The 68795-nt window shown below is 40.6% G+C and overlaps 8 protein-coding genes across 10 annotated transcripts; 4 read left to right on the top strand and 4 right to left on the bottom strand.

The window, feature by feature from the left end:
- Positions 1-4474: 4474 nt before the first annotated feature.
- On the bottom strand, positions 4475-14475 carry LOC306912248 (uncharacterized protein). The gene is made up of 13 exons (XM_079488239.1): positions 14339-14475; positions 11855-12733; positions 11176-11356; positions 10953-11092; positions 9944-10194; positions 9504-9806; positions 9164-9425; positions 8774-8891; positions 8098-8261; positions 7078-7152; positions 6794-6940; positions 6620-6716; positions 4475-6422 (listed from the first exon to the last, which is right to left on the bottom strand). Exons 2-13 carry the CDS (start codon positions 12699-12701, stop codon positions 6359-6361), a joined length of 2649 nt encoding a protein of 882 aa, XP_079344365.1. The 5' UTR covers positions 12702-12733; positions 14339-14475; the 3' UTR covers positions 4475-6358.
- Positions 14476-24567: 10092 nt separating this feature from the next.
- Positions 24568-29739, bottom strand: sbk1 (SH3 domain binding kinase 1). Its single transcript, XM_079447336.1, has 4 exons — positions 29407-29739; positions 28052-28224; positions 27713-27915; positions 24568-27632 (listed from the first exon to the last, which is right to left on the bottom strand). The coding sequence occupies exons 1-4, from the start codon at positions 29445-29447 to the stop codon at positions 26859-26861; spliced, it is 1191 nt and encodes a 396-aa protein (XP_079303462.1). The 5' UTR covers positions 29448-29739; the 3' UTR covers positions 24568-26858.
- A 2105-nt stretch (positions 29740-31844) lies between these two features.
- gnptg (N-acetylglucosamine-1-phosphate transferase subunit gamma) lies at positions 31845-35437 on the bottom strand. Of its 2 annotated transcripts, XR_013788329.1 has the most exons (11): positions 35058-35437; positions 34838-34892; positions 34630-34752; positions 34184-34267; positions 33997-34090; positions 33759-33873; positions 33587-33669; positions 32940-33062; positions 32788-32869; positions 32031-32197; positions 31845-31862 (listed from the first exon to the last, which is right to left on the bottom strand). XR_013788329.1 is itself a non-coding variant. In XM_079488286.1 (10 exons), exons 1-10 carry the CDS (start codon positions 35104-35106, stop codon positions 32106-32108), a joined length of 900 nt encoding a protein of 299 aa, XP_079344412.1. In that variant the 5' UTR covers positions 35107-35437; the 3' UTR covers positions 31945-32105. The 2 variants fall into 2 exon arrangements, 1 of the variants encoding a protein (XP_079344412.1); XM_079488286.1 differs by lacking the exon at positions 31845-31862 and having other exon boundaries at positions 31945-32197.
- On the top strand, positions 35428-38610 carry tsr3 (TSR3 ribosome maturation factor). The gene is made up of 6 exons (XM_079488287.1): positions 35428-35971; positions 36060-36267; positions 36404-36597; positions 37114-37281; positions 37378-37432; positions 37606-38610. Exons 1-6 carry the CDS (start codon positions 35851-35853, stop codon positions 37703-37705), a joined length of 846 nt encoding a protein of 281 aa, XP_079344413.1. The 5' UTR covers positions 35428-35850; the 3' UTR covers positions 37706-38610.
- A 1418-nt stretch (positions 38611-40028) lies between these two features.
- pdpk1b (3-phosphoinositide dependent protein kinase 1b) lies at positions 40029-54428 on the top strand. Its single transcript, XM_079488284.1, has 14 exons — positions 40029-40209; positions 41865-42059; positions 42572-42614; positions 42751-42888; positions 43230-43374; positions 43511-43608; positions 43696-43771; positions 44039-44107; positions 44191-44287; positions 44380-44553; positions 44638-44873; positions 44955-45012; positions 52689-52841; positions 52951-54428. The coding sequence occupies exons 1-14, from the start codon at positions 40186-40188 to the stop codon at positions 53062-53064; spliced, it is 1620 nt and encodes a 539-aa protein (XP_079344410.1). The 5' UTR covers positions 40029-40185; the 3' UTR covers positions 53065-54428.
- A 610-nt stretch (positions 54429-55038) lies between these two features.
- Positions 55039-59679, top strand: kctd5b (potassium channel tetramerization domain containing 5b). Of its 2 annotated transcripts, XM_079447504.1 has the most exons (7): positions 55041-55316; positions 56763-56871; positions 56966-57057; positions 57211-57306; positions 57414-57518; positions 58354-58479; positions 58573-59679. In XM_079447504.1, exons 1-7 carry the CDS (start codon positions 55119-55121, stop codon positions 58600-58602), a joined length of 756 nt encoding a protein of 251 aa, XP_079303630.1. In that variant the 5' UTR covers positions 55041-55118; the 3' UTR covers positions 58603-59679. The 2 variants fall into 2 exon arrangements, with proteins under 2 accessions (XP_079303631.1, XP_079303630.1); XM_079447505.1 differs by lacking the exon at positions 57414-57518 and having other exon boundaries at positions 55039-55316.
- Positions 59680-60262: 583 nt separating this feature from the next.
- Positions 60263-64101, top strand: ube2ib (ubiquitin-conjugating enzyme E2Ib). The gene is made up of 7 exons (XM_079447506.1): positions 60263-60558; positions 61547-61623; positions 61783-61866; positions 61949-62021; positions 62104-62213; positions 62617-62696; positions 63343-64101. The coding sequence occupies exons 2-7, from the start codon at positions 61558-61560 to the stop codon at positions 63401-63403; spliced, it is 474 nt and encodes a 157-aa protein (XP_079303632.1). The 5' UTR covers positions 60263-60558; positions 61547-61557; the 3' UTR covers positions 63404-64101.
- Positions 64102-64148: 47 nt separating this feature from the next.
- On the bottom strand, positions 64149-68230 carry LOC306911955 (interleukin-21 receptor). The gene is made up of 9 exons (XM_079487687.1): positions 68045-68230; positions 67451-67525; positions 67140-67257; positions 66871-67043; positions 66643-66785; positions 66269-66437; positions 65666-65759; positions 65512-65578; positions 64149-64898 (listed from the first exon to the last, which is right to left on the bottom strand). The coding sequence occupies exons 2-9, from the start codon at positions 67509-67511 to the stop codon at positions 64608-64610; spliced, it is 1116 nt and encodes a 371-aa protein (XP_079343813.1). The 5' UTR covers positions 67512-67525; positions 68045-68230; the 3' UTR covers positions 64149-64607.
- Positions 68231-68795: the final 565 nt, after the last annotated feature.

The raw sequence follows: 68795 nt of genomic DNA, 5'->3' as shown, positions 1-68795 counted from the left end.
ATTTGGGTACGGCATCGTTTTCTCTTCTTGGCCTTGGGTGACCTTAGGTGTTCAGTAGGAAGTGGGCCAGTGCACAACCATTTCTGGGGCCTCAGGGCCCTAGATCTTGGATTTTTTGCCCCTAACCCTCTCCTAACACCTAATATCAGGACCCCCTCGTGTATTACGCCTAAGACCTCACCACAACCCCACTCCTCACACCTAACATTAGTAACCCTGGGCATCTCAAACCTAAAACAAAAATAACAAGGAGCCTACTTACCTTTCAAACACTTACCTCACCTCCTGGAATCCAATCCTGGTCTACACGCCTCTAACATATAAAGGTTCGGGTGGTTACTGAGGCACGAAGGTGGTTGGGAGGTGTATACACACATATACACACAAATACATGGATATAATATACACAAACATTTTACAACTCTAATTGTTCATGGGAATTGCAGGGACATTTGGGTGCAGCGTCGTTTCCTCTTCTGGACCTTGGGTGACCGTTGGTGGTCAGTAGTACGTGGGCCAGTGCACAGCCATTTTTGGGGCCTTAGGGCCCTAGATCTTGGATTTCTTTTCCCCTAACCCTAACGCCTTTCTGTTCGGGGGTCTAGCTCGGCTTACTAAGGTCGCAGCGACGCGTGCTCGGTGTCGTTGGAAAGGCCTGGACCTCCCCTTTCGAATGACACCTGGCTCTAGGTTCTACGATCTTCGCGGCCCGAGTTACGTCGACTCCAAATTCGTCTGTTTAGAGCGTGTTTTCAGCCAAGTACAACCCCTTGAACCTTTTACAAAAAGTGTCTCTCGAAAACTATACAGATCGACTCCAAATGGCCTGAAACGTGTAGAAAAAGGCTTTCTGGGTGAACGAATTTGCACTTTTCCACTTAGGAAAATTTTACAAACTTTTACAAAACTTCACCCTGGGGTGCACTTCCGAACGGAAGCTCGGATCGACTCCAAACCTTCACCATCGTGCTCGGCGACCTCGAAACTATATAATGACGTGCCTCGTTTTCCTTTTACACTTTCATTAAGGGGGGTGCACTTCCTTATCTCGGCCGCTGGGGGCGCTATCGAGCTAAAAGTGAGCGCGTTCGAAAGGGCGTCCGCCAATTACTAGATATACGCAATTTCAAGTCTCTACCTACATCCCTTCGAAAGATAAGTGGGGGGGTGCACTTCACCAGGGGTGCAACCTTCGTTTTTTGCCCTACAACCTACAACCTACTCTGGTAACCCTATTCTGATATGTGATCTATCCCCCATCCGAACCAAACTCTTACCCTAAGGTCAGGCACCTTCTGGTCGTTGGACAATTAGGCAAAATTCATCTAACCCCCACCCCAACCAAACTCTAAACCTAAGGTCAGGAACCCTCTGCAATGGACACGAATTGCAAGATATCTCATCGAAAGGCTCGGAAACAATTGTCGGACCGCGTTCCGTTCGAAAGGCGTGGGCGAGACCTTTCCGACGAGCCTACGTTCGTATCTCTACGACCTTCCTACGCAGAGTTATGCCCACTTATTCAAAAAATAGCGCCGCCTGGCGGACAAACGTTATAACTCCGTGTAGGAATGGATTAGAAACGCGAGACGGGTGTTGTCGGAAAGGTCTGGATGACACCTTTCCAACGAGCCGTCGACCGACGCGGTACGACCTTCCGTGACGGATAGGGGGAGCCAAACAGAAACGGCTCTAGAAAAAATATCTCGGCCTAGGAAGGTCGCAGCGACGAGTGCTTGGTGTCGTTGGAAAGGTCTCGGCGAGTCCTTCGAGACGCGTCCGACCTCGTCCTGCTGCGACCTTCCTGGCCAGAGATACGCTTTTCAGACGCCTTTCTGTTCGGGGGTCTAGCTCGGCTTAGGAAGGTCGCAGCGACGCGTGCTCGGTGTCGTTGGAAAGGCCTGGACCTCCCCTTTCGAATGACACCTGGCTCTAGGTTCTACGATCTTCGCGGCCCGAGTTACGTCGACTCCAAATTCGTCTGTTTAGAGCGTGTTTTCAGCCAAGTACAACCCCTTGACAACACCTTTTACAAAAAGTGTCTCTCGAAAACTATACAGATCGACTCCAAATGGCCTGAAACGTGTAGAAAAAGGCTTTCTGGGTGAACGAATTTGCACTTTTCCACTTAGGAAAATTTTACAAACTTTTACAAAACTTCACCCTGGGGTGCACTTCCGAACGGAAGCTCGGATCGACTCCAAACCTTCACCATCGTGCTCGGCGACCTCGAAACTATATAATGACGTGCCTCGTTTTCCTTTTACACTTTCATTAAGGGGGGTGCACTTACTTATCTCGGCCGCTGGGGGCGCTATCGAGCTAAAAGTGAGCGCGTTCGAAAGGGCGTCCGCCAATTACTAGATATACGCAATTTCAAGTCTCTACCTACATCCCTTCGAAAGATAAGTGGGGGGGTGCACTTCACCAGGGGTGCAACCTTCGTTTTTTGCCCTACAACCCTAACCCTAACCTCACCACAACCCCACTCCTCACACCTAACATTAGTAACCCTGGGCATCTCAAACCTAAAACAAAAATAACAAGGAGCCTACTTACCTTTCAAACACTTACCTCACCTCCTGGAATCCAATCCTGGTCTACACGCCTCTAACATATAAAGGTTCGGGTGGTTACTGAGGCACGAAGGTGGTTGGGAGGTGTATACACACATATACACACAAATACATGGATATAATATACACAAACATTTTACAACTCTAATTGTTCATGGGAATTGCAGGGACATTTGGGTGCAGCGTCGTTTCCTCTTCTGGACCTTGGGTGACCGTTGGTGGTCAGTAGTACGTGGGCCAGTGCACAGCCATTTTTGGGGCCTTAGGGCCCTAGATCTTGGATTTCTTTTCCCCTAACCTACTCTGGTAACCCTATTCTGATATCTGATCTATCCCCCATCCGAACCAAACTCTTACCCTAAGGTCAGGCACCTTCTGGTCGTTGGACAATTAGGCAAAATTCATCTAACCCCCACCCCAACCAAACTCTAAACCTAAGGTCAGGAACCCTCTGCAATGGACACGAATTGCAACATATCTCATCGAAAGGCTCGGAAACAATTGTCGGACCGCGTTCCGTTCGAAAGGCGTGGGCGAGACCTTTCCGACGAGCCTACGTTCGTATCTCTACGACCTTCCTACGCAGAGTTATGCCCACTTATTCAAAAAATAGCGCCGCCTGGCGGACAAACGTTATAACTCCGTGTAGGAATGGACTAGAAACGCGAGACGGGTGTTGTCGGAAAGGTCTGGATGACACCTTTCCAACGAGCCGTCGACCGACGCGGTACGACCTTCCGTGACGGATAGGGGGAGCCAAACAGAAACGGCTCTAGAAAAAATATCTCGGCCTAGGAAGGTCGCAGCGACGAGTGCTTGGTGTCGTTGGAAAGGTCTCGGCGAGTCCTTCGAGACGCGTCCGACCTCGTCCTGCTGCGACCTTCCTGGCCAGAGATACGCTTTTCAGACGCCTTTCTGTTCGGGGGTCTAGCTCGGCTTAGGAAGGTCGCAGCGACGCGTTGTCGTTGGAAAGGCCTGGACCTCCCCTTTCGAATGACACCTGGCTCTAGGTTCTACGATCTTCGCGGCCCGAGTTACGTCGACTCCAAATTCGTCTGTTTAGAGCGTGTTTTCAGCCAAGTACAACCCCTTGACAACACCTTTTACAAAAAAGTGTCTCTCGAAAACTATACAGATCGACTCCAAATGCAACGTGTAGAAAAAGGCTTTCTGGGTGAACGAATTTGCACTTTTCCACTTAGGAAAATTTTACAAACTTTTACAAAACTTCACCCTGGGGTGCACTTCCGAACGGAAGCTCGGATCGACTCCAAACCTTCACCATCGTGCTCGGCGACCTCGAAACTATATAAATAAGTGCCTCGTTTTCCATTTAGACTTTAATTAAGGGGGGTGCACTTCCTTATCTCGGCCGGTGGTGGCGCTATCGAGCTCAAAGTGAGTGCGTTGGAAAGGGCGTCCGCCAATTACTATATATACGCAATTTCAAGTCTCTACTAACATCCCTTCCATAGCAGCTACCCTCTCAATAAAATCCATGTCCGCCATTTCGCAATTAGACGGGAGCCGACGCGCGGATGAAGCGAGTAAAATCTAAATGTTCAAGCGTCCAACTACTCGCGAATAGCGCGTTATATTCGCACAAGTCGCACTTGGTCTGAACACACAGTTAGTGTCTTTAAAGGATGGTTCCTGTCTGATATAAACAGGACAGGAAGAGCATATGGAGGAACAGAAAATAGATAGAGAGACAGCTTTCTTTAGAAAAGCTTTAAATATTGAATGTGGTTCAGAGATCAACTTAAAGACAATCGTAAGCTTTCATATGATATGGGCTTTCTACTGTGTATATATATATATATATATATGTATACATTTCATATTATTGAAACATAAATTATGCTAAGATGTCCACATTAATGATGGTAATGCACAGCCAATATTAAAAAACAGTATTTTATTTTGATTGTATTTTAAAAAATTGACAAAGAGCAACAAACAACTGAGAATTAAAAACAAAATTTCTCTACAAGATAAAAACTTCAACCAAATGATAGAACACACGCCAAATTTAATTCTATTCTCACAAAAACACAGAACAGCCTTTCACTCTAACCCTTTATATCCTTTGCTTTTGGGTTTTGTCTAGACTTCTGCCTAAAAAGCGTGCAAGGTGTGGCTAAACCCTACAATTCAAAGTCACGAAGAAAACCAGTCCACATGTAAAAATACTTGTCTGACAAACCTTCTAAAAAATTATTCACCGAGATCGTTCTGTGGATCTGATATACCTGAAAACAAAAACAATGCGCTACAGTGAAAGTCTGTGGAGTTGAGTCTGATGCTCTAAACGAAAGTTTATCACTATTCGTAAAGCTCTATTTTATTGCATATCTTATTTATTTGTTGATTTCTGAAGGCAATGATTTGCTAAAGTTTAGGTTTGGAAAAGATTCAAGCAGCGTGAATTGTGTTATGCCCCTGCGTTAGGCCGCTCAACCGAGCATGTACCTTGAAGTAAATCCTTGAGCGAAAGCATGCATGAACCGAATTAAAAACATGACAAACAACAACATAGAAATTAAAAAAATACAACATTGTTCCTAAACACATTAAGACACTTAATAAACAAAAAGACAAACATACTCACACAGACTGCTGGGAATTGTAATCAGTCACTGATTACAAACTACATGGCAAATTTTGTAGTCAGTAATGTAATCCCTCAGATTACATATTTCTTGTAATGCAATCTGACTACTTTTTATTTACAATTAGATTACAAGTGTCTGCTTTATCCTCACCTGGTGTATCTATGTGTCCACAAAACTTTCTTGTTAAACTTAAAAATATTATTCAATTATAAAAGTACATAAAGTACTAGAAGTAAGTAAAATGGCTTTATACTGAATAACTGCAATACAACAGCACATGAAGTTACAATACAAACTGTTTTAGTGGCCTTGCAGTGTAGATATCAAGTGTAGCTACCAAATCAATATTAGATAATGGGTGTAATATTAATGTAGTGATGGTCAAAACAAAAAGTATTCAGACAGCAAAAGCACAACATGCATGTTGTCACACTGGAAGTTTTGGTGGCAAGATTTGTCACTTGCCACTGAGAAACATTGTGCTCCAGTCGTACTGGAGTTTCTTGTTGATGAGCGTCTTCGGATGTTTCTTCGTCAGACTCGGCCACAAACTGCTATCTATACACTGTATATAATTATTACCCACCTTTAAACCGTAATCCAGTAATGATGATAGACGTTCCATTTGCAATACCAATCACAACAGATTAAACCATCTGACCAATCACATGACACTAGGCTCGCTGATAGGAGGGGATTAGACGGATGAATCGTGGAACGAATCATTTGAGAGTCAGTCAAGATGTAAGGTAAGAATAACTGCCTATTATTACGACATAATAGTGTTTTTACAACTTGTATGGTATGTACATAAACTTGTTGCTGGACACTCCATAAACCAAAGTAGGACCTTAAAAATCCAATTTTACCTACTCTTTAACACTGTTCTTGAACATTACACAGTGAACATAGATACTTGTTAACAAAAACATGTTAGACTCGCTTTTCGTGGGTTGGTTGTCTTAACAAGTAAAAGTGGTAGGCTTACCAAAAAACAAAAAGTAGTATGTAATGTATTCTGTAATAATAAAATAGTAACTCTACTCTGATTACAAGTATTTTAAAATGTAAAATAATTCAATTACAAGTACTTGATATTTGGAATCTGATTATGTAATCCAGATATCAAGTAATCAGTTAAAACCCAGAACCCAATACCCAAATGAACTAGAGCTCTAGTGGCATCTCGGGTTGTTCACTCATCTGCATTGAGAGATAATCAGCAGGTCGTCTGCCCCAAAAAAAAGAAAATCAGTGTCATCATCACACGTTTTTATGGGCTTTAATGGAACAAAGAAAAAAAGACATTCCTTTTGAAGCTTGAAAAGCATAATTTTGTGTTACACAGAAAAAATATTTTTAAAAGAATTAAAAGAAAATATTGATCCTCATGTTCTAAAACACACACACACACACACACTGCCTCACCTTCTCTTGTACAGGTAGACAAACACGGCTGCACCGACTCCAAACAGCAGAACCACTATGAGCACGAGCCCCACCTGCAGGCCGACAGATGACCCCGCTGGATATACACACAGACAGTTTTGTTAGATTTGACTTCTGTTGGTCTTGTGCAAGTCAGTTGTTATATGTGTGTACCTCCATGAACCTGTTGCTCCCTTGCAGCAGAACATGACAGATCATTGGTTTTGAGTATTTCATTGACCTGCTCCCTCTGGTGGTCAGAAATAGAAGCAGCAGGCCCATGGGCACGCATAATGCCCGACTCACAGGACACATTTACACCTGAAACACCAAAATAAAATGAATATCTACAATAGTAACATTTATAAACGTATACGTGTGACCGGAGTGTCATTTTTGTGCAAATGTATTTGTAGATATTCCTCTTAACATCATAGTGCGTGTTTGATGCATCTCACCTTGGAGATGTAAAGCTGAAATTCCACAGTTACATAACTTCTCTAATACAACAGCAACTTCATCCCTGGTACAGTCTTGGAGGAATTAAAAGAGATGTAAGATGATCAGAACCTCTCATGAAACAAATAGACATTTATAAAAGACTATTATAAAAAACTGTTTAGATGTTAGGGGTGTCTCAATATATTGGTATTTACAATAACTGTGATATTAAAAACCATGATTATTGATATTGTGCTAGTAATACATATGTTGTAATATTGTAAACAAACAATCTCTGTGCCTCCATATAGACGGTTTCATTGGACGCAGAAAGAAGTAGATAAAAGTGCAGGACGTGACCACCAATCAAACAGTCGAAGTGATCGACTGTATCTATCCGGTATCATTTCTTTGGTTGTGTGTCAGGCAGAATTTGTGCATGCGTCACAGCGGTTACACAACAACCTCGTGCCAAATTAGAGGATTAAAACTTGAAAGAAACCCATAGATACCAACAGCTCAATTTACAACAACAATCCCAGTTCCCTTTGACACAAACAGTGTGTGAACTAGGATGGCAGCACGATATTAAACACAAATGCGACATGTGAGAACTTGAAAAATATGCAGTACAATAATGCTTTCTAAGAACAGAAATTAACATTAGGTTAGGTGCAGCAAGTCCATTTACAGTTCCAAGTTAATAGTCCCATATGTGCACACAGATTATTTTTCAGGCTTTAAATTTAGGATATTTTTATTTGTCGAAATTAAAAGTTGGTTAATATCGACCAAAGACAACTAAGGGAGGTCAGCGGAGGAGGGGGGAGAAGCGCTGCAGTTCTGTTGTTAACAACTTGAATGTGTTTGTACATATATAAGCGTGGACGACAAGTACTTCACACACAGTAGATCAACTGGAGAAGTTGATGTCCTGCAGTGAGAAGGTCATAGATTAAGGAGTTTTTGTGGTTAGCGTGTTTAGATTTATGAGAACGCCGACAAGATTGGCATTACTACACTGTATTTCAACATACTTCCTGAATTTCCCTTCCAATTTTTATCTTCTGATGTTATGCACAGATCCAGCGAGGTTGTGAAGGAAGTACTTGGGCACAGGTTTGGCAGACGTGGAGTCGCCTGAGAATAAATCCAGGAAACATTCTGTGTGACTGACGCACATCGAGATGCAGAATCTGTCCTACACATAAAAAAAACAGAATCAGAAGAGCTTTATTACCAAGTGTGCTTGCACAAGGAATTTGCTTTGGTGATGGAAGCTTCTAGTATAGACATTCAACACAATACAAATGTAATAAGATTTACAGTCTAAAAGATTCTAAAATATGCACATATAAAATAAAAGACTATTGTACAGAAAATGGGGGATAATAACATATAAGAGACATTGTACAGGGTAGTATATCCATATTAAGAGATTGTAGGTTAACTTGTGCAAATGGATAATGTTGTAAGTAGAGGTAGTGTGTGTGAACACGGGAGGAGATCTTTACAAAAAACGCTTTTTACGCTTTCCTGTAGCTCAGTGGTTAGAGCATGGCGCTAGAAACGCCAAGATCATGGTTCGATCCCAGGGGATTACACATACTCAGATACAATGTATGTAGAATGCAATGTAAATCGCTTTGGATAAAATAATCTGCCAGATGCGTAAATATAAAAAACGTTCAAACAATTGTGTAATTGGCGTACCTGTTTGTTTCACATAATTTATCTTCGTCTTTAAAGAAGAAGCGATATGTTTCAAACGAGTCACTGCCACAAACAACCGACCCCGACACTTCAAAACACAACACCACTGAACTAAGATCTGCCCAGAGACAAAAAGAGAAATACGGAAACATTTGTACTTGCATCTATACATCACAGACTTTCCAGTTTTGGTATATTTATGTTGTTTTCGCAGTAATTCATTTATTTTTCTTCAAGTCAGAGTCAACTTGAGCTGAGAAAGTCACCTTAAGACACCTATTTTTCTTAAGGAGTATTGTAGTTTATAAAATAACTGATTCATCTTTGGGGTTATTACTTTTTAACTCACTCGTATGTTCAGTCTTTTCATTTCAAAATGTAAATGCTCACCTGCTCCAAAGACAGTGTCCACTAGATACATTCCATCTTTTCCCATGCTGGCCGTTGACAGTGAGACGGAAGACTCTTTATTTCCTTTTTTAACAAAAAACAAAAAAAATCCTTGCAGCCTAACCAACGGTGGACCCATCAACTCGACAAAAAATCTTCCCAGGGATTGGTTAGCTGCACAGATCCTGCCCACTTCATTGATGAAGATACTCTCTAGGCTGGGGGGACAGCCGTTCTGTTTCCTCGGCGTGGGAGCAGAAACCTGTGGATTCAGAACGTAAATGGTCACATGACAAACTTTATGACACCACAAACTCTCCGATCTGAAAGATGACCTCACCCTGTAAGCGCTAAGATTGAGTCTTTCAGTTCCACAGCGGGACAGGCTCTCATCACCAGTTAAGGCATTGATGTCCTCAAGCAGGGGGAGTTGTCCAGGTGTTAAAGCTTCTGTGAGCTCTGCTGTTTTTTTATCAGACCCGCGAGCGCGGTAAACGACCGCGTCCAACAAATCGTCCCGTGGAATAGGCTGATTCTGTTTGGAGGGTGGAGACTCGCTGCGGTACAACGCAATGGCGTCTGGTCCGTTCTGAATGATGTTCGCTGGGATAGTAATGTCTGCGCCGACCTTTAAGCTGCCAATCTGAGAAAGCACATTCAAAATGACAACAATGACATTTTATATTTGCTATTTTTTACTGCTTGTGACAACAAAATCTTTCCTGTGTTTCGTTCTACTTTGACGTGCCAGCATCTAGTCGTTGCCTTTCAGCTGCTCACCAGGAAGAATCCGTCCTCATCAGTGTAGTATTCATTCAGCTCCAGCTCGTAATAAATTTCTCCAGTCTGTCCGTTGATCATCACCAGCCAGATGAAGTCCAGGAACATACGTGAGCCAGACGGATGCCACAGCTCGATGAACTCCTCATCCTCTGCTGAACCCGGCGAATCCGTGTTGATCTCACTGATCAAAAAATCTTCAGAGCTGTGAAAGGAAGGCCGACTCCGTTCTGAGCCTGATGTGTAAGATGCTGAAATAAAGAGACAGATGTGAAAAAAAACATCATGTGACTAAATCCTTTGAAATGCATTTTTAGAAACTTTTTAATTGATATATAATACACAACAAAAGATGTTTTTTTTTTATTAAAACAAATTAAAATTCAAATTGGGGCAACAAGTACTGTAGATTATGGCTGCAACATCATAATAATAATACAATTACTGAAATATTGCTAATGTAAATATCAAAATATGCTTATACCTATGTTTGCTACAAAATTGAATCAAAGTGCTGAACGCAGACAGCTTATGCTATATATATATAATCTGTTTTTTGTGCATAACCGATTGAAATCTGATCATGTTTAGCAAGTGTGAACAGCAACACAAAATCTAATTTTACTAATTGGTTCTAAGCTAAATTAAAAATCCTATTCAAATCACATTTGTGGAAAACCATTTCAGTCTGAACTCTATGATCATCTGAAGGACTTTTTGCAATCATTCATAGGACAAAATTCAGATTTGGACTGATAGTGTGAACATAGCCATAGAAGCTGGCCAGAAGAAAAGTTGTTTTGAAAAGAATGAAAAACATATGTATGATCATTTTGAGTTCTTCAATTAATTTCCTTGAACTGATTTTACAAACTTTAAGCCATATTTATTCATTTGGCAAGTAACTTTCGTCAATATTGTGCAACCTTAGTGTAAATATTGTAAAGATGTATCAGACCCAAATTATCTATGTAACTAAGGCTGTTTTGCTTTAAAAAAAAACACCTACTGATGTTACGTGGACAGGACTGAAACCAAGAGCAGTTGTTGGGTTTTCCGTGACTCGGGGGTCTCTTTACAAACAGACCCGGATCTCTCGTCCATTCCGCAACGCCGCAGCGGCTGCCGGAGAAACCCGATGTCTGAAAACTGCAGGGTGAAAACAGACACAACCACATGTGTGAATAAATATACAAAAACAACATTAAAAAGTTCATAAACACACAGATTACCCTTCAGTGACTATTAAAGGTTTTCTCCCAGGAATGAGCATCTCTGTGAGGTTGTCACTGGGCATGTTCGTTGTTTCACTAAGAACAAAGGCATCGATTGGTTGCTGGGGGCTGAGGGGGCCGTCCTTCGGAAAGTTTGATGCGGGGCCTTTATAAACGGCCAGACCTGCACTTTGTGGCACTGAAAGATTAAATTGATTTTACATTAAAAAGGTCACAGCTGATAACTGTAAATGCTATATATTATGATTCCATGGATGCACTGTTCCTTTAAATGGGTTTAAAGGGACGGTTCATGCAAAAAAGGAAAATCTTTCACCAACGCAATGTTATTCCACACCTGTATGAGTTTCTTTCATCAGCAGAACACAAAAGAAGATATTTTTAAGAATGTGGATACCCAAACAACATTGACTTCCAATTTTTGAGCTTTCCTGTATCTCAGTGGTAAGAGCATTGTGTTAATAACGCAAGGTTGTGTGTTGGATCCCAGGGGATTGCAGATACCTATGTATAAATAAATGGGATAATGCAATGTAAGACACTTTGGATAAAAGCGTCTGCCAAATGCCTAAAATGTAAATGAACACAAAACCACTGAGACATTTCTCAAAATATCTTCTATCGTGTTTCACTGAAGAGAGAGTCAAATACAGGTTTGGTGAATAAAAAATGTCACCTGACAAACGGCTAGTATCCACAGACACAGTGAAGATCCCGGCCTGTTTGACGCTGAACTCCACACTTGTGCTAATAAGATCAGTACTGATGTCATAAAGTACCACAGAAAAGGATCCTGCTGCCACACCGACATTAAGTTCTACTATTCCACGTTTGTCTGGTCCACCGAGGCCAACCTCATTGATCCACACAAGGCTGGGGATTGGTGCTGGGCAATAATTGACCCCTCCAGGAGTGGGTGGTCCGGTGTGAAACGTCCAGAGGTTGTTTGACTGCCAGCAGCGCTGAATAGATTCGTCGCCCTCCAGAGCCTTGTCATCCTCCACGTATGGGACCGAGCCTGGAGTCAGAACCGACGCAAGCCCATCGGCACCTTCTGCTGATTTACGAGAAGTGTATACCACTGCATCCACCAAACCCACTCCTGAAACCTGTCCGTTCACAAGAACCGGTGCCCAGTTGGGCCCGTAGAGTGCAATGGCATCCGGTCCGTTTTGAATCAAGTTGTGCGGGAGAGAGATGGCAGGGCGAGGTGTCAGTTCGGAGGATCCAACTAAAAAGTAGCCTTGATGGTCTGTATGTTGCCCTGTGAGGTTGATGATGCGGTAAGCGAAGTCTCCGTTGCCGTTGTAGAATACCAGTGTGTATCCATCTAGAGAAGTGGGATTCGTACCCTCGTGGTACAACTCGACAAACTCCTGAGTGTCCAGGCTGGGGTTATCGCAGTTCACCTCACTGATGATGAGACACGCCAACGTCTCGTCCAAAACACTGATGAACAGCACACACACCAAAAACAGCAAACCCACACTCATGGCTGCTGCCCTGTTAACAACTCTTAGCATACCATAATAAACACAGGGGGGCTCATACGGTCCTGTGGGGGAACAAAAACAGAAGAATTATTCCAGATCACCTTTAAAATATTTTGTTACCCTAATATCATAATCCACAACATCATGATTAGGGTTAGGTATCGTTCACTTTCTAGCTGGTGTCGGTACCAAACGGTACCTTTTTCGGTACTTTACTCTCTGTGTAATAACAAACATTTATTTCAGTGAAACCTCTCAATTTCAACATGTTGTTGAAATTTTACACAAAAGAAATAAAGATTATAAAATAACTACAGCATTATTATTACTACCAGCTTTTTCTATTTCCTCATCACACACATAATAATTTATTTATGCAGTGTGATAGTTTACCTAAACCATTAACAGACCATTAAATAATATAGAAAAACAAAACTTGAAGTCTACAAAAATATTTTAACAGAATCAGTACTGAAAATAACAGGTTCATTTGTAATAGACATTTTTAACAGAGATACTGAAAGAATTACATATATATATATATATATATATTATAAATAATGTTGATCATACAATAATACACAGTGTAAATGTGCATCAGTCTCCTGCTACACTGTTTATGGCCTCGCTCACCTCTTTCCATCCACTGATCTAATCTGCCACTAATAACTGTGTTTCGGGACTTCATGAGATGATTTTATTCATTGGTGGACAGAAAACACGAAACTTAAATGTTCAGTGCAGTGTTATGTGTGTGATCTTATTTAGATCTTATTTACTAGAATGATCTTGCTTGTTCTATAAACTGAATTTAATAGTTTTATTTCATTAACACTGCATATAGGAATTTATAGTCTGTCTGATATTTGACCTGTGTTTTGACTTTATAACCTTATGTTCTGCTTATAGTCAATGTTTTCTTGTACAGCTGCTTTGTAACAATGAAAATTGTAAAAAGGGTTAGGTATATAAATAAAGCTGACTATAAACACCATGGACTGTGCTGTTTTACCTTTTTTTGTGTTTTTCAGAAAGATATCAATAACATGTCAAAACAAAACAAGTCAGTTTAAAGGATTGTTAACAGCTTTCTATGTTACATCATTCATTGGACTGTGGAGACTATAAAGAACAGACCATCCTAAACAAGAACTAGACCTCCTCAGAGAGATTTTATATTACAACCAGAATCAAAGACACTTCCTTTATAAATAAATAAAACATTTTAAAATGAATATATCAAATGAAGAGTATGTTATATAAATGGCAGCTGTTCTCCTTGACTCGTTTGATTTGATTACAACATTTAACAATCATTTTTACACAAAAAACTAATTTATGGCTTAACAGTTTGAAACACACAGTTGCACGCGCAGGTTTATATAGTATTTTGAATAAAAGAGAAAACAGTCGGAACTCAACAATGAATAGCGTTCAGTATCAGTTGTGTGATGAGCACAGAAGGCATTTGTGAAGCCATCACAAACATGTCAAATCTAACACACTGTTGCATATCTTGATGCAATGAATGCACTCGCATCGCGTCACCAAAAGACTTCCCAGAAAAACGTGAATGTTTCGCAACAGTGAAGCCACCGCGAACTCGATCCACGTTATCCCGAAACGACAACCACAATGCGCGCTTTAATGGCAGAAATATCGCTTACCGTGAATCTCGATGCACGAAAAATGTCGTTCAAACGTGTTTTCTCGAGTTTCGTTAACTTTCGGTGTGTCGTGTAACCGATTTCATCCGGTCGGTTTCCTCGACGCGTGCGTGCGTGCGTGCGCGTCCTCGATGAGTGTGGGGTGAATCTGGATGAGTTCACGCGCGTTCGCGGAGACACATCCCGTCTTCCCGAAAGATGCCACCTCTGTGTTTACTGGTAAAAGACTAACCAGCACGTTAGGCACATTTAATAATGTCATTGAGTAAGTATATGTGAACCTGTATGTGTCCCACACTGTTTTATGCACTATATCCTGCTTATTGTGTTTCTCTCTTATAAGTGTCTATGAGAGTTACGACTTGAAGTGAGTAGGGGAGGCTGCAGACCTGAAGCCGGTAGATTTACGCCCCTGTTGTAACTCATGCGTCCAGTAGGGGGAGAAGGAAATACGGCGAATAACACTATAGGGAGGATGATAAAACACCCGTTAAGTGCACATACATTTGTCCTGATCAGTAAGCTATTTTAAGAAAACCGTACATTAAGATATACATTAGAGAATTAGATCATCGCATTTATGAGAAACAACTCAAACCAAAATCTACATTCAAACCATATTGGACCAAATTTTTTAATGTGGGTTTTATCATGCATTACGTATGTATGTATTATTTGACAAACTACTTGAGTGAGAATGCAATTTACGTCTTTTTACTTAGAGACTTGCATACATACATGCCTATTATAAATGTGTATTTTGTGTGTTCACACATCATAGACTGTCATAAAAATCACACATTTGTGATTATCCACTCTAATGTTGCTCCAGAAACCATGTGGATTATGTTTAAATGCAAGGATTAAACAGGGTCTTACCAGAAGAAGCCATGTCACGCAAGCTAAAGACAGACAACAAGATCAAAAATAAAAATGTAATTAATTTTAAAAGTGAGTGAGACAGAGCGGGTAAAGAGAAGACTAGGGGCAGCTTAACCTACACGTGGTTAGCTAAGTTTGAGTCGGACATAACATATGATCTGACTCAATCAAGTACTTTTGCCTCTCGAAATAAAAGAAGGAACAACAGGGCCGTAAAACTGCTTTGGGCGTATATCTACCGGCTCCAGGTCTGCAGCCTCCCCTTATAGCTTGAAGTGGCTGCTGTAGCAGATAAAAGTATGTTCCAGTCCAGATGTTAAGAACAAGGAACTAACGCAGTGCTAACCTAAGCAGAAAGTATTAACAATTGAGTCTTGTGATTGTCCATGTATTACCTAACCTTCCTCATTTATTCTCATCCTTAATAAACATTTGACTTTGATTGAACTTCACTTCTGTGTCATTCTTGGTCCCCCTTTCTACCTCGACAAAAAGTCATTTCTGACAGTATAACATTTAGTAAACTTGATAAAGTAAACTGTAAAAAATCGATTTACTACAGTTTATCAGTTCATTGTAGTTTTTTTAATTGGAAAAAACTTTACAATTTAAAAAGGCATTTAATTAAATTTCTAAATTAAATCAGTTCACTATAGTTAATAATACAGAATGTGGGTATAACAAAATGTATAATTAATGGCTATATTATACTGCAGTTTACTACAGTAAATATCCTATTAAAATATACTACTGTATTTTTTCATGAGGATGACATTTAATCAAAATTAATATGAAACCCATTTGAGCAATGTTTTTGCTTTGAATTAATAATAAATTATCAAAAGTAACATTGTTTTTGTGTCAAATCAGTACATTAAGTCAAATTGGGACACTTTCTTGTTGTCAAAGGATTGTGGGGCACGTCTAGTTAACATGATGAAATACATGTGATCATTTTTCTGATGTCATATATACAGTATGTACCAAGGACATATTGATCATAGCCAATATGTAATTGATTTGACGAAATGTATTTATTCAATTCAATTCAACTTTATTTATATAGCGCTTTTCACAATTTGCATTGTTCCAAAGCAGCTTTACAGGGGGAAAATGGTAAAACACACTACATGGTGTTTTATATAATAAATTCAATTATTCTAGTAAATAATATCTAATGTCAGCATCTCCTGGTGGTTTATTAATTTATTTATGTTGTTAATTTATCTTAACACCAGTTGCTTACAAGTCATTGCAAAACACCACAATGAACAATGAATGAAATAACCCAGATTGCAAAAGAAAATCAAGAAAATCCACATCTCATCAGTAGAGAAATTAATGAGATATCTAAAAAAAATCATATCACAATTAAAGTATGATGTCATTCTATAAAAATGCAGGCATTAGGATCTTAAGAGACCCTTCCTTAAATGATAGGCAGGGTTGAGAAGAAGTGCCCGATGTGGCCCTCTATGGGAATAACAACAGGCATGCACTGTGAATTTTAAAGAGCATACCAAAAATACTTATTTACTTGTTTCAACATCTGTTCAATGTTTATAGTGATTTTCAAATAAATCCCCAAGTGTTAAAATAATATCGGCTACACATTTTTAAAAAGGGTTGAGCACACATAAATGCTCATCCCCACCAGAGGTCGCTGTCTCCACAATGTAGATTATGCGTTGTCTTGGTCTGTTTACAACTGCACACCACCTTATAAAGAATATATTAAAATATAAGCAAAAACTGACTTTGATAGTTTCTGAAGAGCATTGTGAAACACAGTCACAATCACATTGAGGGATTATACACGAATGTGAATATAATACATACCAGACTAGACCGAGCATGAAGAGGTGAAATAAAAGATATATGAAAGTAGTGTTTAATATGCGCGCCCCAGGGTTTGAGAAATCCCCTCATCTAACACACCTCCTTTAATAAAGACTGAATGGAAATGTACAGGGATATACAGTATAGGTGCAATGCACATTATGTGAATTAGAAGAATGTCTAAGTGTCCTCACTCAACCAAGTGGTAGCCTCATCTCAATTTGCACATGTTACTGCACTATTGTTTTTTGCACATATGTTAATACTGTACATTCGCATATATAGATATCATAAACATAGTTTTTACTATTGTGTTTCTTGCATTGTATGTATGTGTGTAGCTTTGCACTTGGCATTCATTGTGGATAGCAAAGTAAGAATTTCATTGCTCAGGGAAACAAAATTTTTGACAATAAACACTTTTAATCTTGAATCTCACACTGATACTTTAGACACGTCTTGTAATTGACCTGTCATCCCTCTAACATCACAGCTCTCTCTTTTTTATCTCTAACACTTGTTCATGGGTCTCAGCGTGACTGGGGGGACGCCTGGAGATTTTCCCGAGCTGTCAAACTAAATGACGTACAAGGAATCTGATTGGAAGCTTTCTCTCCGTCTCTTAATCTTCAGTGAATTTCTCCATAAGGCTTATTCAGGCGAGCTCAGGAGACCTGCAGTGTGTTAGACAGGCTGATTGTAAGACAGTGAAGTTTGCTGTCGGGTGAGTTGGAGAAATCGTTCAGGGTTGTGTGTGTATGCAAGCATCTGTTCATTTATTTGTGAATGAGATGTTGACACACATTTACAGACAGGATGATTGAATCATCAGCTCGACTCGTTACACATAACAGACTATTTATGTGATACTCGCACACAGAAAATGAAAGTTAATCTTTATTGTCCGTTCAATATCTGTACTGTATGTGAATGTTTCTTCAGTGGAACAATAATGAAGATATTGTGAGAAATGTCACAGTGGTTTTGTGTTCAAAGGAAGTCATTGTTGTTTGGTTATCAACATTCTTCAAAAATGCTTTTTAAAAATGTAAACATGATGCTGTGTAACAGAACAGCTGTTGCCTTTGTCTGAACATGAAGGTGTCATGGTTGCACACAGGGACGGACCCAGACAGCGGGTATGGGGTTAACACAGACTTTAATAATAAACCAAACAAAAAAACTCAAGGGGGTAAAACAACAGAAAAAATGTGAAAACATAACGGGGAAACCAGAACACAATGTCACTATATAGACTAGACTGCAGATAACACTGGAAAAAATAAGAACAACAGACTGGACTAGACATCACAGAACCACACAAATGACAATGAATCAGCACAAGAGAGAAGACACAAGGGCATTATAAAGGGGAGGCTAACCAGGTTAAATGAACACAAGGCAGGAGCAGGGACTGAACACTAATGGGGAGCTAACAGAGAAACACGCTGGCGGGGCTAAAGGACGCCACACCGGAGAGAGAGCATGGCATGACAAAACAATGACATGCCCTTTCTCCACATAAAACACATGGGTCTGTCATGACAAAAGGAGCTCTTGTGCCAGCTGTTGCTCATGTCTGAACACACGAATAAATATAATGTGTTTGTCATGTCTATTTTTAGTCAGAAGCGGGACAGGGTGCGAGACTCTTGAACACACATCTGTGTATATATATATATATATATATATCTATGTGTATGTGTATGTGTATGTGTATGTGTATGTGTGTGAAGTTCTGTGAGCAGATGGTCTAGCGTGTTTGTGTTCATATGGAACATATGTAGGTCAGGTGCAGCATGGGCTGTCGTTACCATGGTAACAAGGAGTCAAACATGACCATAATGCTTTAGGATCTCACACACATACATTATTGATTTTTGAGTGTGTCTTGGAAACTAAAAGTTTATGTAGCCTATCGATTATACACATGTTGGGTTATTAATAAGTATGTTACACATGAGTGACTGAAAGTAGTGACAACAGAGGACTGCAGGATTTTCAGTTTTATATATATATTCAACTATGACAACAGCAAGAAAGAAATTCTGTTAAATGCAGAAACAAATAAATATGCATAGAAGTTCAGTGTGTTGAGGGCCAATGGCAAAATAAATAGTTAGCTCATCTCACATTTATTTAAAATCGATGACAGTAATAATAATATATGAGGGGGAAAAACCCATTTCTTTTGAAATACACAACTTGTAATGATAACCAAATAATGAACTCACCACACAAACCACAATGAACCAGCACAAGACAGAAGACACAAGGGCATTAAATAAGGGACCAAATCAAGAGGGAAACAGGTGTAGGGCATTAATCTATAACGAGGTAACGAGAGGATAGGACCGGAGAGAGTGTATGGAAGGCCATAAGGGCCATAACTGCCTCTCTCCACACAAAACATGAGACTCTGCCATGATCCTTCCACTAAACCAAGTGAAATATGTCATGATGCGGCAGAATCATGACACATTTTAAAATTATTTATGGGGTCGTGTGACAAAACTATACTTTGTACACTGAAATGTTTCTCATAATCTTTAAAATATTTTATTTTATTTTATTAAGGTGTTTGCTTAAATGTTTTATTACAAAAATATATATGTGGCAACATATAAATTTATTTAATTGCATAATTTTTAAATAATGAAGAAGATTAATCAGTATGAGCGGAACAGATGCACAATCCATAAATACTGTCTTAAAACCTGCATGGTCTCTTGGGCATCCTAACCATCTAAAATAATCAACCGTCAGTGCTCCATCCATCATTCAGATAGCGGCTCAGGTAATAAATCTTCTGTCTGGCCCAGAAGGCTCATGGGAGAACGCTGTTCTATTTTCCTTCCGAGAGGGAGAGAAATAAAAAGTGGAGCAGAGGAAATGAGGAAATGTCAGGTGTGGGTAGAACGCTGGTTTTCAACTTTATCATTTCAGAAACAATTCTACACAAACTGTCTTGATGAGCAAACAAAATTACCTTTTGGACTGTGTTCAGATGTATTCGCAGTAATTTCATGTCAGACAAATGCAAACAAAGGAAGTTGAGAAGTTGGAGGAGCATATTAATGGATGGCCAGTGGATATCATTTATATAAATAAGAATTGTATAGTCAAGCCATCGAGTGGAATGGATTGCATTTGAACATTGAGATCAGACTATGACGTCAACCTACGCATGTGTTTTGAAGAAGAATGCACGGTTGGGTTGAGGAATCTAAAAAAAGCACAGATATCTGGGGTAACCCACTTTGGGGATAACTGGACAGTTTGTTCTTGTGTGTTTTTTATCTGAAATCTATTAGACTTTGGCTAATAATACAGCACAAGAGAAACTCTGACCTTGAAAAATAATGTAGAGCCCCATCCATTTATTCTATACCCACAATATTAAGGCAATGCCAATATGACATATTTGAAATGTTCTTTCCATGACAAAGTAAAAAGTATTTGATGGCAGTAAGCAATTTCAGATTTATAAAATCGAATTTTGAAGAATATCAATCTGCCTGTGAGAAGGCAGAATAACTGCCCCCCCCCCCCTCTCTCTCTCTCTCTCTCTCTCTCTCTGCATGGGGTTTCACTAAACCTGAGTTTCTTGAAGGATGCTAAACAGCAATGTCGGACAGCAGAACCTTTTTTACGGTTTATCACACTGGAGGAGCTCCGCCATTTTTAATTACACAAACACTTTTCAGTCACATGAACAGTTTACTGCCAGCTAAAGCTAAACTCAATTGACAAAACGTTAAGGTGTTCTGTGTGGTTGCCAAGGCAATGCTATGCGGTTGCTAGGGTCTTTATATGGTTGTTTGCCTCGCCATCTCACCTCTGTGATGTTCTGGACTCTCATTCAGTTAAATGTATATGATTATTTGACCTGTTTTTTTATCCAGAAAGTGAAAATTGGGATGTAGAAAACTCACAGTTTTGAGGTATCATTCATGTTCAAACATCACATACATAAGGGTAGTTATTGAAATTGAAAGAAAGCAAGATATGTTTTAGGTGGACGTGTGTGTGCTGGGATGTATTGATGTTCATTGCTGGTGATTAATTCACGTTAATAATTTATTTCTGTGAAGAGGAAACACGATTGAAGTCCAGGAGAATTTGAGACAAATCTAAGAGGCTAGAAAGTGAGATTATTATTAAATACATCAGTGAACCAAAACTGGAAGTTGCCTGCAGTGGTTGCCATGGAAATGCTTTAGAATCACTCCCTGATTATGTGTGTGCGGTCGCCGTCATGCATGTGTTTGTGTTCAAGCTCTCGCACACCGCTGTCAAAAAGTACTTCATTGAAATATCAGATAAAAAAAATCTTAAAAAAAAAATCTTAAAAAAGAAAGAAACCCTTCCTTACACTGTCTTTACATTATTTATCATATTTAATTTGCTATTTACATGGTAATCTACGAAGAATTCCCTGATATATCATGTTTAACTTTCAGTAGAATCACAAATTTGATTTCTTTAATATCTAAATTGTTTTACCTATAGACAGTGATTAGCTTAATTGGGAATTTGACTTGCTCATATTTGAATAAGAAAAGAACACGTAGTTATCAGTAACATGATGTCTCATCTGATTTCATGCTCAGATTTGTCAAAAAGAAATTATAACTTTTTCAAAACCAAATGAAGTGAGCTATTCCATTCATTTCACAGCTGTTTACTCTTATTGCACGATAGTCCAACCAAAATGATAATTCTGTCATTGACTCATCCCCTTGTCATTTCAAACCTTTATGACTTTCGTTCTTCTGCAGAACACAAAAGTAGATATTTTTAAGAAAGCTGATAACTGAACAGCACTGAACCCGCTTCACTTCTATTGTGTGGACACAAAACCAATGTAAGTGAATGGAGTCCAGTTAATAACATTCTTCAAAATTTCTTCTTTTGTGATCTGCAGAAGAAAGAAAGTCACACAGGTTTGAATTGACAAAAGGGCGAGTTAATGAACTATGACCTTAAGACCTCTTGGGCTATGACATAGCAACATCAGAGAGAGATGTTCCTCTGGATTTCTAGAAAAAAAATATGAGATCACTTATAAAACATTAGTTTTATCAATCTAAGAAAAATGCAATGAAACCTTATAATACCATGTATTCTGTATCTTCTTTATTTTTCATCATTATATCTCTTCACTACAGTAACTTTGCCTTGATCTTTGTAAAGCTGGTTTAATTATATTCATTAAGCTGGATAATGAATCTTTGTTTGTCTGTGTCGGGTTAAAAGCTGAATTATCCTCACAGAAAGCCATGAGTGAATAAAACATTTAATTCCTAAAAGGTCACAGTTTTTTACATATTAGCCTAAAAATATGACCCAATATGCTGATCTACACTTTTAAAAATAAATCTTTTGGTTCCATAAAGAACCTTTAACATCTGAAGAATGTTTCTTTGTGTCGAAAACATTGACATTGAGTCATTTAGCAGACGCTTTTATCCAAAGCGACTTACAGAGAGTTCAGAGAGCAATAAGCGGTATGTCATAAAAGAGCAATAGTACAATAGGTGCTAATACAAAGATACTAGTTTCAACAAAAGCCAGACCACAACCTGTTGAGAGAAGAGGGATAGTGTACGTTTTTTTTTCATTTGTCTGTCAAGTATTCACAGAAGAGGTGTCTTTTAAGTATTTTTTTGAAGGTTGTGAGAGATGTGGTTGACCGGACCGCATTGGGAAGAATGTTCCACCAGGAAGGAGTTGTGAAAGAGAATGAGCGAGAAAGGGATTTAGTGCCCTTCTGAGAAGGTATTACAAGACGCCGCTGGTTTGCTGAACGCAGGGATCTTGTTGGGGTGCAGGAGTTTAGTAGGGTGTGAAAGTATGCCGGCTCAGATCCAGTGATAGTCCTGTATGCAAACATTAGTGACTTGAATCTGATCCGGGCTTCAACCGGTAGCCAGTGGAGAGAGATGAGAAGGGGAGTCACATGAGCCCTTTTGGGCTGTTGGAAGACGAGGTGTGCTGCTGCGTTTTAAACCAGCTGAAGTGGTTTGATAGCCTTTGCAGGAAGACCAGCAAGGAGAGCATTGCAGTAGTCCAACCTTGAAATGACCAGGGCCTGGACAAGGAGTTGTGCCGGTCTAACCTTTCTAATGTTGAATAAGGCATATCGACAGGATCTCATTTTCTTTAGAAAAAGTTCGAAAGAGATGCTTCTTTAAAGAACATTTGAATGAATGGTCCTTTGTGGAACCAAAAATCTATGGCATCGCTGTGAAGAACCTTTTCAGCAACTTTGTTTTTAAGAGTGTATCCTGTGCAGCTTGTACACAGAAAGTCAACTCCAGATTAAAGCGTTTTTATATGACAAAGTGTTGTAAGACGACAGAAGTACATGGTGGATTGTTCTCACTAAATTCCCTATAGAGATGAAACAGGTCCCTTCTGCTTTGTGAGTCCTCATTTAATGCGTTTCATTATTTTGGGATATTTGAGGGAGTCAGAGCGAGGTCCGTTCCCCTTATCTGCATTTGTCCTCTTTCTGTTCATTCTTTCATTATTTCTTTTCTTGAACTCCCTTGTGACTGAATCCGAGCGCTTCTTATCACCACAACTTAATGCGCTCGCGACCATTATCCACATTAAACACGCAGACACGCACACGGATTAAACAAACCTCTCTTACATTGTCTGGCTGCAAGCGTCTACTCAGTTATCCATGAAAACTCCCTGCAGTCTAATTGTGTATTTATTCATTTGCTCTCTGAAACAACTCATTAGAGTTTTATATCAGAGCGAGAGAGACCCATAATGACCTTCAGATAACCGGCATTATGCGTGAAAAGTAGTCGGATATAAAGATGAATTAAGTGAGAAGGCCAGTGAAAGTGACCTATTTGTCAGTTATGGTGACCCATACCCTAAATGTGACCTCTGCATTTAACCCATCCAGAGAGTAGTGAACACACGTACACCCAGAGCAGTGGCCAGCTAGCAAGTACAGACATAAAAGTGAATGATGTATAATGCTATTGATTGAGCTTAAACGGAACACTCTTAAATAAGACTCCTTAGAAGGTTATTTGCAGTGATGTTAATGAAGAATCGTATTTAGTTCCCTAAAGAACCTTTAGTCAACGGTTCTTAAAAGAATCCTTTCTATCATACCGTTTTGCAGTCTGGTGATGGTGAATATTTTCCGACAACATGAAAAGTTTCCAACATGAAAGGTTCTGTTGATCTTTTTTACGGAACAATACAAGCTGAAGAAGAACCTTTAAGGAACTTTTATTTTCTTGTGTCTACACTAAACATTGCACTAAAAAATGGCTTTGTTTGTTTTTGCTCAGCTCAAACTTCAGATGGCAGATAATCTGTAAACAAACATAAATTAGAGTGGATGGAACAAAGCCCAGGAATTCAATATTCACACCACCATGACTACTATACTGTAATGTTGTAAATATTTACATGAGCTACACTGTAACCAACCAACCACAAAATGTTGAATAAATAGAATAAACTCATAAGGTACTGTACTTTTCCTTATATTTTTGACAGATGTTTATTAATATCACTATAGTTGATTCTGAGTAACAAAACAAGATAAAAGATATAGATAATGGAGGTAAATCTGCATTTCATGGTAAATGAAACCCCATAATAAGAAAAACGAGAAGCAGATGAGATATCTTTGTCTCAATTATGTCTCATAGACATCATTGAGATTAAATGGAGAGCAATTTTGCTTCTGTCTCACTTCTGAGAAAAAGGGTCAGAAAAATTGGAGTTTCAGAAGTGATCTCGATAATGTCTCAGATTTGTCAAGTCTGCAATCAAAAGTCAATGTTATTGAAGAGGAACTAATCAACTTTTTCAATCAACAGTTTGTTTCACCTCTACCATATACATTTTATACCACCATATACTTTTCATGTACTTTAACAACTGTATCTACTCAAATAAAACACATCTGGGAACTCCATATGCAATAATATGTTCCTCTTAAACCACTCAAGTAGATTCACATTTAATCCAGTTATGACATTCGGAGGGCATGTTATAAATGGCTGGGGTAGAATAAATATGCAAATTTGACTGCCAAACAGAACATGGGAGCTCAGAACCCCTGATGAGTTCATAACAATTATGTCACGCAACGATTTACTACCAAAGGTATTTGGACAAATAATTTCTTCATCTTTAAAAAACTACTAAAAAACATGAAGAGACATTTTGCTGAAACAGTTTAATCAGCTGTTTATCAATCAAAACAATCTACTGTATGACAACTCGTACGGCAGCTACACAACATCCAGTGTCATATATATTTATTCTTTTTTATTCTTTAGCTCCTTGTGAAGTGGATACTTCAAGGTCGTCTGAACGCACCGATTCAACCGATCAACTTTCAACTATTATTTTGTAGTCTATTTATAGTTAACAAGTCACAGTAAACATTTGCACATACAGGTATGTGTATTTCATTTAATCTTTTCATTGATGATTATGAGAAAGGTGCTTGTGCTCTTATGCAACACATCTATACTCAAACATTTTAAGAGTTCTCTACTCCGTATCTAATACACATCCTATGTAAAAGTTAAGACTAAACAGAGTTTCTTTAGAAGTTAGTTCATCTTTGTTTTCCACTGATATAAAATACGCTACAAATTAGCACTACCCAACAAAGCAATGTCACAATGTTCTGTGGAGCAGATGTTCTTGAAAAGCCCTTGAGGCTTCTTTTACCTAACTGACCCATACTATGAGAACACAGAAACTGGTGTCGCTCGAGTCATTAAAGATCCCACGAAATGTCTTCAAAGATCTCTTAGAAATACACACACAACAAGTACAAACGCATAATCAAATCCCTGTAATCTAAAGTAGGTTCTTACTCTTAAAAAGCTCTACCTGAACAATAAAGGAAGCTTTGAAAACAGATCAAATCATCCATCTCTTTGACCACTAGTCAGTGGCTTTCAACATGCATGTAGTTCTGCATGGGTTAGTAAAACATAGAAATCCAGTATAAAATATATCTTGTTTCCTTTTGGTGCACACATATGATAATAGGGTAAAAAGTAACACGATTCTCCTCAAAGCAAAGATTCTTCGTCTCTTACAGAAAAGATAGTGTAGGGATTTCAGTTCAGAGCACTATAGAAAAGTGAAATACCTACAAAAACCTGAAAAGGGAGAAAGACGCATTTTATCCCAAAATGAAGATACACCCCATGCCGATGCTGATCCAAACTCAAATGATTCTTCTCTGAGACACAAAAGAAGACATTTTGAAGAGAATAAGAAATTTCCAGAATGCTCTGGTGTACATCTGGAGGTATCCCTCTCCACAACAGTAGAAATCTAATATGACATAGCCATACCAAAGCCATACGATACGAGAATAAACATTTCTCACATCATATGGCTTTGGAGGACTGGGAGTACAGGCCTTGACCTTGACAGCCTGGGACAGGTTTGAAACAACATTGATGTCGGCAGATTTTCATGATTAAGATGAACTCCTGGTCTCATTACTGCATTTTTGTATGATCTGCTTCACAGCCGTTAGGTTAAGAGTATTGTATTTTATTTATTAACCCTATGTTTCTATATGATTCAAATCGTACAAACTCATACCAATTTGCCACCTTGTATAATAATAATAATAACTCCTGTGAGATCGTGCTGGACTCCAATCATGAAATATCGAACTTGTTTTCATCCTTTTTAAACTGTTTTCCCAAAGGTTTAAAAGTAATATTTCTACCTTCATCCAGTTTCAAATTAATATTGTGAGATTTATTAACCTGTGGCTTCATACGCAAATTTCAATGGGCGTGGTCATCATCACTTTACTCTTGTCTTGACGATTTGGAGACGGGCTTTTGGAGGATTCCTCCCGGGAAGTATGAGGCTCAGACAGGATGCTACGTTTAAGGGGGGTGGGGCGTGGACAGGAAGTGCCGGAAGGAGGAGAGGGGTCCGTGTGTCTGTGGGCGGAGCAACGGCTGGAACCTCCCCTAGTTGCCCTACAGGAAGTTCTGCGGCGTTGATGATTCAGCAGGTCGTATTTTAGAAAGTAGAACACCTCTTTAACGCCACAGCGACGCTCTGGCTCCAGCGCTAACAGCCGGCCGAACATGCGTAACGCATCATCAGAAAAGCGCCGCCATTGGGACGGTACGGTGCCGGGCAGACACGCCCCTCTCTGCCAGCGCTGGAACTCGGAAAAAAATTCGTCGCTAGGCAACGCAGCTTCCCAAGGAAAGTTTCCCGTAAGCATACAGAACAGCAAAACTCCGAAGGCCCAGACATCTTGTGTAGTCGCCACTATAATTCCCTCCGATACGGAGGCCTGGCACACCTCGGCGGCGGTGTAGGGGATAGTGCCACTGATCCGCTTGATTCGGCTGCCGGTCCGGCGCGTCATTCCCAAATCGGCCAATTTCACACGTCGGCACTCACGATCAAAGAGGAGAACGTTTTCTGGCTTTACGTCACGATGGACCAGACTCTTGCTGTGCATGAAGTCCAGAGCCAAACCCAGCTGTTGAACACAACGCTTAACCATATCTTCTGGCAAACCAGCCTGAGACGGGATGGAGAATCACAGTTTTCACATCACAAGTTGAAATAGGTGTTGATGATGTCATAGTAATGATGTCATACCTGAGGCGGGATGATGTCAAACAGGTCTCCTGCAGGCGCATATTCCTGGCCAAACACGTAGCTCTCCTCGGTCTTGAACAGAACGTTCAGAACTTTGATGATAAATGGGCTGCAGCCAAGCGCAGCCATCAGACTGTATTCACGCAGAAAACTGCGCAATTTTGTTTTGTTTTTATTTACGTACTTTAGGGCCAGTTTAGTGCCTGAAACACATAATCACAAATTATAAAACAAGTGTATAAATATTCACAATATAATACTAACATATCATTTATTTTATTATTTCTATTTAGCTGTAACTTAAATGACACAGTTTTTGGCCTAACCCTGCAAACTCACCCTGTTTCCGGTGCACAACCAGGTCAACTTTGCCATACGTGCCCTTCCCCAAAGGACCAATAAGCTCGAACTGTTGCTCTACCTCAGAGGCGGAAAGAGAAATGATTGACAGTGCCTGCATGTCCTCGACCGGGGCACCGCCACGGCCCTCTGGGGGGACCCCAACCTGGGCACTGAACAAATTGCAAATGCATTATTTCTATATGAACACATTTCTCATTAAATTGAACCAAATCCAGATTATTTTACCTTTACAATCTACATCCATTTTACAACTCAAGCAATTTTCGAATTAGAACTAGAGGGGTTGGCCAAAGACGAGACCGGAGAGAAAGCACATTATGTCGTGACCGACAATAATGTGTTTCTCTCCACACAAAACATGCGGTACTGTCATGATCCTGCCCTAAGACTAGAAAAACCTGACAAGATGTGGCAGAAATAAGACACAAATGAAACCCAACTGAGAACTCCATCAAATCTCCTGATGTTCAACCTATGAGTAACATTTTCCTCTAAATTGTTCAAAATGATTTCATTGTTTTTCTTTTTTTTGTATTTCGCTACTCTGATTCACGTTGTTGATGTTCTCGGATGAAGCGGTTAAACCTTCAGAAATGTTTCAGTAAACAACAGTAAAGGGTGCTTGCTAAATCACAGTTCTGGTGTGTAGAAAAGCTCACAGGAACAAACCACTGTCCTAGAACGAGACATCAAGTTATCAGCTTCATGCATAGAGACAGCACGCAGCGCATCCTCCTCTAACCAAGCGTGATACACGCAGAACAACAACAGTGGCTGTCTCACATCAGCATGTGTGCTTCATTAAATCAATCTTTCTCGTTTTCATTTTTAGAGCTGTGTACTACAAACACATTTCATGTTTTGATATAAATACTGTAGTATAGTGAAGTATGTTTGGTACATTTATATTTTTAAATACTGCAGAATACAGTCATTATTCGATATATATTGTATAGAATAGATTTTGTTACAGTTTACTATAGTAAATAATATAGTATGTATGCTTATTGTTGGGTATACAGTATGATTAATAATCCATAATTGTTCGTTTCTCCTTGTAAAAAATACAAAACTAAAGGTCTGTAGAAAATTATTTGAATTTCAATGAGTTTAATTTAATTTACAATGTCAAAACATCAACAACAACAATACAATTACATAAATGACGTGAAAAGAAAAAAGGTGTTCAGTACAGCAGTGCATTCTGTTCGGCGCCAGGTGCACATCTATACACAAAAGATATCAATCCTGTTATCCGACTTCTATTTCGCACTGAGATGACCTGGATGAATAAAGAGCCATGAAAGACTCCGGGATGCTCTTGAACTCACCTGCTGGTGCCCTGCTGTCTCGCATCCTCATGTTCCTGCATCCAAGCGCTGCGTCTCCTCTGATTCAGACCGGAGTGACTACGAATTCATTCCTCATCCATTGAGGTGGTAAAACGCGTGGTTCTTTATAACAGCGAATGACTTTCATGAAGACTCAAGACGCCTCGGAGATTTCTGGATCAACGCTCTTTTAAATAAAACACACCTGCTCTACATCCTCAGCTTTCCTTTACTATCCAGGATTCGTGTGAATAAAATGTGTTTCTGTGGTTTGCGTTGCGCTTCTGAAGGATGCTGCGCTCTTAGCGCGCGCTCAGAGTCTGTTGTGTGTGTATGTTCAATCATCGGTGACGGGTGTGTGTGTGAGAGAGAGAGAGAGAGAGAGTGTGTGTGTGTGTGTGTGTGTGTGTGTGTGTGTGTGTGTGTGTGTGTGTGACCTATTTCGTTGTGTTTACTCTCCTGGATGTTTGGATGCTGGTATCGGTCGCCTCTGTCTCGCAGCATCCAGGGTTTCTTTATGAGAGGCGCTCATCCAAACCCATTTTTTCATTCCTGTGTCAATGTGATCGCACAAACCTAATGCCAAGAGCATCCCATAATTAAGTAGGTTGAATGGGAAGGACAAGATAGGTCCGCGCGCGCGGTGTTCGAGTTTCCTGGACTACTGTATGTTTGGCTAAATCGTATAAGAACCCCAAAATACAAATTAAGATGATATATTTTTAACGACCACAAATGAATTCTGTTTAAGCAACATTAAGATTTAATTTGAATTGGGATTTTTCATTTTAATGGTCCTCATTAGATTCTCATTACTGGTAATTAGAAAATGACCAGTTTAATACATCTAATGACATTTATCAATTTAACCAACTGGTTCTTATTTGGCTTAATTTAAAAAATATGTTTAATAATAAATATTTAACGCTTAACTTCAAGAACAAAGGGGGTGAATTTTTTTGTATCACACTGAAAAATATCAGCTTTCAGTTTCTCTTTTCACTTTTCTTGCTTTAACATGGTGAACACTTTTTGTCCGTTCCTTTCTCTTTATATCATCCAGGTCAACATCTTTTTTTCCAGAGACACTATAGAAAAACTAGAGCGAAATACTGCTGCATATATTGCATTTAAAATGTTTTAATTCCACATAAAACATTTATTTGATTAGAACACAACATAATCTTCAAATGTGCATAAATGTGCATCAAATGACTTAAAGGTATCAGAGAGGCAGGTTTAGAGCAGCCTTCATATCTCAAATCTCCCGTGATGCTCTGTAGCTGCTCGCTGGGTTTTGGAACAAAGCAATTGTCAATAATTGCTGTGATCGTTACCTTCTCGATCTCCAGTTTGTCTTCCGCCAGAAAACAGCTTCTGCTCTCAAATGAATATAAGAATATGGTGTGAACTTCACAGATTTCATTCTGAATGTCTTTGTTGTTTTTTGTTTTGATTTAAAGAAACGAAAGGCTTCATTACCCAGGTTTGAGTGACAGACGCTGAAGTTCAAAACTCTTTGAAGGTGATGAGCTTTAACACTGACCTTTCTGTTTTGCTCATCTTTGGACGTTTTTTCCTCATTAACTCAATTGAAACAGGAAAATCTAAACAGGTTCTGCACTAGAAAACTTAACAAAGTAGTCTGCTATTTACTAAGGTCATGGGCAATTCTTATCTAACGTATAAAAGTGTGATATAAATATCTCCATGCACCCTTCCAGTCCGTCATTGACAGTGGACGCCCAGCAGGCAGAAATTGTCTCTTGAGTTTATTAATAAGGTCGCACTTTCCCTCTCACTGTTCACAAATGACATGAAAACACATACTTCAGGAAAATACATTCTCAAGAAAATATACCCTGATGGTCTGGACTGTCTTTGCATTATTGGATTTGGTTTCTCATGGCCTGGTCATTTTCAACCACTTCCGTTTATTTCAGCTCCTAACAAGGTGTCTCGGCACAGAGCACATTGTGAGTCATTACGACTTATTGACTGCCGAGGGGAATACTGCTGCCTACATGCTATACTGGATGATCTAATCTCATTTGACGGCTCTTGCTGGTGGTGTGAGCAGAACATGGATGTTTGTGTTGCTTATTCATAGCTGAATGAAAAGGGGAATAATGTGTTTAGGATGCTACCATCTGGTGGTTCGCAAAGATTATTTCAAATCATTTTTGCTGGATGTTATGGATCTGTAAATAAAACACGGTGTAGGTTTGGTAACTGTAGTAACAAGTTGTGGTGACTTTCTGTGCTTGTGTTCACTACTCTCTGGATGGATTAAATGCAGAGGTCACATTTCAGGTATGGTTCACCCTAACTGACAAATAGGTCACTTTCACTTCAAAATGTTACCATTCACCTTAATATAGCACAAATTTCCAAGGATGTATATTTAACTCTGGTACCTTGGAGACGCCCTTGACTGGATCTAAGATGACACGGAGCTGTTTTACCAGGACCCACAGAAATAAAGGTCTCATTTGACTGGGATCGGATACACATTACCAAAACATACTTCACAATAAATCAATTGTCTAGTTGTAAAACCTTTATTTTTCACAAAACAAGATTACTGAATCAACCTAAAAACAAATGAAATCTCATCATCTCACAGTATTTTTTCCTGTTCCTTTGTTTAGTCTGACGTGGGAATTTGGTTTCCTGGAATGCTGGTGTTCTGCTGGATCTCAGTGCAGGTCAGCGATGAAGCCGGTGTCACCCCGGAGGTGCTGGCCCTGGACCAGTGAGGGGGCCGGATTAACCTGGTCCTGTGTCCTTTCTGAAAACAGTACAGTTTGGGTGTTCTCACATTTTCCAACAATAATTTGACAGTTTTTAAGTGTTACACAATGTTCACAATGATGGCAGACTTGTTTTTTTAGATTAGTTTTAAATGATCCCCTTTTTATTTACATTTATTCCAAAGAAAAATGAAACATATTTAACAAAAGTAAAATATCATATTAAACTATCATAAAACATACCATTTAGGGCTGAAAGGATATCAGATTTTCATGAGACGATTATCATTAGCAAAAGAGTTCACAATTACAATACTATTGTCATATCTTTAGATTTTTTAATTAAAAGCGAAATTCATCTTTAATTTAGTTTATTTTGTGTTTTTCCTTTTGGCCAATAAATCATAATAAAATGTACAAATGTCAGAATGCAGAGAGAGAGAAGAGTTTGTAACCATTGTGCAACATTTTTATTTAAATAAATGAATTATTTATTATATTATCATACATGTTAGTTTTAACATCATGTTTTTTTATTGTATTTTTTATATTATGGTTATTTTTAATGACACACCTTATACTATAAACTTCCACTCCATGATATGAGAGATATGCGAGTGTGTCTCACCTGTTGTTGTCCCATAGGAGATGTTATGCTGCGTGAGGAGGGATCGTAGTCGTTCATTCTCAGCCCGCTGCTTTTCAAAGTCCTGTTTAAAAGAACCCTTTATGTCAGCTGAAGGTGAAAGACACAGATTCCAGTGCAGGTTTATTTCTGACCTGTGTGCACTGCTCCAGGTTCTGATGAGCGAGAGATGTTGTGCTCTCCTCTGGTTTCTGCTGCTGAGCTCTTCTCATGAGACCTGCCTCCTCAAACAGTTCCCTCAGCTGCTTATTATAACCCTAAACACAGATGCAGGGTTTTTCCTATATTGGACATATTTTGGTGGCCAGCAAAACATATGTTTGTCCCCATAAAGGTTTATTCAATCATTGAATGTGATTTATGATCAATGTGATGACTGCAGGAAAGAACCAATGGAGAGCCCAAAAACAGGTTTCCGCTCAACTGACATAAACAAACAAAACAAATCCTATCCAGCGATGAAGTGTTTTCCATGTTAGGAGGATGTGAGAGTGACGGGTAATATCTGTGTCACATAATTTCATACCCATTTTATAACTTGGAAAAGGTTGTAAAACTAAATAATAACAACTGAATAATTAAAAACATATATGATTTATGTTTTATTTATGATTTGTGTCAGTATTAGACTTGCAGCTCAAAAGTAGACTTATGTTTAACTGTGTGTGGATGACGGTGTTCATCGGCCACCACCAAATATCAATTTTGTTATTATTTCCTCAGATGCATTGTGAAATAAATGATAGTGTGTGTTTGTGTGTGCGCGTGCGTGCGTTGTCACCTGTTCTGTAATGAGTTCTTCATATCGTGCTTGCTCAAAGTCGTCCCATTCCTTCTGTAACTTCTCGTTCAAAACTGGATAAACTACACAACAAGACTTATTACTATTATGCAATCAATCGTTATTAATAATTTTATAATACAACATATACGGCACAAGTTATATAACCCACCCAAAAGGGAGTGAGAGTGACACACTAGCGGAGTTTGAAACGTAAGCGAGTAAACACACGTCTGCGGTTCAGACACGCTCGCCAGTTTACTGCTGCTACCACAGACCAAAAGCACCTAAAATAGGAAAAACAGCAAACAGCAAAAGGCCTATAGACACTGCATTTACAACATATGTAACTCATATACTTGATTACAATCTAATACAATATAGTGCCTATAAATGAACATTTACGGTACCTTGGTCTGTCTGTTTTTATTTCCACATGAATCTCCTTCTCGCATCCACATGCCGGTAAATGTGTTATTCTGAATTTCCCATTCATGCCAAATACTTCACACACACGAAACACAAAAGAGACAAGCTATATGAGATATAAAAAAGCATGTTTACATGTTTTTAGGGAGTTTTAACAAGGTACATTACCCCAGTATACCACTGTAGGCGTTCCATCTGAAACTCTGCTCATGCTGGGTTACATTATGAAATGGACAGAACACATATTTATATCTGAAAATAGAAAGATAAATAATTTACAGACAGGTCATTGCCTTCCATAAAGCAAAGAAGACCGTATTAAAAAAAAGAACAGAACAGCATTCCTGTATCTCAGTGGTTAGATCAGGCGCTAGCAACACTAAGGTCATGGGTTTGATCCCGGGGGATTACACATAGTCACAAACAAATGTGTAGTGTAATGCAATGTATGTCACTTTGGATAAAAGCGTCTGCCAAATGCATTAATGTAAATGTAACACGTCATTGCTGAAATCATGTTCACTGCCTGCTTGACGTTGACACGCTTCTGTTTATATGTTTAGGGAACTCAAGACTTAGATATTTAGATGTGCAGACTCGTGTGTGCTACTCACGTGGCTTCAATGTAGTTAAAGCATCTTCCAGCCACACTGTGCAGATGTTGCGGCCCCGACACAGGAGACGGGCTCATCTTTGCCTGAAGTCGACTACTCTGAGCCATAAACTGATTATTTAACCTGAAGAAGCAGGAGGAACACAACAGAAAGAGTGATGTTACGACTCTCATCTTGGTTTCAAAACATAGTTTGTTGGGAGACTCACCCAAAGGTATTGGGTTCCTCCACTATCTTCATCTTTCCTCCTGATGTGACAACCACTGAAATAAAAACGGAATAACAAAGCAAGTATTTGCTTCACTCTGATAATATGAAGTAAGAAGCACTGCAGCCAGAAGACCACGACAGGTAACATATGCAAAACAACATAACATAGAATACATGATCCCTAATGCAACAAAACAAGACACATGTAGTGCACTTACCCATCACCGTCACACATACCAGACAGCGTTTCAAATTAAAACACTCCATAACTCTTGAAATCAAAGAGTTTCAAAACTGCAAACTACATTTCTGTGCATCTGATCGTCTGTTGCTGCTCATGTGACCCTACAGACCACATCGATGACGACTGCTAGCGCTCAGCTGATAAACATTTGACGGTTCACGAACGGATTAAAGAGGCCAGTCATGCAGCAAAGAAATAAATCATTTAATACAAATATTAAATAAATATATTTATTTTAAGTCTACCAATATATTGATGTTTGTCAATTAAATAAAATACAAAGACAAACGTGCTTAAACGTTAGGACATTCTAAAGAAGGCGGCGATCGCAGTAAACAAAATATATTACGGTCTGTTTCCGGTGTTTATAGTGCCAAAATAAAAGTCCGCTCCAATTTCCATTTAATCGATCATAATCGAGTGTTTGCTAACTGTACCTTCTTCATAATGTTGAGCTAAAAATAACTGTTTAGGTAAAAAGGCAATCATTACAATATTTATATTTCACTACTGTGTATTTATATAAAAGAGGTAACTTGTGTGTTTATTAGTCGTCAGCCATGTTTCATCACGTCACTGTATTTTGGATTCACAGCGTCAAACTCGCATGTGATCGTTAAAGCCCAGAACCTTTGGACATTATCCGTGAAGTAAAACAACACGAGAGTGTCGTTGAATAGGTTTTAATGCAGCTCGTCCGTTAGAAGCATAAACATAGGCTTCAGGTGTCAAGTTATTCTTTCCAAGAACGAGGTTGAATTTGAAACATGGGGAGAAAGAAACAAGGTAAAAGCGAGCGACCGGTTCACAGAGGCAAAGACACGCGACACAGGATGAAGGGGAAATCTTTAGAGGCTTTTACAGACGAGATGCACGAGGTGCTGCGAGGTCAGTCCAGATCTATGTGCAACTATAGTTTGTGTGCACACTGTAACTTATCTCCATTTCTGTGTATCAAACCGTCTTGTGTTTCCAGCTAGTGAGGATGCAGAATCAGACGCTGCAGGGAGTGTGAAGTTGCCCTGTCCGTTAGCTATGTGGGACCTGGGTCACTGTGACCCTAAACGCTGTACGGGACGGAAGCTGGTCAGGAAGGGTCTAGTGCGCTGTCTACGACTCAGCCAGAGATTCAGTGGCCTAATACTGAGCCCTATGGGCACCAAATATGTGACACCTGCAGACAGGTGAGTCAGACTTCATCCACTCCAAATGATCCCAAATCAAACACAACCCCAGACGTGATGCCTCAAGGTTGAGGTCTAAAAGCATAATGTATTTTAGCACAAACACAACACATGTCATATTCTATTACATTTTCAGAGAGATTGTGGCTCAGGGTGGACTGGCCGTCATTGACTGTTCCTGGGCACGACTTGAAGACACACCCTTCAGCAAAATGATTGGCTCGCATCCGAGGCTTTTACCTTTCTTGGTCGCAGCAAATCCTGTAAACTATGGCAAACCCTGCAAGCTGTCCTGTGTCGAGGCATACGCTGCCACATTCTGCATTGTGGGTGAGGAGCTCTCGGCCTCTCTACGGCTCTTTTGTGTTTTTAAGGGTGTTGTTTGTATTCAAATCAGGGGTCAGCTGTGGCCTAATGGTTAGAGAGTTGGGCTTGTGGTCAGAAGGTTGCCGGTTGTAATCTCAGTACCAGCAGGTCATGACTGAAGGGCCCTTGAGCAAGACACCTTACCCCTGATTGCTCTGCAGTAATGTCACACTGTATAAAAACTACTTGTAAGTCGCTTTGGATAAAAGTGTCTGCCAAATGAATAAATGTAAATGTCAAATAGAGGTTAGCCAATACGGGTTGATTCAGTGCCAATTCAGAACAGGGTCACTGATGTTATACAACATTTACTCAAATGTATTGTGAATTTATTTCTTCATCCATTGATTAATAAACTTGGGAATGGACACAGGGGGGGAGGTTACTTCTGTGTTCCTAACCAAGCGCACACTGTTTTTACCCAGTTTATAACTATTACTTAAACATAAACTGATGCGTGTTTATGTGATCACCCGTCAGGATTTCGTGATCTCGCTGTGCTTCTGCTCAGGAAGTTTACGTGGGGTTTGGGATTTTTGGAGTTGAACAAGACACTTCTGGAACGTTATGCTTCCAGCCAATCAGAAATGGAGCTGCTGGCTGTGGAGAAAGAGTTTCTCAGCTCCCCCCCACAGGAAGATGATATAGGTATGACCCAACGGGGCAGGTCACATGTGCTTGAAAAAGATAGTGATTTATATTTATATGTACATTTTAAAACCCTTTGTCTGTGTGTTTTTTTAGATCCTTTTGATGTGGACTCGGGCAAAGACTTTGTTAACCCCAACAGACCAGTGCAGTAAGTATATTTTTTACATTTTATGAAATCCCTTGAATTTATATTTAAATCTTTTTGAAATGTTTCATTTCTGTAAAGGCTAATGACCTGAGAGGTTGACGTCTTTTTAATTTAAAGTAACCTCTGCGTGTGTGTGTGTGTGTGTGTGTGTGTGTGTGTGTGTGTGCACTCAGGGCTGAGGATGATGAACGTGAAGATACATCAGAGGAAGATGAAGAGGATGACCAGAAGAGCAAAGAGGCAGATGATGATAAAAGTGATCAGGAGTCCTGAATTTATAATCTTACAATGAATGATTCAAGAAAGTGTGATTAGTAATCTGACTCACCTGATTCTGACACTGACCTCCGGCTGACAAAGACAAACTTCTGATTTAATGTTTTTTATGATGTTTGCATACTTAAGAATATGAAAGCTATATGGAACTAGTTAGTAAAAGCAATAGGAATCTGAGGCTGTCTGAAAATGTGTCAAATGGGTTATTTGTGTTGAGAAGGCTGTTCTCCTACTTTAATTACATTTTGTTAAAGCAAAGAATAAATATATTTCCACAAACAATGTCAAAAATAAATATTTAAATGATGTTTGCAAGGTTTGGTTTGGCCAACACGCCACACTTAAAAGTATGAACATCATTATAATATGGCTTGTTCGCCTGTTCAGAGAGTTTTCAACAAAAACAAAATGGCCAGAATTTATCATCAGTATTTGATCTTGTACAGTGATTCTTTGATCCGGTCTAACCCTTCTGAAAGATTTTATAGAGAACTTTACTAAACAGAATTTCATTAAGTGATGATATCAGAGGCTAATATTATAAACTTTGATATGCAACAATATTAATGGAAAAATGGAAAATCATATATACAGTATCTACATTACAGAAATTGTTTGGTAGAGCACTGCATTTACAACACAAAGACGATGGGTTTGAACCCAGAACTGTTATGTACTGTTCCAATGAATTGTCTTTAATACACTCAGTTTGGATAAAAGTGTCTGCAAAATGCATACAAATATAAAACAAGCAGTGCCACAGTAGCATGCCAAAATAACATGGTGTTGCAATCAGTGGCGGCTGGTGAAAAATATTCTCGGTGGGGCTGTGCCATACTTTTTTGTTTCCGTAACCATCGCAATAAAATTTAACACAAACTGCAGGACAGCAGTGCTCAGTGAAATAGTCAGTAATTATTTAATGCCAATATTAAAAAGTTGAGGCATTCGTACACAAAAACATAAACATCATGATGCACAAACACAAGCCTTTTATTTGCATTTAAACTGAACTTGTAAACAATTGACTATTTCTACATATAAGTAACATCTTTTGGAAAGGCTGTTGGTGCCATTGGTAGTAAATAGGCAACACAATATGCATGCTGTCAGAACAGAGTGGAAAGTGGACAATAACATTAAATTATTATAAAGTTTATAGGAATTCTTACACTGTATAAAGGATGTATAATATAGAAATGGATATCAAGTGGCTGAACTCAAACCTTTGACTGGAAGAATAGCATAAAGTATTTTATGATCAAACTAAATGTAACTAATTGTTAATGTGCTCCAGAACTGCAACAATTAATTGATACAAAACATATATACAGTAATATTAGCAAACACACTATTAACATTTTTTAGAGTACCATATATAACTGAATGATTTTTATGCTAAGGTCAACTATATACAAAGAAACGTGTGTGTGTGTGTGTGAAGCTACGGGAGAAGCCGCGCATATACTGCTTCCCTTTTTCGCTAGCCTGCTGTTTGATTGAGAGGTCAGGTTGATCTGGGCCCAGCTCTTTCACCCGAACTTTCTCCGACAAAGTTCTCCTCTCAAACGGATCTTGGAGGAGAGATTTCACCGAGTTAGGGTTGGGTCTTGGAGGAGTAACGTCCGCGCTCGCCATTGTCGTTTAGTAAAAATGGCGCCCCTAGAGCCCAGTCCTTATTTTATCAGGGCTTGGGGCGATAAAATGATCGCCCTTCTTGGATTCTATTTAAGAACGCTGATTGGCTAAATTTTATGTCATACATTCATATCTTAAATTAGCAATTGGCTTAACTGCTACATAGACCCGCCTCCTTGGGGCGCTTTCTCTATCGCCCCAGAGCTGATGAAGCGGTCAGACAGGCAGAGGAAAGGTTGTAAATATGATTTTGTATCATATTTTACATGTATTACTGGGTGCATTCCATATTTAAAACACACAAATATTGACATACTGATGTTTTTCTCATTATTATTACTATTTTTGTTTTAATTGTTTTAATTTTTTTTTTTTGTGGCTTAAGGGGGGCGGCGCCCTAGCGCCCTCTATTGGCCGGCCGCCACTGGTTGCCATGATGTCTTTATTCAAGTGTATTGTAAACATGGATCCCACCCTTAATGAACAATGAACTAATGAACAATGAACTAAATTGAACTGAATGAGAGTAACTACAACGGTATTTACGTCTTGAAAAACATAATTTTACTGTTGATGCTTTCAGTAAAGGGGATGTTTTTATTTTTCATAACAATACAAAACAGTGACACTTGTACCATGTCGATCCCAAGTGGATTTAGGGGGATTTGCCATTTGGGGGCGCGCTCAGTAGCGCGCATCTATTTTTTTCCCTCTTGACTGCAGTAATGTTGTTGTGGCGTGACGTCACACAGCCGTGAAATGAAGGCGCAGAGAGGGCGGCCATGACACTAGTCTCCACAATTATTTAATCCCAAATAAATTACCCGCGGAAAACTTCCATGGCAAGAGCCACGAGTCAGATTGTGAGTACCGCCGGAGTCCGAGGAGCGTGAGCTCGAAGCCGCCACGCGCCGCGTCGTACATGCCGCTCGTAAACGCGTTTTTGGTGGCAGTGGCGCGGGACGCTCGAGCTTCGACCCGCTGTTAGCTTTAGCCTCTATCTTAGCGTTTAGCACATTAGCATGCTAGTCCCCAAAACAAGCGCAAGTCATTTAACCAGGAAGTGTCAACTTTAGTTGTTTGTCGTGTTTTGTGCAGGAATGTCTGATCGAATGATTAGGTTCGATTTTTATATTTTTAAAGGTATATTGTGAAGAAATATCGATATTGCTGTCCGCATGTTCCGAGGGCTAGTTGTGTTAACGAATGTTTTCTTACCTGTTAGCTTGACCGCTAAATCACGACATAGGGTTAGATACAGCCCGTGCAAAACTCTTGAATCTGCGTCAGATATTTTTATTTCGACTTCTTATTTAATGACGCGAAGCCTCATTTTCTCTAGTAACTACAATGCGGCTTCGACTTGGAGTCGGGCAGCGATACTAGCACAAGTCGCCTCAGGTTGTTTTGCCTCGTTTGCAAGTCAGCTTGTAGTGTTATATATTTACTTGCATCAAAACTGACTTAAAAAAAACCTTATAAAAACATCAATATTTTTAAAGACTGGGTCTGAACTTATCTGCATTATCCTTGTTTTTTTATGTGTGTTACTTCTGAAACCAATCGACTCGAGGTCGAGGCCTATAAAAGTGGCTTAGAGGTTGGCTACTTCGGTGCATTAGACATTCAGTGTTGATCAAAATATAAGCATAAATATATTATATAGCCCATCACCGGATTAGAACTAAACCCTGATAAAGATGATTGGTTGATTCATTTAAAAAGTCAATTTTGAGACGATGCATAAACACGTGTGTTACACGTTAGTGAGTTAAAGCTTATCCAGCTGTAACCTGGCTTTGGTCCAGCAAAGGTTGTGTAGGGTCTTGTTGGTTGCTGTTGTTTTGGTTTCATACGTTAAGTTTGTTATAAACAGTGTGTATGTAGAGGCACGTGGTCAGTCTGAGTCGGTAGTAAACAGGGTTATTGTTGGAGGTCTGTGAGAGATGTTGTGGACGTAGCTCGTGTAGTTTTATAGTGCTGTTTTGAAGCTCATTACATGTAGGAATGCTGATTACCAATGAGTTCCAGTAAACCAGTGATTATATTCTGTGTGTGGGAGAGAGAGAGAGAGAGTGGACAGACATATTTGGTTGTGTTATGAGTTGTAGTCTATTCAGTTTCCTTTTGAAATAATTCTGCAATTGCAGAATCTACAATGTTATTAAGGTAATGTCGCAAATGTTAGTAACTTAAAAGTACTTTAGCAGTAACGAGAGTTGTAGTAGTATGTGGATTACTGATTTCTTCATAATAAAGAATGACACTCAGGCATTGTGTAAACGGCTTTGTCCTGTGGCCATATTTGTTAATTATCAATATCTAGAGCGTTTATACTCAAACCATCTACTTGGCCTTTTTTCTTGCTTTGGTTAGGCTGTTTGCTTTCAGCTATGAGTGATGTCATCACACTTACCACCTGCTGCTATGAGTTTACAGCACGCAAACAGGCATGACATCAGACATGTTTTAAATCTGAGGATTTACATCCCCTCCCTCTGTTTCTGTCTCTCGTCAGTATGATGTTGCATCCCTCCACTCCTCTGTTCTCATCTCCTGTCCGTCCATGGTAAGAGGCCAGCAGGACACGCCCCATCTCCGTGGCAACAGCATGGAGGGACAGGTCACACCCCCCCAGCCGACCCAACCTCGCAAAAAGAGACCTGAAGATTTCAGATTCGGCAAAATATTGGGAGAGGGCTCCTTCTCTACCGTACGACACACACACTTATAGATTTTTTTGTTCTGATGTACTCGACAAAGGACTTTAGTTTCATTCTGTAATTCACAACTTTATGATGTCTTGATGATAAATGCTTAAGTCACCAGCTGTAGTTGCACGTCAGTTAAACATATTGGTCAATCAGAAATTTGGTGAAAAAATACTTTCCTACCAATATAAGTAGTCCTCCGATAAACTTAAATAATGCACATTCATGTCACCTTGTAAAAAGATGATGAAGCTCACTTCTTGAAATTTGTTTGCTATGTCTCCAAAAAAGGATTCCAGGCAATCTTCTTTATTCACAAAGGGCTCAGTGCATGTTTCAAAGAAGACTTTATTTTACACTTTGTGAATAAAGAAGAATGCCAATGTCGCGGCCTTTAATAATTTTTTTGGAGACATGTGGTTGGAATTCAGTGCAAGAGTCTCCTTTTGTCTTTTATGCCTTGTAAAAAGACAAATTGATGCACTACACTTGATACCATCTTTTCTGCTAACAGGTCGTCTTAGCAAAAGAACACTCAACGGGGAAAGAATATGCAAGTAAGTCAGAGCATATGATCAGTCTGTGATTTGACATCATTAGGTTGAATTGTAATCAAATGTCGTTGAAATTGTTACGACTTGTTAAACTCGTAGCCTATACTGAGGATTCACGTGATCAAATATATTTCTACAGTTAAGATCCTGGAGAAGCGCCACATAATGAAGGAGAACAAAGCGCAGTACGTCAAGCGTGAGAGAGACATCATGTCACACCTGGATCATCCGTTCTTTGTTAAGCTGTACTTCACCTTTCAGGACGAGGAGAAGCTGTGTATCCTTAACTCGCATGCCGGTTCAGCCTGACTGCTATAAACATTTTAATGGCTGATGGCAGCAATGTGGCCAATGGCCAAAATAAAACCTGCTCATGTGATTTAGAGCTTAACATGTGATAGATATGAAGAAATTGAATTGGGTTTACTCAAAACGTGTAACTCACTGGTACATTTTTTTGAAAAAGTGCTGCTGATAAAGTTGTCTGGAGAGATTTCTTAAAAACTGACACGAGTAGCTAGGAATTCTGTCTATTACCCAAACCGTTACAGTTATTGGTCAATGTCATCCAATGTGTCTAATGTCGATGATCTGTTATTTTTCTGAACGTGCTGTCAGATTTTGGTCTGAGCTATGCTAAAAATGGCGAACTTCTAAAATACATTCGAAAAATTGGTTCATTCGATGAGACTTGCACACGTTTCTACTCTGCAGAGATAGTTTGTGCTCTGGGTTACCTGCATCAGAAAGGGATCATCCACAGGTCAGTTTCTTATCCTTAAGGGCAACTATCAAAAATGTACTAGTTTAGTATTTAAAAATGAAATTCCTGTTTTTTTGTGTATGAAATGCTCTTGTGTTTTCTGACATTGTAATTTATTATTGTGCTTTTCTTACAGAGATCTAAAGCCAGAAAATATTCTGCTCAGTGAGGAGATGCACATTCAAATAACAGACTTTGGCACGGCCAAACAACTGTCGTCTGACAGCAAACAAGGTAACACACAAAACAGACAATCGCAGAAGGTAAAAACAACTGGTTTCCTGTCATTATAGTGCCTTTATAAATTGATTCTCCCCACAGCAAGAGCAAACTCATTTGTTGGTACGGCTCAGTACGTCTCACCTGAATTACTGACTGAGAAATCTGCCTGCAAGAGGTAAACAGAACACAACTAATGAAGATTTCATGTTGTGCTGTTGTGATGCTTTCTTTTGGTAATTAAACGGGCCTAGTGTGTGTGTGTGTGTGTGTTGGTTTTTCACTGTGTTTCTGAAATGCTTTAAAACATTTCTTTATATAGACAACATTTATGTAGTGTTAAGAACAGAGAGGACTCATAACAAAGGTTTAGCTAAGAGTTCATGGCTTCATGATGATTATGTTAGATGTTCTGTTTGCTGTAAGTCTTGTATTTTCTATGCAGTTCAGATCTTTGGGCATTAGGGTGCATCATCTACCAGCTAGTTGCTGGTCTCCCGCCATTTAGAGCCGGGTAAGTTCACTTTCAAAATTTACCCTATTTAGCGTGTATGAAACCTCAGTTAAATAAATGATGAGCCTTTTGACCCATTACAGGAATGAGTATCTAATATTCCAGAAGATTATAAAGCTGGAGTATGAGTTTCCTGAGAAATTTTTCCCCAAAGCAAAGGACCTCGTGGAGCAACTTTTGGTCAGTCTTATGAATCATCAATGTTTGTTTTATAAGTGTGTGAGTGTGGACCATTAACACCATAAACCGTAACTGGACATCTTATTTCATAGTCGTTGGATCCGTGCAAGCGGATTGGTTGCGAGGAGATGGGTGGATACGGCCCACTGAAGTCCCACCCTTTCTTTGAGTCCGTCGGCTGGGATGATGTACATTTGCAGACTCCACCCAAATTAACGGCGTATCTGCCGGCCATGTCAGAGGATGACGAAGACTGCTATGGAAATGTGAGTCAACCAAAACAGTCACAATAGGTCAAATTCATTTGAACAAAATTCAGTTGTGATCCCTGTTTCTGCTTTCTTTTGTAGTATGATGATCTCCTCAGCCAGTTTAGTTGTATGCAGGTGGCACAGCCTGGCCCTGGCCCTGCCCCCTTGGTTCCTGTAACAAGAGAGTCAAGTAATCCTACATATAACCCCTCCCCTAGTGTGGATCAGTTTATACATATTCACGAGCTGGACAGTAATAGCATGGAGCTTGACCTGCAGTTCAGCGAGGAGGAGAAGCGCATCCTGTTGGACAAGCAGAGCGCTGCTATCCCATGGTAAACATAGAAACTCTTTTGATTGGTACAAGTTTCTCTTTGCATATACCTTCTTTACATCTCTCTTTTGATTTTTATCAGGCACCAGTTTGTGGAGAATAACCTCATTCTGAAAATGGGTCCAGTGGACAAACGCAAAGTAAGTCACTGTTTACAACCACGTACACAAACTAGAAACTGTTTTTGTAAAATTAATTAAAAAAAGAAATGACTGAGTTTCTTCAGGCAAAACATAAAATGTGATGTGATCTGGGAAAACGTCCCAGCACGACATCCGACAGGTTTTCAGGAATAGTTTTTTCATTAAATGATTATTCTATAAACTCGTGTCTATCATGTCTGAAAATATCATGGGAAAATGGAATAGTTTATTGCTGAAAAATAGCAATTAATATTGGCTAGCGGATGTTTAAGGACATGCTAACAGAGCTGCAAAAACTGTTCACCTATCAAAGTAAACCATATAACATGAAGAATGAAGGAGTATCAATGCACATTTCCTGCCAGTCCTGTGTAAACTACAGGATGCAAAGTTTGTTTATACAACGTTATCGTAAGATGGCAAAGCTCTCCATCTGGAACACTTGGAGTCAACCCCGGAAAACATACAAGAGATGATCAAAAGTTCATACACTTTGCCCATGATAAACGATTTAAAACTTGCTTCACGACTTACTGTCCGTAATGTTTGCTAGAGTCCTTGTGTAGTGATGCAGTGTAGGGCTGAACGATTCATTGAATCGCAATCTCGATGTGAGACGATGCAATTTGCTGGTTTTAAGAGGCTGCGATGTGTGACACGATGTGAAAAATATGAAACTCGTCTGTTCCGCTTTTGAGTGGAATTCATTAGACCGCACACAGAGCCTGTATTACACTCGCACGTCTCCCGCACCTCGCGAAGCCTGGTCATTCTCACGCTTCTCTGACCTGTGCGGTGCGTCACCTGGCCCAGACATTTGGACTTGATGCCTCGAGCACACACGGCCTGTTTCATACTCTCGCTTCTCTGACCTGTGCGGTGCGTAACCTGGCCCAGACATTTGGACTTGATGCCTCGAGCACACACGGCCTGTTTCATACTCTCGCTTCTCTGACCTGTGCGGTGCGTCACCTGGCCCAGACATTTGGACTTGATACCTCGAGCACACACGGCCTGTTTCATACTCGTGCTTCTCTGACCTGTGCGGTGCGTCACCTGGCCCAGACATTTGGACTTGATGCCTCGAGCACACACGGCCTGTTTCATACTCTCGCTTCTCTGACCTGTGCGGTGCGTCACCTGGCCCAGACATTTGGACTTGATGCCTCGAGCACACACGGCCTGTTTCATACTCTCGCTTCTCTGACCTGTGCGGTGCGTCACCTGGCCCAGACATTTGGACTTGATACCTCGAGCACACACGGCCTGTTTCATACTCTCGCTTTTCTGACCTGTGCGCTGCGTCACCTGGCCCAGACATTTGGACTTGATGCCTCGAGCACACACGGCCTGTTTCATACTCGTGCTTCTCTGACCTGTGCGGTGCGTCACCTGGCCCAGACATTTGGACTTGATGCCTCGAGCACACACGGCCTGTTTCATACTCTCGCTTCTCTGACCTGTGCGGTGCGTCACCTGGCCCAGACATTTGGACTTGATGCCTCGAGCACACACGGCCTGTTTCATACTCTCGCTTCTCTGACCTGTGCGGTGCGTAACCTGGCCCAGACATTTGGACTTGATGCCTCGAGAACACACGGCCTGTTTCATACTCTCGCTTCTCTGACCTGTGCGGTGCGTCACCTGGCCCAGACATTTGGACTTGATGCCTCGAGCACACACGGCCTGTTTCATACTCTCGCTTCTCTGACCTGTGCGGTGCGTAACCTGGCCCAGACATTTGGACTTGATACCTCGAGCACACACGGCCTGTTTCATACTCTCGCTTCTCTGACCTGTGCGGTGCGTAACCTGGCCCAGACATTTGGACTTGATGCCTCGAGCACACACGGCCTGTTTCATACTCTCGCTTCTCTGACCTGTGCGGTGCGTCACCTGGCCCAGACATTTGGACTTGATGCCTCGAGCACACACGGCCTGTTTCATACTCTCGCTTCTCTGACCTGTGCGGTGCGTCACCTGGCCCAGACATTTGGACTTGATGCCTCGAGCACACACGGCCTGTTTCATACTCGTGCTTCTCTGACCTGTGCGGTGCGTAACCTGGCCCAGACATTTGGACTTGATGCCTCGAGCACACACGGCCTGTTTCATACTCTCGCTTCTCTGACCTGTGCGGTGCGTCACCTGGCCCAGACATTTGGACTTGATGCCTCGAGCACACACGGCCTGTTTCATACTCTCGCTTCTCTGACCTGTGCGGTGCGTCACCTGGCCCAGACATTTGGACTTGATACCTCGAGCACACACGGCCTGTTTCATACTCGTGCTTCTCTGACCTGTGCGGTGCGTCACCTGGCCCAGACATTTGGACTTGATGCCTCGAGCACACACGGCCTGTTTCATACTCTCGCTTCTCTGACCTGTGCGGTGCGTCACCTGGCCCAGACATTTGGACTTGATGCCTCGAGCACACACGGCCTGTTTCATACTCGTGCTTCTCTGACCTGTGCGGTGCGTAACCTGGCCCAGACATTTGGACTTGATGCCTCGAGCACACACGGCCTGTTTCATACTCTCGCTTCTCTGACCTGTGCGGTGCGTCACCTGGCCCAGACATTTGGACTTGATGCCTCGAGCACACACGGCCTGTTTCATACTCTCGCTTCTCTGACCTGTGCGGTGCGTCACCTGGCCCAGACATTTGGACTTGATACCTCGAGCACACACGGCCTGTTTCATACTCTCGCTTCTCTGACCTGTGCGGTGCGTAACCTGGCCCAGACATTTGGACTTGATGCCTCGAGCACACACGGCCTGTTTCATACTCTCGCTTCTCTGACCTGTGCGGTGCGTCACCTGGCCCAGACATTTGGACTTGATGCCTCGAGCACACACGGCCTGTTTCATACTCGTGCTTCTCTGACCTGTGCGGTGCGTCACCTGGCCCAGACATTTGGACTTGATGCCTCGAGCACACACGGCCTGTTTCATACTCTCGCTTCTCTGACCTGTGCGGTGCGTCACCTGGCCCAGACATTTGGACTTGATGCCTCGAGCACACACGGCCTGTTTCATACTCTCGCTTCTCTGACCTGTGCGGTGCGTAACCTGGCCCAGACATTTGGACTTGATGCCTCGAGAACACACGGCCTGTTTCATACTCTCGCTTCTCTGACCTGTGCGGTGCGTCACCTGGCCCAGACATTTGGACTTGATGCCTCGAGCACACACGGCCTGTTTCATACTCTCGCTTCTCTGACCTGTGCGGTGCGTAACCTGGCCCAGACATTTGGACTTGATACCTCGAGCACACACGGCCTGTTTCATACTCTCGCTTCTCTGACCTGTGCGGTGCGTAACCTGGCCCAGACATTTGGACTTGATGCCTCGAGCACACACGGCCTGTTTCATACTCTCGCTTCTCTGACCTGTGCGGTGCGTCACCTGGCCCAGACATTTGGACTTGATGCCTCGAGCACACACGGCCTGTTTCATACTCTCGCTTCTCTGACCTGTGCGGTGCGTCACCTGGCCCAGACATTTGGACTTGATGCCTCGAGCACACACGGCCTGTTTCATACTCGTGCTTCTCTGACCTGTGCGGTGCGTAACCTGGCCCAGACATTTGGACTTGATGCCTCGAGCACACACGGCCTGTTTCATACTCTCGCTTCTCTGACCTGTGCGGTGCGTCACCTGGCCCAGACATTTGGACTTGATGCCTCGAGCACACACGGCCTGTTTCATACTCTCGCTTCTCTGACCTGTGCGGTGCGTCACCTGGCCCAGACATTTGGACTTGATACCTCGAGCACACACGGCCTGTTTCATACTCGTGCTTCTCTGACCTGTGCGGTGCGTCACCTGGCCCAGACATTTGGACTTGATGCCTCGAGCACACACGGCCTGTTTCATACTCTCGCTTCTCTGACCTGTGCGGTGCGTCACCTGGCCCAGACATTTGGACTTGATGCCTCGAGCACACACGGCCTGTTTCATACTCGTGCTTCTCTGACCTGTGCGGTGCGTAACCTGGCCCAGACATTTGGACTTGATGCCTCGAGCACACACGGCCTGTTTCATACTCTCGCTTCTCTGACCTGTGCGGTGCGTCACCTGGCCCAGACATTTGGACTTGATGCCTCGAGCACACACGGCCTGTTTCATACTCTCGCTTCTCTGACCTGTGCGGTGCGTCACCTGGCCCAGACATTTGGACTTGATACCTCGAGCACACACGGCCTGTTTCATACTCTCGCTTCTCTGACCTGTGCGGTGCGTAACCTGGCCCAGACATTTGGACTTGATGCCTCGAGCACACACGGCCTGTTTCATACTCTCGCTTCTCTGACCTGTGCGGTGCGTCACCTGGCCCAGACATTTGGACTTGATGCCTCGAGCACACACGGCCTGTTTCATACTCTCGCTTTTCTGACCTGTGCGCTGCGTCACCTGGCCCAGACATTTGGACTTGATGCCTCGAGCACACACGGCCTGTTTCATACTCTCGCTTCTCTGACCTGTGCGGTGCGTCACCTGGCCCAGACATTTGGACTTGATGCCTCGAGCACACACGGCCTGTTTCATACTCTCGCTTCTCTGACCTGTGCGGTGCGTAACCTGGCCCAGACATTTGGACTTGATGCCTCGAGCACACACGGCCTGTTTCATACTCTCGCTTCTCTGACCTGTGCGGTGCGTAACCTGGCCCAGACATTTGGACTTGATACCTCGAGCACACACGGCCTGTTTCATACTCTCGCTTCTCTGACCTGTGCGGTGCGTAACCTGGCCCAGACATTTGGACTTGATGCCTCGAGCACACACGGCCTGTTTCATACTCTCGCTTCTCTGACCTGTGCGGTGCGTCACCTGGCCCAGACATTTGGACTTGATGCCTCGAGCACACACGGCCTGTTTCATACTCTCGCTTCTCTGACCTGTGCGGTGCGTAACCTGGCCCAGACATTTGGACTTGATGCCTCGAGCACACACGGCCTGTTTCATACTCTCGCTTCTCTGACCTGTGCGGTGCGTCACCTGGCCCAGACATTTGGACTTGATGCCTCGAGCACACACGGCCTGTTTCATACTCTCGCTTCTCTGACCTGTGCGGTGCGTCACCTGGCCCAGACATTTGGACTTGATGCCTCGAGCACACACGGCCTGTTTCATACTCTCGCTTCTCTGACCTGTGCGGTGCGTCACCTGGCCCAGACATTTGGACTTGATGCCTCGAGCACACACGGCCTGTTTCATACTCTCGCTTCTCTGACCTGTGCGGTGCGTCACCTGGCCCAGACATTTGGACTTGATGCCTCGAGCACACACGGCCTGTTTCATACTCTCGCTTCTCTGACCTGTGCGCTGCGTCACCTGGCCCAGACATTTGGACTTGATACCTCGAGCACACACGGCCTGTTTCATACTCTCGCTTCTCTGACCTGTGCGGTGCGTAACCTGGCCCAGACATTTGGACTTGATGCCTCGAGCACACACGGCCTGTTTCATACTCTCGCTTCTCTGACCTGTGCGCTGCGTCACCTGGCCCAGACATTTGGACTTGATACCTCGAGCACACACGGCCTGTTTCATACTCTCGCTTCTCTGACCTGTGCGGTGCGTCACCTGGCCCAGACATTTGGACTTGATGCCTCGAGCACACACGGCCTGTTTCATACTCTCGCTTCTCTGACCTGTGCGGTGCGTCACCAGGCCCAGACATTTGGACTTGATACCTCGAGCACACACGGCCTGTTTCATACTCTCGCTTCTCTGACCTGTGCGGTGCGTCACCTGGCCCAGACATTTGGACTTGATGCCTCGAGCACACACGGCCTGTTTCATACTCTCGCTTCTCTGATCTGTGCGGTGCGTCACCTGGCCCAGACATTTGGACTTGATGCCTCGAGCACACACGGCCTGTTTCATACTCTCGCTTCTCTGACCTGTGCGGTGCGTCACCTGGCCCAGACATTTGGACTTGATGCCTCGAGCACACACGGCCTGTTTCATACTCTCGCTTCTCTGACCTGTGCGGTGCGTCACCTGGCCCAGACATTTGGACTTGATGCCTCGAGCACACACGGCCTGTTTCATACTCTCGCTTCTCTGACCTGTGCGGTGCGTCACCTGGCCCAGACATTTGGACTTGATGCCTCGAGCACACACGGCCTGTTTCATACTCGTGCTTCTCTGACCTGTGCGGTGCGTAACCTGGCCCAGACATTTGGACTTGATGCCTCGAGCACACACGGCCTGTTTCATACTCTCGCTTCTCTGACCTGTGCGGTGCGTAACCTGGCCCAGACATTTGGACTTGATGCCTCGAGCACACACAGCTTGTTTCGTAATGCTCGTTTATAGTTGAGTCGGCTCCACACCGCAAGTCTCCCCAAGCACATCTGGTAATATGGACGAGGCTTGACACACTTATATTCAACACATTTTCTACTTGTTTTTAAAATCCCAAATACTTGTATAATATAAATAAATAAATCGGCCTATGTAACACATATACTATTTTAATAATTCACTAACAAAATAGAAAACGTTATGGATTTAAGAGTTATAATGGGAGTTGTGTTTATTTGAATGGAAACTATAATAGTGTAGACTGGTGTTTGGACTCCATTGGTGTGATGTAATTTGGCTGTTGGCAACCAATAGAACAACAGTAAATCTTGTTTCAATAATGCCCAAAACACACTTAAAAAGGGAATTTTCTAATGGTTTTAATGGAAACTAAATGTTTTTTTTTTATTTCAGCAGGGTTACTATACCCATACTGTGCTTCACACTATTGATAATATTGAGCTGAAGCTTGACTTTAAAAAAATTACATCGCAATCGCATTGACTCATTGATCGCAAAAGAAATCACAATTCGATATTTTCCCCAAATTGTACACCCTAGTGCAGTGCTCTTAGAACTCCTGACAGAGCTCTCGTTCTTAAATGTGCCCAGAACCATTTCCCGTACTTTCCTTTTATTCAAGGGGTTTTATACTGTATTTTATTGACGAATAATTTTTTTAATAGTTATTAGTTAGTCTTTTATCACTGTTAAGTGGCTTTTACTTGTGATACTTGTCTGTCATGCTTTCATCACCTAACTTTAAACCCGTTTGTAACAAGGTTCAATAAAAGGAAGGAAGGAGGCAGGAACCGGCGAACGTGAAAATACTTTTAATTAAATTAACAAAATATAAAACAACTTAAATTGCCGGCTCCCTAAAGGTCGACTGACTATCATAATAAAACACAACATAAAGTCCAAGCCTGGTCCTCTCTCACTGACGGTACGGTCGCTCATCCGCTTATGCTCCCAATCTCCTCTGTGATACGAGACCGGTGCGCGTACATTGTCAATTCTGTCCATGAAAATCAACCGACATTTATATGTGATGTAAATATTTACCATCGCATCACAAATGAAACGGTAATATATCTTAATATCGCCAAATTTGGCTATAGCCAAAGCACTCACTTTATTCACTAAAAATAAAAAGCTGTGTTTTTGTTTTAAGCAAATTCATGGCATGATTTCAGTAGACACAACAATAAAATGTAACTGTGCAACAAAAATCCCACAATGCATTAGCATATATAATGAAGGTTAAAACATGCTTTTCTTGAACAAGCAGCATCCAGGATGTTTGTTGTAATAATCTTTTTGTAACAGAATTGTGTGTGTGTGTGTGTATGTAGGGTCTGTTTGCACGGAGGAGGCAGTTGCTACTGACGGAGGGGCCTCATCTGTACTACGTGGACCCGGTCAATAAAGTACTGAAAGGGGAGATCCCATGGTCACCTGAGCTACGACCTGAAGCAAAGAACTTTAAAACCTTCTTCGTTCACACGGTAATGGCTGTACTTATAACTCACCTTTTAAAATAATCTTAGCCTTCACACGGCAATAATCATTCAGATTTCAAGATGGAAGTTAAACGTCTGCGTTTTGTTTCTGCAGCCAAACCGGACATACTATCTAATGGACCCAAGTGGTAACGCTGATAAATGGTGTAAGAAAATCCAAGAGGTGTGGAGGAAGATCTACCACAAACACCAGAACCCCAGCCTATAGGACTACATCTTTCATTCGGTGACACCCCCCACAGCCCTCCAACTAATCACAGAGCAGGGACGCGACCCTGTAGAGACGCCTCTCCAGCTATATATCGTCTTTGTCTTCATATATCAGTCCCTTCTCTTCCTGGCACTTTCGGATTCAGTTGTCGTACGCACCGATGGTGGAGTCTTTACAACCAAAAGCAGCAAGGCCATATGTCGGCAGGCAAAAGTTAATCACATAGTTACTATCACTACACAAAACTTGCCATTGGGTTTTGCAATCTCCACCCGTCTACAGAGAAGTGCTGATTTTTATTTGCTTCACGCGCACAGCCTTTACCTAGAAATACCTAAACGCTTCTCTCCAAATTTCGCTTTCATTTAGAATTAAGGCGGGTCCTTTTACCCTTATTGGCTACAGAAGCTGGTCTTGCTGATTCTGATTGGAGGATGTGTTGCGGGATGTTTTTAGGTGTTTCTGGCACGTTCCGAATAAATCTTAAAGCGCGTTCGAAAACATCACTGCCACCACACCGTGACCGCCACATGGGTAGTTTAAGTGGGTAGCTTACCCCCACCCCTGCCCTGAGCTAAACGCACGACCTAGTTTCCTCTTTAGCTGTTTTCCTTTCAAGTGCTTGCAATGTGACGGTATGCATTGCCGATTGGGGGCTCGTGACTGAGGGGCAATCTGATTGTGTGCGTGTGTTTGGCTCCTCTCATTTGACCGTTTTAAACAGGAAGTTTGCGAGCGTGTGTGAGACTGTCAGGCTGCGGCTGATTGATTGATTGATTGCGCGCGCGCGCGCGTGTTTGTGTGTCTTCCTTATCGGTAACAAATGACTGTGATGTACAGTTGATGTAATATTGAAAATGGGAGGCAACTTCTGAGGTGACTCTAGGATCCAGGTTTTGTATTTTTATTCTTGTATAAGGTTATTGGGCCGTTCCGTTCTGGCCTGGCTTCTCTGTGTTATTTAAATTCTAATATATGAAAGCATATTTGGATTGAAGTCATGTTCCAGGGCCTTGCTGTGTATGTATTGAATATGTAAAGCCTTTGAATGTGAAGAATTATTGTAAACTATGATATTTTACTGCTTTTGTTTTCTTACTATATCATATACATTTTCTATTTGCGCAGTGATTGGCTCGTTTCTGATAATTTAATGCCTGTGTGTGCATGGCCCCGCTCGTCTGTGTGTGTGTGTGTGTGTGTGTGTGTGTGCGCGCGCGCCTGCCTGCCTGTGAGAGTGGTCCGATGGATGTGTGTGGGGCCCGTGTGCATTTAGGCAATGTGTGTATTCTTCTTGTCAGCCTTTGTGCTCGGCAAAACCTAGAACTGAAATAAAGCATGTAGAGTTTTAGGCCAACACATAATGTCTCCTTTTTTCTCAGTCAAATGTCACGTCACATGATAAGGAGATCAGGTGATTGGTTAAATGGTGACAATGGTCCAGCAACCAAAATTAGAAGCTTGCAAAAAGTGTTTTTCCACAAATAAGTCTTTAAAAAATATATATGGTGTTAAAATATTGGTACAATTACAAAATACCTGCACTTTACTGTCATTACAATACCAATCTTTGACATTCACTTTGTTTTGGAGGTAAATATATTTTCTATATTTAACTTGTTTAAATAGGGCAAAATATTATACATATTGTTTCTTTTATTATTATAGATCACACAAAACGGAGCCAATGAATGGGTCTGATCATGAAATAGGTTCAATCTTTTACCATCCTCTAATAAAATCAACTCAATAAACTCAAATAATGAACTAAAAATGTTCGTTCAAACCATTAAAGTCCTACTTTAACCCTATTTGAGGCGATCCAGTAGTTATTTCCATTATGTACCTAAAGTAATCCCCCAGCTTGAGTGACTTCTGCACTTTATGTATCGGCTCCAAATAAACAAAAGAATCGTTTCGCTCACGGTGGATTTAGACATGGGAGTCAATAACACAGCTTATATATTTTCATTGCCAGATCTTAAAACAGATGTGAATGCGCTCCCGTCCTGTGCGCTTTTACTGGTTCTCGTTACGCATTTGAGCGCAGGATGGCGGAGTGTCACGTTGAGATCAGCAGCCACGCCGTTCGGCGACCGGTCCAGACCTTTAACCACAGCTCTTCCAAATGGGTCCGTCTAAACGTCGGCGGCACGCATTTTCTGACCACCCGACAGACACTGTGCCGGGACCCCAGATCATTCCTGTTCCGGCTGTGCCAAGCGGACCCCGATCTGGATTCCGATAAGGTAAAGTTCATCTTTCTGATTCAGAGACTCTTTGTTGTTTTCTTTGAAAGAATTTTGCCAGTGGTTACAAAACAATTTAGCCTATAGGCGACCTGTTTTATAAAAACGATTTCTGCTATTATTACAAACACGGCTATTTTTACGTTTTTTATCTAATTAATCAGAATCTCCTTAAAATGATTAAAATAAAGAAATTTATGATAAAGATTAAAAATGGACAGAAATGTATCATTATAATGAACTGATTTTTTAAAAGTGGCATTATTTTTGCAAATCTGTTTGGTGTCGCAAAACTATCACATACTTTAAAATGCTTTCACAGAATATGTTGCTAAATGCATTTAAATGCACATTTAATCATATAATTTCTTGATAATGTAAGTAATATACATTCTATGGTGCTCAAACTGCCTCACGTCCTCTCATCTCTAAATCTCAGACGTTAATCTCGAAATACCCCTAATCCAGAATAATCTGCTCTCTGGGGGTTTTAACTCTGTAAAGAGCAGAAGTCTGATCTCAGAACTCCCTGTTTGTGTGCCCCACATTTTTTAAAAGGGTGATTACAGCATCTCTCTCTCAGAAACTGTGTGTGTGTGTATTGATGTGGCCTGCATGTGATTCAATTCTAAGTGTCCGTACACACAGACACTTACAACATCATTCATGTTTAAACTCAATTTCCTCTGATGGCTTTCTTTTAGTGCCAAGCATACACAGTCTCACACAGTTAAAGCGTTGTGGTTTTACCTCTCCGCCTCCTCATATGCATGCATGCATGTTTGTTTTGGAATAACTGATGTGCATTCCCATGTTATGATGATAACTCTTTTTATATTTTGGAAAATGGTTGCTTATTGAAGTCAAATGAGCTGTCACCTGAGCCTGCAAAAATTGTGACACTGTTTTCTAGAAATAGCACTTTCAATCTCTCCTCGTTGCCAACAAATCAGGCCAAGCTGAACTCAAATGTTAGGGCACAAGTATTTGCTGCGGACAAAAATTCACAATGTTCATTTTAATGCGCATTTAGATGTATTGTGTCTGTTCCAGTCCAGTGTCTGTTGAATTTCAACAAAATCAAACCCCAGGAGTTACATAAAGTCATCCAAGAGCAATGTGAAAGGCTGACAGCATGACAAGACATAAAATCCAGATTATCACATTAAAAAAACGACTGCCGCGTTGTGAATCTGAACTTGTTTTCTTTGCAAATTTTGAGGTCTGATGAAACACACAGCATCTTTTGTTATTTTCACCAGTTTGTCCTGTTTTCATTTTCAGAAACAAGATTTGAATGTGAAATTTGCCAGAAATATTGCTAGTAGTTTCACAGAATGAAACAAAAATGATCATTTTAGCTAAACCCATACCTAGAAATAGTAAATGGTCCACGGCTGTATGTATTTCTGCAGTATGTAGTGTGTGTGTATCATCTCTTCACAGGACGAGACTGGGGCCTACTTGATCGACAGGGATCCAATGTATTTCGGGCCTGTATTGAATTACCTTAGACATGGCAAACTGGTTCTCAACAAGAATCTGACAGAGGAGGGTAATGACATATATACCACATACATTAAACCAATGATTTATGATTTTATAGTGTTAAATGTCTAACCGTTATGGTTTTTGTCTGTGTGTTTTAGGCGTTCTTGAAGAGGCCGAGTTCTACAACATCACATCATTAATCAAACTCATTAAAGATAAGATTAGTGAAAGAGAAGGCAAGACTACACATGTAAGCAAACACACACACAAAGACTTCTATTGTTCACTGGTGCGGGGAAGGAAATGTCTCCTTTAATCGAATAAACACAAAGCAAAAACGCACTTTAAAAACATGTTCTTTGCTATTAATCTGTGTTCATAATATAATTCCACTTTTTCTTAGACACCAGTCAAACATGTTTACAGAGTGTTGCAGTGTCAGGAGGAAGAACTGACTCAGATGGTCTCAACCATGTCGGACGGATGGAAGTTTGAACAGGTACATCAAAACAATGTTCACGTTTATTCCGACCATTCCAGAATCGCTTCCGCTGACCTGCGCTGTGTCATTCAGGACCCGCCTTACTCTCTGATTGGTTGTTGCAGATTGTCAGTGTAGGTTATGGGTGGGCCCAGAAGTCACAGTTTTTCCTGATTGTGTCTGGAGAGGTGAAGGGGAGGAGTCGAGTCAAACTCACCCCGCCCACAGCGGTGAGGAGTGTCCAACAATCCCCTGTCCTCATGCTGGTCACTGCATGCGTTGCACCCTCGGTTCATGGTGGTAGTCACACTTGATATTCTGGTCTGTTTTGTGACTGTTTACATGTCTTAATCTTTTGATTTTGCATGCGAAGGGTTAGTCTATTAGCGAACATGTGGGCGTCCTGAGCATGTCGACACTTCTGCACTAGTGTGTTTGTGTCCATATTTGAAATGTACCCTACAAACAATGTCCCCTCCCTAAGGAAGAGTTGGACATGTGATCATCATCATCGGGGAATTAAATTAATTCAATAAATGTATTGAAACAATACAATGTACATCTTATGAAGTGAGTTTTCAAAATTACATTATGTTGTGAAAGCTTTTAATATATATAACAAAATAATATAATATATGCTATATTAATAAGGTACACTTTGTGTTTTGTAGCGAGAAGGTACACAGAGGGATGTTTATTGTTTGACACAAAGCTTCATTTAAAAAAAGAGAACTACTAGTTGTTTGCCTCAAATATAAATTTTTTCGGTTGCTCTCAAATAATGTTAACGATATCACATAATATATTTCTTATGTGCAATTCTATATAAAAATGCCATGTCAAGATGACAATTGAGCGTTTGGTTTGGTGACCAAGCATCATTGATGTCAAATATGGTACATATATATATATATATATATATATATATATATATATAAAAGTGCATGTGAGGATAAGAGATGTTTTTCATTATTGGATGATCAATTAATGAGAACATTTACTTTTATCTTCAATAATGTTTGATAAATGTCTCTCTCTCTATTTTTGTCCCATTGTGGTGTGTAGTTGGTCAATATTGGCTCCTCCTACAATTATGGAAATGAATACCAGGCAGAGTTTTTGTGTGTTGTTTCCAAGGAGCTGTACAATCAATCATACAACGGCAACAGTCAACCAAGTGAGAAAGCAAAGGTAAACAGTGTGTACTTCGTATGTAAGCTGTATACTACATACTTCAGTATTGTATTGCTGTATCATATCGTGCTCCACCTCTTTATTCTGTAGATTCTACATGAGCAAGGGTCTAGAATATGATCAGTTTACGGCAAGATTGGTGACCCATCCAGCATGTTTTTTCAGCACTCCGTGAGCTTGTTCTCTTCACTCCTCAGAGAGCACTTAGACCGCCACACCGGACACTTGAAGCACACTAACACACATTTACATTTATTCATTTGGCAGACGCTTTTATCCAAAGCGACTTACAAGTAGTTTTTATACAGTGTCACATTACTGCAGAGCAATCAGGGGTAAGGTGTCTTGCTCAAGGGCCCTTCAGTCATGACCTGCTGGCACTGAGATTAGAACCTTCTGACCACAAGCCCAACGCTCTGACCACCAGGCCACAGCTGACCCCTCATGTTCATGCACACATGTTCACTGTGAAATACTGGAATGCTTTGTTTTCATCTTTACACTTTGAGAGGTGGCTGTAGATGGTTCTGATTCGATCTGGTCACGAGACTGAGAACTGCACCGATGTAAATCTCAGGGATGAGGAAAATGCACACTTTAAATGACTCATACTATCCGTCTGTTACCAAAAGCATAATGGATACTATTATATGTAATAATTCTGTATTTGCACTGATGACAATAACCAGGGCTTTTTATTTTGGTTGCGCTTTCCATACACAATAAAGCAATAACAATGGTGATTCAGTTATTTGTCATTTTTGTTTAATGCTTTAGTATAAACTTTAGATTTTCAATGGTTGCATGATTAAGAATCCCATGTGACTTCAAGATTTTAGCTATATTTAAAATACATTTGACTTTTGATAGTTATAAAACTGATTAATACTATTATACTACTTTTAATGTAAGAACTGTTGTTTTTGCACTGCTGCTGTATTCTTATACATTGCAAGAACAGGTAGCATTGGAGACAGACACTTTTGACATCCCTGGCATCTGCTAGATCTTAAAGGGGCAGTGTTCTATATTAGACTTTTCTCTGCCACAATTTGATATATAATCGTTCTTCTATAATGTACACGTTAGTATTTATATTGTGACTTCTGTCTGTAAGTCTGGATCATCATCTGCTGTCAATGTCAAATCCAACACACACACCTACATGCTTGTAACATATAAATCCATTTGTAACACATCGTTTCATCTGTCTGTGTGCTTTTTGGGAATAGCGTGAGGATTACTCCCAGTTCATTAAATCATTACAAATGAATCATCATCATCAAGTAAATGTACAGCTTCACTGTGATGCAATGCTAAAGAACAAATGCAACAACATTGTGCTGTGTTTGTCATTCAACCCACTGAACAGACATTTTGGGTTAAACTCGGGCTATATGTAGGAGTCCAGTTCTTCACTTCAACAGCAAAACATGATGCAATTCTGGATGTTAACGCTTCCTCGAGCATAATGGAGTGCAAAATCATTAGAATGTAAGAGTTGAATCCAGCCTGTCACTAAAGCTTCACCATCACAACTATTGCTCTGTGAGCACAACGGTCAGTGGAATGAAATATCTACGCACAATATTCGGTTCATTAACTTATCCAGAAAGGACAAAAATAGTTCGTTTGACAAGAATATTAGTGGCAATAACCTCCATAAATCATATTATGTATTTATTTGACTATTTACAGTTTATTCCCACAGACAGTTTCATGGATCATCTACTACATTGAGGCAGGGTCCCTTTAAGTGACAACGTCTAGGTGAATGCCTGTCGTAAATATTTTTGTACAAGGCGAAGAGCAATGTGTCAATTTCCCAAACACACGTCGCCTCTTCCTCTTAGCTAAAGTATTTCCTCAACTCGACATGTTAAACAAACAGCATTTGTATTTTTATAATTCATTCAGAATTCCTTTCAGGCGTTCTTCGCGGAGCGTCGCTGGTCCTCATCAGACTGCATCAGAACCGAATGTGTTTTCGGGAGGGAAACTTCACAGCATTGGTTCCGAGTCAAATTCGTTTCGAGTGAGCGGACCCAGAAGTCGTATAACGCTGGGATTCACGAGGTAAGACGCTCCTCCAGGGACGTGTAAAGCATTTTTGTGTTTCGGTGGCCGGTAAACGGCCGCATCGGTTTTGTTTGGCACCGTTGCTGTGTGAACGCGCGTTCGCGTCAAAGGAAGTCGAGTTTCTTTGTCCTGCGCGCTCATGAGCGGCGTTCCAGCGCTGTACTGATTATGATGTGATGATGTCATAATGTCAAATCAAAAATCTTGATTGTTGTGTCATCAGGAGCATTAAAGACCCGAATGGTCATGATGGGATAATGCTTCCGGTTCCCTGACAGGCGGGATTATGACAGTATAACATTGATCCCGAACCTTGACCATCATGGCATAACGTGATGTCATAATGGGCAATAAATAATCTTACATTTACATAGACGTCATTTAGCAGACGCTTTTATCCAAAGCGACTTACAGATGAGGAAACATTGGAAGCAATTATAACAACAAAATACATAAGTGCATCAAACTAGTCCATTAAAGCCTAGCACAGTATACAAAGCTTTTTTTTATTATAATGAAGGAAAGGGAAGAGATTTAGGAAAAATCAATCAGCGACGTGTTGACAGAAGAGAATCTTGATTTTGAGTTAATGTGAAGCTGTAAATGACAAGTTAAAAATAAACTGCAAGTTATTACGTAGCTGTCATGTTTACTGATGAATTTAACTAATATTTTTATGAAATAATAAGATTTCCTGTATCTCAGTGGTTAGCAACACTAAGGTCATGGGTTCGATTACAGTCACAAACAAATGTGTAGTTTAATGCCATGGATGTCACTTTTAAGGGTAAATTCAATGTAATATCATGTGGCTCACAGAGATCCAGCCCTTAATGCAATGGGGAATGGGGAAAAATCTATAAAATCTCAAATATTTTTTGATGATAAAAGAATGCCTTTTTCTAAAGTCTTAATAGAATAAACTCTGATCCAAATAAATGTATATGTTTGCATATGTCACATACTAAGACACCTTTCTCTATAGAATTACTGGTCATGTCTGGCATTGCTCTGAGTCGACTTGCGCAAGAGCGTAAAGCATGGAGGAAAGACCATCCATTCGTGAGTAACATGGTCATCTACTAAAAGCACTCACAATCCACACAACCTGAAATCGCCTGTTGTCTCCTGTACAAGCTCATATCATGTGTTTTCTCATTTCTGCTTTTATTTAATAATCCGTAATCCTTTCTGAACGCTGTAACATCTCTGCATCCCCAGGGCTTTGTTGCTGTGCCAACGAAAAACCCAGACGGTACAATGAATCTTATGAACTGGGAATGTGCAATTCCAGGAAAGAAGGGGGTATGGCTGCTCTCTTGGAAGTGTTCAGTTATAGAGCTGTTTTGCATAGCATCATATGACATTTTTATCTATCATTCTCCAGACACCGTGGGAAGGAGGGCTGTTTAAGTTAAGGATGCTATTTAAAGATGACTACCCATCTTCACCCCCAAAATGTGAGTTGTTTACAAACAGACTTTCACCCTGGTGTGTGAATATTATGGCTGGGGGTCATCACTCTATATCTCTCCTCTGTAGGTAAGTTTGAACCGCCACTGTTCCATCCCAATGTGTATCCATCAGGAACGGTGTGTCTGTCCATTCTGGAGGAAGACAAGGACTGGAGACCCGCCATCACCATTAAACAGGTTAAAATTTATCCAGATTACAAATAGTTGGCTGTCAAACCAGACTATGCTACATGTCTCTAGGTTTCTTGAACATAGAAATGTGAGCTTAGCGAATTAAGATTTAAATGTAGTTAAGCACAATACATCAATTCTTTGATGGTATTCTTTTGTCGTTTTGGTGCTTATGGTTATGAACACATTTGCGTGTGATGTTCTTTAAGTAAAAGAAAGTTGGTGTTAATAGTTCAGATAGTGGTTAATGGGGTAATGCTGCAGCGAGTGTTATTTTAGACATTATCACACCTTCTGCGAAAAGTTCACAGTGTTACTGTTAGCTGTCTAATGTCTTTCAGTTTCATGATTTTTTGGTAGTGTGTTATATTCTTAAAATACTACACTATCAATGTCTTGTCTTCTTTAGATCCTGTTGGGGATTCAGGAGCTTCTAAATGAGCCAAACATACAGGATCCAGCTCAGGCAGAGGCTTACACTATATATTGGTACGCTTACGCTACATCATTTAAGTTCTGACCGATAAACAACATTTATTAACCATTAACTTAAAAGGTAAATTACTGTTTAATTACATTATAATGCAATAGAGCGTCTGTGACCCATTAGAAATAACAACAGTGTGTTTTTTGTTATATAATGAGGTGTTCATTTGAAAACGTTAACAAAGTATTTACAAGTGTATTTGCACTGTCACATCATTCACAAGCAACGCTGCGGCGAATTAAGAAACACTTACTAAAGTGAACAGTGCATCAACACAACTAAGCTTTGTGGTCATAATGGCCCTCGGCGCTATACCTGTAGCACCAAATGTGTTTTATTTAAGCTTCTTCCGCTCTTCAAAGCCCCACAGACACATCATGCTAAATTTAACAACAGCAGTGTAGACACTGTGTGCACTAAACGCTTAGTTTCAACGTTTCAACGTCATTCAATGACTTTTTTTAACTGATTAATTGATGGTATTAATCTTAATTCATTATATCGGTTAACAATTCATATTGTGTTCACACCTGTGTTACGTAAGAATGGTGCCTAGAATGGCAGCTCATACAATTTTTAAGCATATCTTAAAGCAGCAGATGTTTGAGTTTTTGACTGTTCTGTGTGTGTGTGTGTGTTTCGTTACAGTCAGAATAGAGTGGAGTACGAGAAAAGAGTTCGTGCACAGGCCAAAAAATTCTCCCCATAGTAAACCTGACGTAGAGACTGGAGGAAAGAGGGGTTATGTGAATACTCATGCTGTCCTCTCGCCGGGACTAAAAGGACTTAAAATATGACTTCTGTGCCATCAACCTCCACCCATAACCAAATTCACACTTTTACACACTCCTCTTTCCTTTTACTTTCATATGGTCTCTGTTCCACTTGGAATGATGTCAAAAATTCTGTACCCACGTTGAATTCCCATTCTGAACTGACATTGCAGTCTTCGGTCAAAAAAAAAAGGCTGTTTGGATTTTAGCTCTGTTCAGCTGGTGTGTGATTACACAAACGTGTCATTTTATTATGTTTGTGGATTTTTCTTCCCACTGCGTGTGTTTGTGTGTGTGTGTATGCGTGAGTGCATCTGTGTGTGTTCCTGTGGCTGTTTTTGGATGGTTTATCACATTATGTTGGTAGGTAAGATAAATTTCCCCCAGAATGCTGATCTAGGACCAGTTTGCTTTTCATTGGACGTGATGTATTTGCCCAACCACGTGGTCTTAGATCTGTCTAGGATTGTCTAATGTTAAAGTCCAGAACATTTACTCGTGGGAAAAGTGGAACCAGAGTTGGATTCTCTCCAACATGATGTACGTTTCTTGTCTGTTTGATGGGAACATGTGTCCTGTGTTCACAGATTGTGTCTGTATGTTTAATAAAACTCTTTCTACAAAATACTCCTGCAAATTCTTGTATTCAAATGTTCAAAAGCATCAACAGAAGACACACTTAAAAACAGGGTCAATATTTATTTACATAATTCAAATATTTTATACATGTAAGTTTATACATACATTTTCTATAGCTGCATTGATAATTGAAATGTAGCAACACAATGACTGAAAGGAGAAGCTCGTAAAGACCGTTCAAAGACGGACAGAAGTATCATTTAAAAATAGCAACAAGATTAGAAAATATTAAAGCGATTGTGTACATAGATTAAAAAAGGTCTACAAAATAACACATGAACATTTCAGTTTCAGTCATTTTCTCTTTTGTGTGTTTTTACTCTTAGATGTTGAAAATAAACTAATGTGTAAACTCAATGTGTAATAACTCTTTATTATCAAGGGCCACAGTGCAAGAAACGTTTCTTGTGATTTAGTTTTTCAACGCAAAGATGGATATGTTGTAAATTGCTAAAATTTTGCTTAGACTTCAAACTTAAAGCCGGTTATATGTGTGTAGTATCACACAGCGTAAGTGTGCAGAGAATGAGAAAGCGTACAGTAGTCTTCACTGCATGATGTGCTTCCTCTCTCTGTTGCCATGACATCACGAATCCAACAGCCTGAGTCGACCTCTGAACCCACGGGAGATCGGGGTGGTGCGGATATATGCTCATCAGTCATTACTGTCATCTCATCATCTTTGGAGGTTTGTTTAGGGGGTGTGTCGTCACTCTCTGTCACAATGTCAATCTGTAAAGCCTCATCCCCTTGCATAACACCTCTCATCTTACCCAAGAGCAATGAATCGATCTGAAAATATAAAATGATTGTTTTGTAAATGAATTCTGTTTTGTTGAAATCTAATTGATAACTTAAATCAAATACTTGGCACTTCTGAATATGTAGTGCTGGCCACTGTGAAGGTTTAATCTCTCTGCTGTTGTCTATGGGCTGGCGTGAGATTGCGAGTCTAATTCTTTGCTAGTAGTTTTCTTTGGGTCGGAGGTTATAACATCAAACCATGCAGCTTGAATATGATCAGTCACTTCTTTCGTGGATGAGAAAACCGAAAGAAAAATCCCATGGACCTAAACCCTAGAGACTAAAATATAATTTATGAAGTAAGCTCTTGGGCTAGGAAACAACCACCCCAAAAAGAAGTTCTTCACTTGACTAAAACATTGTGCTGAATCATATTAAAGTGGTAAGTCAGAAGAAGCTTTCCTGTAGCTCAGTGGTAAGAGCATTGCGTTAACAACTCAAGGTTGTGTGTTGGATCACAGGGGATTGCAGATACCTATGTATAAATATATAGGATAATGCAATGTAAGTCGCTTTGGAAAAATGCGTCTGCCAAATGCCTAAATGTAAATGTAAGAACAGCATGCACTTAGTCACGTGTGTTTAAATGCAGTTGTATTACCGGAGCGTCTCGGTTCCAGTCTCTGAAATATGGGGCCGGTGATGGGATAAACTCCTGCTTTCTGCATCTGCCACACAATCATGTCCATCATTCATCTGCTTAACAACAGACTGAAACGCTCAATATGTCAGGATTATAAAACAATGAGTCTAACCTGGAGTATAAAATAGAGAGAAGGACCAGTGACGGCGGCACAAGCAGAAGCAGAAGATACGTGTTCATGTGGAAAGAGCTTTCTTGAGAAACTTCTTTAACACACAGCAGAAAAAGAGTTACAGTGGCAGTTTACAGTTTTAGTATTTTGACTTTTCTGCAATTGTTCCAATAGGAAAATGACAGATGAGATCTCTTTAACATCTCAGTTATTTCTCCAAGGCATCAATGAGATTCAATGGAGAGCAAATGGAGCTTTAGTCTCACGTGTGTCTCAGATATTTCTGTCAGAAATCTGACAAATGTGTCTGTCATTGGAGTTTGAGAAGAGACGTCAAAAATGTGTCAAACTGAGCTCAGATTTGTCAAGTCTGCATCAAAAGTCAATATTGTTGAAGATCTCAAACATTTCTTATCCAATTGACCCAAATCCACATTATTAGATAAGACCTCAATGATCTTCATTCATTTGACACCTCCAGACTCTTGTTGTACTTGAACAGTTGTCTCATTTGTTTATATTTTTATTTATCCTTTTTATGTGAAACATAATTTCACATAACTGAGACTAAGTTGATACGTTATGAAAAAGTGAATCACTCACGGTGAAGGTTTCCTGAGCTCCAGTACAAGGGTGGACTCCATTCACTCCAGATGCCTTTGTAGTACCCTTGATTTGGCTGTGTTCGCACACACACTGTGTAATTTGTGTGAGGTTTGAATCTAGACTCGTCCACAAACACCGTCTGGTCCCGAACAGTAACCAGATAAGTCTGTAGACACGCAAGCAAACATTTCCTCTTTAATAACTCAAAATGTGAATCATCTAAAAACATACAAAACTAAGGAGAATAGATTTAATTGAATTGAACATTGCTAACATACTTTGATATATACTTCACAAAATGACCAGGAATATGACACTAGGGTTTCTCAAATGTCAGGTTGATATTTATTCTTTAAGATATTTATACACACTTCTGCATGTTTGCTGTCTATGCTGAGCTGGTATTGGAGGTACTTTATGATCAAGCGCTCTGGGTCATATCCACTTTGCCACTGCACAACCGCTCCATCCTTATTCCAGCTCAAAGATAGGTTACACGGAGCCAGCGGACGTACTGCAACACACATACACACCAGTGAGATGAACAGGTCATGTCGTTTCGTCCGATTTCTGCCTTTGACTTGCCGTCCCGTTCTTACCGTGATCTTTAAGCACGTAGTCACCATCCAGCGCCACTGAGATGTTGTTGCCATGGAAACCGGAACGAAGGAAGATACTGTAGCTGTCCACATCACTGAAGATAACCGGAGAGAAATCCAACACACACACCAGTGACTGTTCTCTCACCGTCAGTGTGCAAGTTTCATGTTCCCTATAGAAACACATGAGCACAGTTACAACAGCAACCAAACACGGCGTTTGTCATGAATAATCTGATTGTTGTTTACAGTAATGTCATGATTCTCACTCATATGAGCTGAACTCTAGTCTGTATGCCGACACGTTGCCCGGGAATTCAGAGATGTTCAGAGAGCAGGTTATAGTGGATATATAGTCATTGAGACACTCCAGACGATATTGATCACCTGAACACATTTTCATAGATGACATCACACTTACACCATAAGAGACTGTAACTCAATCGGATTGATCATTGCGTTTGCATTACAAACTAATGGATAAAAGTGTATGAGAATACAAATGCATTCTGAGACGTCTGGATGGAAAAACAAGTGATGATAAATCAAGCACAAGTTGAATCGTAGTAGATGTTCTTACCTAACGTGATGGATATATCAGAAACACAAACTGATGTTATGAAGAAGAGAATGCCGAGCATGTTGACATCAACGACTGTTAACAACAAACACACACACATGTTGGCAAATGATGCAAACCCCCCTTAAAGCCACTTCCATCACACATGAGATCATGATGTTGAGTGAATGCTCTCCACAAATACTCTTCAAAACACTGAAATATATGCTCTTGCTGAGAGGAAATGTAGGAGCCTGATGAAAGGTGTTTTAGATTTAGTTTTGCAGTCTACACCCAAAAATGTAACCTGCACAGAAAACCTCTGGCTGAAAGCACTATTAAGATCATGAGATCATTCAGTTCATGAAGACGCAGGAACCATGTTTATGTTGTGATACCCATAATAAGAATGCTATACAACTGTAAATCTATTTGAGAGTTTTTCAGAAGAGTCTGAATTGTATTGTTTCAATGTCAAATTATAGCTGCAATTTACACAAAAACGCAGTATTACAGCATGCGCAGTGCAATACAATGCAGAGGAAATGTGAAAGATATAAAAGTTAAAAACTACAGAAAGAAAATTAAGTAGAGTGTGTATCAGAACGAGGTTACCTGTAGCTGCAGCATCTGCTATACTGATAAAAGAGAAGTCTTTGTGAAGTAATCTCTCTCTTTCTCTCGCTCGCTCTCTCTCTCTGACAGACTCGGTCTATCACTCATCTTATCTGTTATCAGATGTTGTTCCTTTTATCTTCTCCAACATTTTCACACTTGGGCATTCAGATCAGCAAATTCTGTAACACATTTCTAAGTTTCCTCAGCGCTTTGATGCTTCTGATAGGTCGTGGGTAACTTCAGCTGCAGATCCACACTGATAATGACAAACATTAGTGAAGAGATCATCACAATCCACATGAAGTCAACAGTTCTGTCCGATATTACAAATCCTCTTTCAGTGTAGTATATGTATGCGTGACAAACTGCACATTAGAAATAAACAAGTCACAAATATAACATTTGTTTTGCACAGAAATAATAATGATAAAACATTTAATTTCAGAGCAGCTGCATTCGCTTGTCTCATTTGAAGATTTATATGAGAATATATGTATGTTTGATTATTTCTATAATCATTTACGCGAGACAAACTTGAGGTTAAATGTATAACTTTGCACTTCTTAACCCTGTTAGAATCATAATAAGACTAAATGCATAATTTTCTGTTGTCTAAAACTATTTTTGCACAACGGTCAAAAGATCAAACTGAGAAACTTGTTTTCATATTAATGATGTAATCGTGTGATCCTCCGCCTCTCAGATTAGCAGTAGTTTTGCAATATCTAGATGATATCAGTATCTTTGA

This window comes from Barbatula barbatula (assembly GCF_947034865.1).
Source record: "Barbatula barbatula genome assembly, chromosome: 23".
NCBI lineage: Eukaryota > Metazoa > Chordata > Actinopteri > Cypriniformes > Nemacheilidae > Barbatula > Barbatula barbatula.
This window is presented reverse-complemented; position numbering and strand designations above follow the sequence as displayed.

What these genes read in the sequence shown, in the direction of transcription:
- LOC306912248 (XM_079488239.1), bottom strand. Translation starts at nt 12,701, where the DNA reads ATGCTAAGAGTTGTTAACAGGGCAGCAGCCATGAGTGTGGGTTTGCTG. An exon ending in CCTTTAATAGTCACTGAAGG is followed by an intron (nt 11,093 to 11,175) that starts GTAATCTGTGTG and finishes TTCACCCTGCAG; the next exon opens with TTTTCAGACATCGGGTTTCT. An exon ending in GGAGCAACAGGTTCATGGAG is followed by an intron (nt 6,717 to 6,793) that starts GTACACACATAT and finishes GTGTATATCCAG; the next exon opens with CGGGGTCATCTGTCGGCCTG.
- sbk1 (XM_079447336.1), bottom strand. Translation starts at nt 29,447, where the DNA reads ATGCAGGAACATGAGGATGCGAGACAGCAGGGCACCAGCAG. An exon ending in GGTTGTGCACCGGAAACAGG is followed by an intron (nt 27,916 to 28,051) that starts GTGAGTTTGCAG and finishes TATGTGTTTCAG; the next exon opens with GCACTAAACTGGCCCTAAAG. An exon ending in TTGACATCATCCCGCCTCAG is followed by an intron (nt 27,633 to 27,712) that starts GTATGACATCAT and finishes ATCCCGTCTCAG; the next exon opens with GCTGGTTTGCCAGAAGATAT.
- gnptg (XM_079488286.1), bottom strand. Translation starts at nt 35,106, where the DNA reads ATGGAGTGTTTTAATTTGAAACGCTGTCTGGTATGTGTGACGGTGATG. An exon ending in ATAAAAACAGACAGACCAAG is followed by an intron (nt 33,874 to 33,996) that starts GTACCGTAAATG and finishes TTCCTATTTTAG; the next exon opens with GTGCTTTTGGTCTGTGGTAG. An exon ending in AAGAACTCATTACAGAACAG is followed by an intron (nt 33,063 to 33,586) that starts GTGACAACGCAC and finishes ATCTGTGTTTAG; the next exon opens with GGTTATAATAAGCAGCTGAG.
- tsr3 (XM_079488287.1), top strand. Translation starts at nt 35,851, where the DNA reads ATGGGGAGAAAGAAACAAGGTAAAAGCGAGCGACCGGTTCACAGAGGC. An exon ending in CCCACAGGAAGATGATATAG is followed by an intron (nt 37,282 to 37,377) that starts GTATGACCCAAC and finishes GTGTTTTTTTAG; the next exon opens with ATCCTTTTGATGTGGACTCG. An exon ending in AACCCCAACAGACCAGTGCA is followed by an intron (nt 37,433 to 37,605) that starts GTAAGTATATTT and finishes GTGTGCACTCAG; the next exon opens with GGCTGAGGATGATGAACGTG.
- pdpk1b (XM_079488284.1), top strand. Translation starts at nt 40,186, where the DNA reads ATGGCAAGAGCCACGAGTCAGATT. An exon ending in CAAGAGCCACGAGTCAGATT is followed by an intron (nt 40,210 to 41,864) that starts GTGAGTACCGCC and finishes GTCTCTCGTCAG; the next exon opens with TATGATGTTGCATCCCTCCA. An exon ending in GTCCAGTGGACAAACGCAAA is followed by an intron (nt 45,013 to 52,688) that starts GTAAGTCACTGT and finishes GTGTGTATGTAG; the next exon opens with GGTCTGTTTGCACGGAGGAG.
- kctd5b (XM_079447504.1), top strand. Translation starts at nt 55,119, where the DNA reads ATGGCGGAGTGTCACGTTGAGATCAGCAGCCACGCCGTTCGGCGACCG. An exon ending in GAGAAGGCAAGACTACACAT is followed by an intron (nt 57,058 to 57,210) that starts GTAAGCAAACAC and finishes ACTTTTTCTTAG; the next exon opens with ACACCAGTCAAACATGTTTA. An exon ending in ACGGATGGAAGTTTGAACAG is followed by an intron (nt 57,307 to 57,413) that starts GTACATCAAAAC and finishes TGGTTGTTGCAG; the next exon opens with ATTGTCAGTGTAGGTTATGG.
- ube2ib (XM_079447506.1), top strand. Translation starts at nt 61,558, where the DNA reads ATGTCTGGCATTGCTCTGAGTCGACTTGCGCAAGAGCGTAAAGCATGG. An exon ending in CCCATCTTCACCCCCAAAAT is followed by an intron (nt 62,022 to 62,103) that starts GTGAGTTGTTTA and finishes TCTCCTCTGTAG; the next exon opens with GTAAGTTTGAACCGCCACTG. An exon ending in GAGGCTTACACTATATATTG is followed by an intron (nt 62,697 to 63,342) that starts GTACGCTTACGC and finishes GTTTCGTTACAG; the next exon opens with TCAGAATAGAGTGGAGTACG.
- LOC306911955 (XM_079487687.1), bottom strand. Translation starts at nt 67,511, where the DNA reads ATGCTCGGCATTCTCTTCTTCATAACATCAGTTTGTGTTTCTGATATA. An exon ending in CTACGTGCTTAAAGATCACG is followed by an intron (nt 66,786 to 66,870) that starts GTAAGAACGGGA and finishes TGTGTGTTGCAG; the next exon opens with TACGTCCGCTGGCTCCGTGT. An exon ending in ACTGGAACCGAGACGCTCCG is followed by an intron (nt 64,899 to 65,511) that starts GTAATACAACTG and finishes TTATATTTTCAG; the next exon opens with ATCGATTCATTGCTCTTGGG.